Source organism: Mauremys mutica, chromosome 10 (genome assembly GCF_020497125.1).
Source record: "Mauremys mutica isolate MM-2020 ecotype Southern chromosome 10, ASM2049712v1, whole genome shotgun sequence".
NCBI lineage: Eukaryota > Metazoa > Chordata > Testudines > Geoemydidae > Mauremys > Mauremys mutica.
The window spans coordinates 51,740,108-51,812,196 of record NC_059081.1 but is presented as its reverse complement, the minus strand read 5'-3'; the positions used below and the strand labels follow the sequence as shown (position 1 = coordinate 51,812,196).

At 44.1% G+C, this 72,089-nt stretch overlaps 2 protein-coding genes across 2 annotated transcripts; one reads left to right on the top strand and one right to left on the bottom strand.

Moving 5' to 3' along the window:
* Positions 1-50,243: 50,243 nt before the first annotated feature.
* NABP1 (nucleic acid binding protein 1) lies at positions 50,244-60,815 on the bottom strand. The gene is made up of 6 exons (XM_045033039.1): positions 60,252-60,815; positions 59,676-59,814; positions 56,135-56,206; positions 54,409-54,484; positions 54,070-54,136; positions 50,244-52,280 (listed from the first exon to the last, which is right to left on the bottom strand). Exons 1-6 carry the CDS (start codon positions 60,340-60,342, stop codon positions 52,087-52,089), a joined length of 639 nt encoding a protein of 212 aa, XP_044888974.1. The 5' UTR covers positions 60,343-60,815; the 3' UTR covers positions 50,244-52,086.
* A 1,377-nt stretch (positions 60,816-62,192) lies between these two features.
* On the top strand, positions 62,193-63,632 carry LOC123378831 (testis-specific serine/threonine-protein kinase 6-like). Its single transcript, XM_045033038.1, has one exon. It carries the CDS (start codon positions 62,332-62,334, stop codon positions 63,163-63,165), a length of 834 nt encoding a protein of 277 aa, XP_044888973.1. The 5' UTR covers positions 62,193-62,331; the 3' UTR covers positions 63,166-63,632.
* Positions 63,633-72,089: the final 8,457 nt, after the last annotated feature.

The following is a 72,089-nucleotide window of genomic DNA, read 5'->3' as shown; positions in this document are numbered from 1 at the left end:
CTTAGCCAACTTTGCCCTTTACTCAGGGCCGCCCAGAGGGGGGGGGGCAAAGGGGGCAATTTGCCCCGGGCTCCGCAGGGGCCCCCAAGAGAACAGCGGAGGCTCCCGCCTCCGCCCCTCTCCTGGAGCCTCAGCGCATCAAGCGCCGAGTCTCCGCCGGGGCCCCTGAGCCCCGCCCCGCTCAGAGCCGCGTCGTCAGGGGGCAGGGCTGGGAGCTCCGGGCTGAGCTCTGCTCCCTCCGCTCGGTGGGGAGCTCGCAGCCCCGCCCCCTCACCACGCGGCTCTGAGCGGGGCGGAGCTCAGGCCCCGCCGGCCACACGCTGCGGCTGTTTCGGCGAGGCGCTGAGACTCCGGGTGAGGAGGGAGCCGGGGGTAAGAGGCTGGGGCTGGGGCGGGGGGGAAGCGGGACCCGCCGCCGAAGCGCAGCCCGGTCTTCGGCGGCGGGGGGCCCCTTCCGTTCCGGGACCCGCCGCTGAAGTGCCCCGAAGACCCGCGGCGGGGACCCCCCCCCGCCGAATTACCGCCGAAGACCGGGCTGCACTTCGGCGGCGGGTCCCGCTTCGGCGGTAATTCGGCGGCGGGGGGCTCCCGCCGCGGGTCTTCGGGTCACTTCGGCGGCGGGTCCCGGAACGGAAGGGCCCCCTGCCGCCGAAGACCCCGGGCCCCCGGAATCCTCTGGGCGGCCCTGCCTTTACTGCGTTGCTCTCACCTTCCTCACTCTACCAATGATGTCAGCCCTGGGCCGTTCTACACAGTTCTCACAGGCATGTCCTCACCTCTTTTCACATTACCTGGTATGCATGAAGCATACTTCCTATGCTGGTTTGCCAAACCACTACCTTTTTCTCATTTAAATCCCTCCTGGAAACTCCCTCTTCCTCAGTACCCCCAGTAAGTCAGTCAAGAATATTCATTTTTCTTATATCTTCCTCAATTTTCATACATATTAAGCAAACTAAAAGAACTGAAGTACTATCTGGATGTACACATTCCCAACTCACATAATTACATTACTATAACCTTCACCCTTCCTCATCCAAAGCCTCCTGTTAGTCCTACCACTCATTGCCGCGGGCTTTTACTTTGGACTCAAGTCTGTCGTCATTACTCAAGATAAGTGGTATCTTAAAACCAGTGGGACTACTCAGGAGTAGGACACTACCCACCATGAATAAGAGAGGCAAACCTGGGCCCTTAGTTAGTAAAGTCCATGGGGGCAGAGACTGTGTGTTTCCGTTTTCGATGAAGGGCCTAGAATGCTTTTTTGCTGCTGTAAAATAAAGCTTAAATACTTAATTTAAACATTAAGGACCAGAGCCTCAGATGGTATAAATGGATATAGCTCTGCTGATATCAATGGAATTAGACCAGTTTACACCAACTGAGGGTCTGGCCTTAAATGTATTTAGAGTAACATTGGTATTTCATAATTTGGGACTTATAAGATCTGTGGATACTTTTAAGACTACTTTTTTTTGCACACATGTGGCAAGTTACCTAAAGAATATAAGTTCCTTTATAATGGAGCAGAGAAGCAGTATTATCACCAAGTCTCAACAATCGGTTTTTATTTTAAGAGCTGGACGTGTCAAATGGAATACAACCAGCAGATAAGAAATGCCTATGAAATCAAAAAGCAGATTAGAGAGGTAGCACTAGCAGCAGAGAGAACCATCTGGCACAGCTGCAAGACAGATCAAAGGGAGCTGAGGAAAGCTAAGTACAGTTTCAAACTTTAAAAGTCATTAAATGTATTATATAAATAAATAGGACATTACATGGCTGAATTGGAAACATTGATTTTCTTTTCTGCTTGTTAGCCATGGACTCTGTGACATCGCTCATGGATGCATCTGCCAATCATGCTGTTAGAGGGCATGAATGAGTGTAAAAATACATCCAATTCTTCCCAACATCTTACAGGGTATTAGTCATATATCTGTGTTTGTGAAGTTGTCTATATTTGTTTTACAAAAACTGCCACAGCAGAATTAAAAACTATTAATATAGGAGTGTGATTCAAAGAGATGCATGGTTTATAAATCTCCACAGCCAACATATGTATTTCATTAGAGCTAGTACAGACAAACCTACAGCATAAAGCAGTATCTAACTTGCAGATCCATGTATGGGGTTAATGTCATTCAGTGTCAATGTTAAGAATACAAGAAAAATGCATGGGCAAGACCTGCAGTAATCTCCATAGTTTTAAAAATCACAAGTCAGCTCTTATTAATGGCTCTGCCTGTGGCCCAGACACTCCCCCAGCAATAAGCAAAGCCTATCAGATTTGAAAATTGTCCCGAATGAAGGCATGTCAAGGCCTGAAAAGGTCAATGAAACAGAATTTCTGCTTGTGCTGTCTTCAAACACTAGGAACCCAATCATACAAGCCTTACTCAAATTGGGGAGCATTTCAGGATTACTCATGTCAGTGAGTACAGTAAAAGTTGCACACTTCAACCTGTACCATTCAGGATAATACTTCCCCGTGAGTAGCACACATCATTGCTGCCACTGGAATTATTTGGATATTCCATGGAACACATACTGTACATCTATTCTTTTGTGCGTGTTTTCTCCATCACAGACAGATGTCTTTTACCAACTGAAAAACTGAATACCCACTGCCGAATTGTGGGGAGACTGTACAGGCCGCTGAAGGATGGGTGGGATCAGGGCCGGCTCTAGGTTTTTTGCCGCCCCAAGCAAAAAATGTTTTGGCTGCCCCCCCCCTGCCCCCAGACATGAGCCCCCCCCCCCGCCCACCAGTACCCCCCACTCACACCCCCTGTTGCCCCAGCACTGGCCTCCCCCCAAAATGTGGGATCCGCTACCAGCACACTGCAGCCAAGCCCTGGCCCAGCTGCGACTCTGTCCCCATGTGGGTGGAGCTGCTGGGCAGCACGGAGTGGGAGTACTTCCAGGTGGCGGCACGGCTACGGGGTGGCGCAAAGAACACGGCCCCCTCCCTGGGCTTCGCAGCACTGCTGGTGGCCAAGGTGGATCAGTTCGTGCTCACCGCCCTCAACCTCGACATGCTGGCGGCCAAAGACCTGGAGAGCCCCCCGGACCTGCTGCTCTTCAGCCTCACGGTGCTCTGGCCCAGCCCCGGCAGGAGGGAAAGCAAGGATCTCCGGCTGCGGGGCTACCTGCTCAGCACCGACGAACCCAGTCGGCCGCTCACCTCCTCACACACTCCAGGAGTCCTTCGCCACCATCGCAGCCCTGGCTCGGCTCCAGGGGACCCCATTTCCCTCCCTCCCCGGCTCCTCACACACACTGGGTAGGGCTGCCCAGAGGATTCAGGGCAAAGCAATTTTGGGGGCCCCTTCCATAAAAAAAAGTTGCAATACTATAGTAACATGTATTTGGAAATGTAAAAAATAACTAGTGAAAATTAATTTGTAATAATTTGAAAATACACCAAATACATTATTTAAAAACATTAAATGCTTTACTGGTCTGTATACATTTGCAATTACAAAATGGGCTGTTGCTGGGTGATGGTGATGGTTGGTGCCAATGGGCTGTCACTGCCTGGAGGTGGTGCTGCTGTTGCCCAGGGCTGGGTGGGGAGCTGGGCTCTGGGGGGTGCCCGGCTCACAGGGGCTGGGCTCAGGACTGTGAGGAGATGGAGTCGGAGGTTGTCTGGCTCAGAGGGGCTCGCCTCAGAGCTGGGGGTCTGGGGTGGGGGGATGGGGTCGGGGGTGCCCGGCTCAACGGGGCTGGGCTCAGAGCTGGGGGTCAGGGCTGTGTGGGGAATGGGGTCAGGGGGGTGTCCGGATCAGAGGGGCTGGGCTCAGAGCTAGGGGTCAGGGCTGTGGGGGGAATGGGGTGAGGGGGGTGTCCGGATCAGAGGGGCTGGGCTCAGAGCTAGGGGTCAGGGCTGTGGGGGGAATGGGGTCAGGGGGGTGTCCGGATCAGAGGGGCTGGGCTCGGAGCTGGGAGTCAGGGCTGTGGGGGGAATGGGGTGAGGGGGGTGTCTGGATCAGAGGGGCTGGGCTTGGAGCTGGGAGTCAGGGCTGTGGGGGGAATGGGGTGAGGGGGGTGTCTGGATCAGAGGGGCTGGGCTCAGAGCTGGGGGTCAGGGCTGGGTGGGGAGGATGGGTTTGGGGGGGTGCCCGCCTTAGAGGGGCTGGGCTCGGAGCTGGGGGTCAGGGCTGGGCCTGGGGGGTAATGGGGTCGGGGGTGCCTGACAACCACTTCCCTGAGACCCCCTCAATCCAACCCCCCTTCCCTGGCCCCTGACCGCCCCCCCCACAGAACCTGTGCCCCTTCCCTGCCCCCGGGACTCCCTGCCCCTTAGCCACCCCCCCCCGCCCCGGCTGCTTACCCCAGGCAGCTTACCCCCGGCTCACCGCGCGGCAGCGGCATGGCTCCGGAGGGGGCTGAGCTCTTCCCCGCTCAGAGCGGCGTGGGGAGGGGGCGGGGCCGTGAGCTCCAGGCTGAGCTCAGCTGCCTTCCCTCGGCCCGGAGCTTGCGGCCCCGCCCCCTGACCACGCGGCTCTGAGCGGGGCGGGGCTCAGCCCCGCCCCCCCCAGCCAAGCTGCTGCCGGGCTGTTTAGGACCCGGGGAACGAGCGGAGGAGGAGTGGCCCGTCTTCTGCAGCCAGGCGGGGCCGCGCTACCGGTAAGATGCCATCCCTCTCTCCCAAGTGGAGCCGGTAGCGCGGCCCTGCCCGGCTGCAGGGGACGGGACGCTCCTCCGCTCGCAGCGGGAGGATGAGCTGGGGCCCCAGCCCCAGCCTTTTGCCGCCCCCTATATTTTGCCGCCATAGGCAGCAGCTTGTTTTGCTGGTGCCTAGAGCCGCCCCTGGGTGGGATGATAAAAGAGGGGGAAAGTGGGCTACCTTGGAGTCCCACAGTACAAGGCAACATCTGAGCACTTCCACAGAGATGCAGGGGGCCTTCAACTCCCACAGGTCAATGGGAGTTGTGTGTTTTCAGCAGCTCCCAGAAGGCACTCAGCATGTCTATTGTCACCATGTCTCAGTGAGACAGAAAAAAGAATAGTTATGTCAAAAAAGTGATCTCAAATAGCATTTATATTTTTTTTAAAAATCATAATTTTAAAGGTCCAGTCCAGTCCAGAAGTGATTTCAATGGGAACAGAATCAAATCTTTAATCAACATTATTTATTTAGGGTGCTCAATGCTAAACAAAACAAACCTACTTTTTGTTACTGTCCTACTGGGCACAAGAGTGAAATGGTACATTAAAGTCCCATAATACTCATTACAAAACTGACCCTCTTTGCAAAATTTGAACTGTTGAGCTTCCAAGGATTTCTCTCTCTCTCTTTTTTTTTTTTTTTTTGGGGGGGGGGGGGGGGGAGAAAAAAGCTGCCAAAAATGGATTTGAACAAATTGCCAAAACGTAAAGGAAAGATGGAGCTCAATTTTATGAGTTCAAATATCTAACCATTTTCAGCTGTCTCAATGCCATTCAAGCATCCTTATGTTGTACTGATGGAACTAGCACAATGCACACACAGTAGAAAAGCTAAGAAAAACAATAGCCGTGCTATTAAGAGTCAGTAGAAAACCCTGCAGCACTTAAATTCTCTAGCTATTTTTACCTGGGATTCTGGTGATTAGCAAGCCATGATTGTCAGTGCTGTCTAAATCACCATGAAAGCACAGGAGAGGGAACCCAGGCAGCAGGTCCTTAGCACCACTTATGGAAACAATACAAACATAAGATTTATTATTGTTGTAGTTCAAGTATTGCACTTACAATGTTGCCCTCTAATAGCACATGGCTGAGTCAAAAGCCTCAGAAGATGGAGTAACCAACAACATTACTCCCCAACTGAGCTTACTGTTACATAGCACCTTGTAAAATAAGCTCAACAACCAGTATTCTCCACCTGTTGGTATTCTTGACATACACTGGTTCTTTTAATTAATAGTTGTGCCTTCTATCCCCCATGAGGACTCTCAGCTTTAAGACTATCAGCTGAGATAGGGTAGGTTGCAGAACGCTAACATTCCGCTCCAGGTACTGTAAACAGACAGCAGGCCGCCCATGCTGAATATCATACTGAGGGGGGAAGCATCAGTTTAGGAGGAAAAGTTTACAGTCAAGTGTTAGCTTCCAGTGGAAAATCTCTCTTAGGAATGTTATTTACACTCAGTGGTTCCCATTAGAAGCAAATAATGTTCATGGCCTCAAACCTGTCCCTGTGCTACATTCCAAGTCCTTTGCATTCTCAATCATTACAACTCTAAATGAAAGCAGAATGAAGCCTGTCTGTCTCCCACCTTTATTTCCCAGTTATCTAGGCAACACTTACCGAACTATTAGGATATGCTGAGCTACTCGTAACAAAGCTAGGTGGTGGCTGCCCGGTAGGTGGGTGAAGAATAAGAGAGCCGGGACAGTGGTTAGAGGTGAATTGAATACAATTCACAACTGTAATTTATATAGGACATTACATGGCTCAGACACATATGTATTTAAGTTTACCCGCTAACTTTCATTCTCTACTGTCAGGTGGGGCTTAGTTCATAGGATTGTCCTGTCAGCTACTCAGATCTTTAGATGCCTTCTGCTCTGGCTGACCAAAGTCACTTGGCCCAGCATAGGCCTGCCAATTTTGGTTGGACGTATTCCCGGAGGTTTCATCACATGACAAAGCTTTAATTAAAGAATCATCTTTAATTCCTGGAAACTCCAGGACAATTCTGGAGGGTTGGCAACCCTTACTCAGCAGGAAGCATGTGTCAGAATTGCCTTGAGCAAAGGCAAAGCTTAGAGAGACAGTCTCCCTTCAAGGGGCAAGTGCCGATGTCCCTAGGGTGTATAGGCACTATGTACCAAGAGTCAGATTATGCTATTAAGACTTAAGCAGGTGGTGTGCAGAGCAACTTTGGAGCAGGGTAGGTCAGAGGGATAAATACCTCCCAGAGTTCCTAGGAATACAGCTGATGCACCCCTCCCCCCCGTAGCAGACTGGGGTGTGCACTCCACTTCTCAAGGGTGGCCAAGGCCTCCTCCCCTGCCCTGTTTGGGGTGGCTCGTAGCTGTGGGAGCACTAGAGAGTGGTACTCCTTGACTTTCTGCACCTTTCCCCCTTGCACATCTGCTCAAGAGCCAGGCTCAAGCTGGCTATACGCTGGGAATCGGAGGCCCATTGTATACACACTGCACCATGGGGACTGAAATGATGTATTATATAAGTACTCCATTACCTTGGAGTGTGAGAGACTGAGAAATAGAAACTCCTCCTTTGATAAAATCTCCCCACACTGGAATGCCAAAGTCAAAATCTGTGAAGGAGTAATACACATACATGTTAAAGCCCTCAGAGTGCTTTTGCATAAAGTGAATTTAGTACTAGTGAAAGGGCTGACAGCCTCACAGACTAAAATCCTCTATGCTCAATACAATGTGGGAACAACTCGAGAGGTGAGATGGCATGTTGGTCTCTACGCCCATTGGACCTCTGTCTTCTTTAAAGAGCATAATAAAAAACTGATGCATTTTCAGATTTGCCTGGGATTTGACCACACAGCTTTTATTAAAGCCTGTGGCTATATCTCCCAGGATTTTCTGGAAGAATATATTTTGGAGAAGCTTCTCTATGCTCCATGGTTGGGACTTGCTCTAACTCCTTCTGATGAGCACTTTTCCCACCCCCACCCCTTTGTCCATTTTCGTTGGCTGTCACAATTGGCATAAACACCTGCAGTGAAATCCAGGCCCCACTGGAGTTAATAACAAATGCCAGTTGACTTCACTGCACGTGGATTACTGTACTCTAGCTAAGCAACACAAAGATGAACCGTAAGAGCTTAGCTTGGTGCTGTGAAACTAAACATTTAGTTAAGGGGGTGGCTATTTGTTCTGAGAGAAAACTTGAATATTGCTGCTGGGAATCAATAGCAAAGCCATTTGCACTGGGTTTAGTACCCAGGGAATTGCACTTTCTTGTCACTTATAATGCTGTGTCTTTACAAAATCATTCTTGATCCCATTGGTACTCTGCCAGAGTCATAAAATTGGAAACTTGCATAACTGACAAGAAGATCCCTGAAGGCACCAAGACCACAGGGCATATTGAAGCAGACAGTTAATTTATAGCTGTAAAAAAATAATGATATCTCCATAAAACTGCTCTGAAAACAATCAGATTCCACTCTAACACTCTAAACCCACAGGATATCTGTGCAGCCCATATTTGAGATGTATAGTCTAGATACCTAAAAACCCCAACCTATGCAGGCTTAATGGTTTTTCCATAGTACACTAGCACCATCTGCTGGAGATGGACAATCAAATCCCTCTGGTAACGAAAGCCCTGGAATATTCCATTCAAATAAGAAAATCCTTCCCGTGGTGGCTGCTGCTGTCAAGACTATTACAACCTAATTAGAACCAAAACGGAAATGTTTTTAACTTCCTGCTGCTGTCGAAATTGTCCTGATAATGCAAATCTGCCCAGGCCAGAGCCGTCTCGATGCTCCAAACAACCATGTAATGCAAGCAAGCAGGTGTTCGCAGGAACAGTATCAAAAGCCTTGCTTTTCCCACGGACTTAGCTACACTTGCTCGATGAACATAAACATTTTATTTCCATTCCTTAATTTCCCCTATCACTTTTTATTTCCTGGTGCTTTCTACCATGCTACATATAGCAGCTACAGTGACATACAAAACCAAATCCCATCCCATTGTTCAATCCTGTCCCTTGGATCATCTAGAAAGAGGACACCTTGCCACACAGACCTGGTGCATTGCCACCCTGTAAGAGACTCAAATCTGCCATACTGCCACTGGCAGTGGACAGAGCAAGTACTTTACCCACCCACCTAGTTCCACCCTGCCGGGGAAGCAGCAACAATCACTGACACAGATGAGGGCTTCCCCTGCTCCATATCCAGAAGGAATCAGGATGGATCAGCTCCCTGCATTCTACCTCTCCTAGCTTGGAGCAGTGACTGTGTGTTTGGCTGTCCTTTTCTTCCTTTCATTAGAGAAGGAAAATAAAGAAGATGGGTTTATTATAATGGGTAGTAATTGACTAGTGGCCTCTTCTAGAAGAGAACATCTAGTCTGAAGCAGTAAGGGGTGGGCATTCTGCTTTAAAAGGCAGTGACATTGCTAATCAACATACATTGAGGTACATGAAAAGCTAAAAGGAAAACCCAAACAAGTACAAAAATGCTCATTAGAACTTCCCCAGGTACCACAGAGAGAAATATAATATGTATATGAGCCACTCACTAACTGCTGGGGGTTAAAACAAGCTTCCCCGAGGGGCAGACAAAGAATTGTCCACTCTGGCATTTCCTGCACTTTCCTCTGAGACAGGAGACTGGACTAGAAAGGCCTCGGGTCTGATCTAGTCTGGCATTTCCTACGTTCCAAAGTATGCCACACATCAACAAAATTATCATCAGGTTAAACAGCAATGAGCTGCAGGGCCGCGCAGGCAGACGCAACATGGGATGGTGGGTAAAACAGAACTGGGAGAATTTACACCATTTGCCACATAAATAAAAAATTGTATTAAATTAAGATGAAGACACGGAAGTAAAAAATCTCTCTCCTCCCCTCCCCAAAAAACCCACAAAAAGCTTCTGGTAAATGATGACCATGCAATCAGTCATCTTAGGCAGGGGCTACAGCATTGGGGCAAATAGCTACCAAAAACCACTGGGAACCCCTCCCTGATTTTCCCCTCCAGGGGCAGGACGCACAGACCTGTGTGTCCCAGCAAGTCAGCAGGCGGTCAGGCCATGCAAAGTTCTGCATCCTCACCCTCTCTGCTCCCTCCCAGTGTGGCTACATTGGAGCCAGGCTGCAAGTGCTCCCCCTGGCTGTGTTCCCTAGGGGTCCCTTTAAAAGTGGATCTCTGCTGGTGAGCACTACCTGCCCAGATGTGCATCCCACCTGCCCCACACAACCAAATCATGGCTGATCCCTTCCAACTCCAGCCTGCCCAATCCCTCCCCCCCCCCCATTCCACAAACCCCACCCAACAAAGAACTTTCCCGGGAAGATGCGGGGAATGGTACTCCGGAGGTAGCCTTCCTCCCTTGTAATATATCTGAATACAATCAGGCCCTTTCTTTCCAGCTTGCATCCTTTTCTAAGCTTTTGTCTGCATCTTGCCTAATTAGATTGCAAGCACTTTGGGGCAAGGGCCTATCGTCCTACATGCTGATGATAGATAAATAGTAACAATAACAATTGTAACACTCCAGCAGCTGCTCCTCAGTGGTTTCCTAGTCAGTGGCAACATGCCCATCATTAATTCTCTTTTTAACACTACCATGCTGAGGCGGCAACTCTCAGAGGCTGTGCATTTGCTGGCTACATTTCAAATTCTGTTTGAAAGTGACTAAAACTACTAATGTAATGCTGGGTTCTCAGGGGCCCTGGCCGTGTTTAATAGGGTAAGATGTATAGGGTAGCACAGAGTGTGTTCAAGCAGCCATCACATTAATACCTTGGATCTTTATAAAAGATCTCGGTCATGATTAAACCCCTGCCTCAGTCACAAGAAGAAACACTGAAGCATGTATGTGCAGACAAACATGGGAATTAGTTTTCTTGTCCAGGGCTTGGATCATCCCATCCTGTAGTAAACTCACAGGAAAGGTTTTGGGGGGAGAGAAAGGGGAATCTCCTGGAGGCCCGATGAAGCATTCCTCCTTGGTTATTCTGTCCGGAGACAGGGTTTGCCACGCGGGTGGCTCCTGCATCTGGTGAATCCTGTGGGATCCATGAAAGGCCTCCATGTTGGCTCTCACCCCTCCCCTAATTCGGGGCAGGGTGACTCCAATGGAGCCATCTTAGCAGACACTGCCCTTGGCCATGGCTGCTCTTGAGAACACAGTTTTTGTTTTTTTTTGGGGGGGGGGGGGGGGGGGGGGGGGCTCCGCAGAAAGGATAACAGAGACCCAAGTTGTACTTCCTTTTGCACCTAAATTTTGAGGGTCTTAAGGAGCCCTGCATCTTCCTAATGCTCATGTGGCCTGCTCAACCTCTGCTACCTGCCCCTGCATGGACCCTGGATTCACAGAATGCCCTCCACAGGGTCTAGAGGTGGGGGTGGGGAGGGAAGGTGCCATTGAGTTGGCTGAACCTCCTATGTAGCGGAGGTGAGACCCATATCCTTTGCACCACAAGTAAAGTAAAGTTCTAGAAGGAAATGAATGGGATTGGCACCTGCTCTCCGCAGAAGGTCTCAAAGAGCTTCCCAGACACTGAGCAGAAGATCCATTTCACAACTGCTCAAGTTCAGCCATGGTGTACAGTATGTGCTGCCCATCCACAATGTAAGAGCTAGGAGTAGAGAAAGGGAAACATCAAATTGCTATTACACAGGCCTGAATATAGAGAACTATATGATCCAGACTGGTACTGAGCCATGCACCAGAGATTTGCATGCCAATGCATCATGAGATCTTTAGTGACTCATTCTACAGAGTATAGCGGAGATTCAGTTTTATATAGTAATAAGAATTTGGATTTAAATTTGAGGGTACCCTGGCCTGAAGAACCCTGGGAACCATAAACATATAATAGAAATCCCAGAATCAGTGCACGTAATGGACTGCCACCCTGTCACAACAGCTAAAATCAGAGCATGCACTAGAGGAAGGGCATCTCTCAGGACCGGGAGCACATGGCTCTGAAAATCTCTTCCCATCCAGTTACACCAAAGTTCATCTCCAGGTAATCCCAATTTAGGTCGAAGCTCCAGAACTTCTTGTTTCTCTTTTAATTACCTGGGTTGCTTTGCATGCCCATCAAACATCCATTGTTACTTTAGTTGCTCCAGGCCACACTGAGTCTCTATGGCAAAGATGGGATTTGAGTATTGGAGCCTTTGAACAAGGGAGGAGAGAGACAGAGACAAGAAGTGAGTTTCTCTGAAGTTGGGAGGCAGTGGTCTGCAGGGGAAAGGGGCACAGGAAATGTAGGTTGCCTGAACTCCCAACCTTGCAGACCCAGGAACTCTACAAAGGATGGGAACCCTGCATTGTTTCTCTGCCATCCATCACCTGGCCGCAAAAGCTCCTACAAAGCCCCTCTGTCATTGGACAGGCCGCCTGCTCCAGATCCCACGATGAATTGGCATGCAAATCCCTGGTGTGTGAATAAGTACCAGTTTAGATCACATAGTTCTGCATATTCAGGCCTATCTAAATTCCCTCCCAGAGCCATCTGATGTTTTCCTTTCTGTGCCTTTAACTCTTACACCGTGGATGGCGACCATATACTGTACAGTACACCACAGCTGAACTTGAGCAGTTGTGAAATGGATCTTCTGGTCAGTGTTGAGAAACCTCAGAAGAGCTGGTGCAAGCACAGAGCCTGCAGTACTACTTAATACCGACTTATGGAAGGAGATCTGCTTCTCACGGGGACAGGGGGGAAGGTGAGAAGGCCACAGAGTGGCTCCTCCCCTCCTACTCCTGGCATAGCAGCCCCAGGCCCCACAGAACCTCAGACTCACAAAGCACCAGCCAAAGGGTTTCCATGAGATCTGGGGGGAAAAGAAGGGGGATATGTTGTGGAACCAGTCTCTCTAGAGGTCTGTCTGCACAGCTGCTGGGCAGACAACCCGTGCCGGCCAATTATGGGAGCGGCAGAGTGAAGGCAGCTGGCTTCAGCAGTGTTATTGAGCATGCTCAGTCCATGTGACCATGCTTAGTACAAGCCAAGCAGCAAATATGGGGGCACAGGATGCTGCATCCCCCACCCCATGTGTCGCCTCTGCTGCTGGGTGAGAGTCTCTCAGTCCTGGTTGATAGATTTGCATTAGCGGGACTCGGGCTTGTGTGCTAAAAATAGCTGTGTAGGCATTGCTCTGATCTTCAGCCTCAGGCTGGCGCCCAGCTTCTGAAGCCCACCCTGCTTCCTAGCCTGCGCCAGAACGTTCACATTGCTATTTTTAGCACACTAGGCGAGCCCCATGAACACAAGTCTGGCAACCCAGGCTACAAGAGTTATTCCCAGCTGCTGTGTAGACATGCCACCATGTGGCTCCATCCAGGATCCACTGGGCTGCGTGGGACATTAGAAAGGGTCAGAGAAAGATGCTCACCTCTTTCAGGTTGCATTTAAAAAAAAATCTTCCTATCTTTTCATGATTACACCCTATCTCTGCACTATATAACAATATATAAGAATGGTGAATAATGCAAATCAAGACAAGATAAACTGCAGTGAGAGACCCTACTTCTGTCAGGAATGTAAAACATTTTAAAAGAGTTAAAATGTATTGGTGGCCCCAAGGAAATGTCAATGACATTCACTCTCTTGTTTGCCGTGCTGCTGTTGCCATGTTAGCCCCAGGATATTAGCAACACCAGGTACAGTAAGAGGTGTTACCTCACCTACCTTGTCATTCATTGCCTTAGGGGTTTATACAGTTCTGGGGAAAGACTGTGCAGAAGTGGGTTCCTTAAGTCAGGCTGCTAAATCCTTCTTTCAGAGCCTACGTGAATGACCTGATTTTCAAATGTGTCAAGTACTCCGCAGCTCCCACTAAGTGCAGGAGAGCTGGTGGGTGGTCAGCAATTTTGAAAATCCATGTAAGCTAAAATATAAGGCTTTGGCAGCCTAACTTTATGCCCCAATCTTTTGAATATCTTGGCCCTTATGTTTTGCAAAGGTTTTTTCCTATTTGTTCCACACCATTATTCTCATTACTAAATTAATCATAACTACATAGATATTATGGTAACACCGAAGACCCAACCCCAGAAATCTAAAAATTTGTCAAAATTTTGGGGTGATGAACTACAAATCACAGGATTTGGCAAAAGCAGCTTTTTAAAGTTGTTTTTAAGTGTCTCCTCCCCGCCTCCCCCCACCCCCTTAAGAATTGTAACTAGAGTCAGAACTTCATGCACTGAGAACCCCATGGTCACAGACCAGGTCGTAACTTCCCATACTGAGCACACATCAAATATTGGTGACTATCTACAGCCACAACCAAGGAACTAATTCTATATTTTCTTGCATGCCCTCAACTCCAAACTTGCTTCATTTGGAGTTTTGGCTGAACCAGGGATATAGGGCTGGACCTTAACCCTTTTCTGCAATGATCTGGTAAATTTAGATCCAGAATTAATGGAGGGATTTTGTTATTGTTTTGAAATAGGATGTATTTTAAATAGCTGATTCTTTATATGACTTTGTCTATTTTATGTATTGAAATATTGTCCTTAAGAGTTACTTATTTGTTTTGCTTTTTAGCAGATGGAACATCTCAAGCTGGTATCTATGAGTCACACAGCAACCTGGAAACCTAGCCAGCAGAAACCCCGCTTTGCCAATGTCTGTCAGTTAGGAAGGTTGCAGCTTCTGTTACTTCAGATGAAAAAAAACCCACTCTTAATCACAGCCAAAACATGGGGTTTCACATTCTGTTCACATTTAAAAAAAAAAAAAAAAACAAAAAACAGAAACAACCTATCCCCAAACCATGAACCCTGCCAGCCTACTTGAGGAATAACCCCTCCATTAACAGAGACTCCACCAAAATGATGGTGACCCATTTCCCTTATCCTAAAGTAACACCTCCAGTCCCCCCAGGAGGGACTTTACCAACCTAACATCCACTCAGCAATCTCAGTCAGGCAGGGCTCAGATGGAATCACCACGATTGGACGAGACAGACATCTAAAGCTGGGTATTCATTGTATGCAGATGATACCTAGGGACACGTCACCCTATCTCAGTTCTTCAAGCAGCATCACATAGACACTGATTATTGTTGACTGAACTGACCCCTGCAGCTCTCCATATGGGAATGGGCCTCAGAGCTACTGAGCAATTATTCGTTACCACAGACATGAAATGGAGCCACTCTAAATCACACCAACCAGTCTACTCAGTTGAGTCAGAACCATAGTGTGGTCAACAGTATCTCATATGCCACTTAACATACTTGGGCACCAAAATATAGCACAGGTGTAGAGTGGCCCCTGCTAAGCCACTAGATGAAATTTCTTACAGCATCTAATGTTCTTCAAAGAAACCCATGCAACTGTTGGACAAGTCTGATCCTGGTTAGCATTTTTAAAATAGTTGTTTTATTAGACTTTAAAAGTGAATGAACAGAGACAGTCAGAGTAACCACAGAAGGAAGCCAATCGAAGCTGGGTCTGCAGTCCTGCTATTGCAGGTTAACATTCAATTTCTAACCAAAAGTAGTGTAAGTAATTACATATATTGTAAGAAACTATTCCGAAGCTTTGCCTTGTAGAAGGATCCCTGTATTGTTATTATGTTGTTGTGAAGTCGTTTATCTGAAAAGGTGTAATTATTTGTGCTCAAGGAAGATTGAGCTGCCAGTGGGGTTTCCGTTCACATGATTTCTGAGGTACTTCAAATCCTCAAAAAAAAAAGCGAAAATAAATTCCCAACAGACTTTGTAGACTGAATTGTCTATTCCATTTAGTTCTGTTCATAGCAGGGTATGCTCTGTTCTCTTAGAAATACCACTATAAAGCAATAAATGCTCTCTGATTAGGAATAATGTGCCTATTATATTTACCCTAAAAAGCAATTATATGACGCTTCACCCTTGGTCTTGAATGCTGACTATGACCAGCAAGAAGCTCTGCCAAGTGGACGAGCTAGATTAGGATGCAGCCTCAGAATGGTGAAGGATACAGGTGTCCTACAAATTGACCTCAGTACAGTTATTATATAGTCCTCTTGAAGTAGCCATTGCCAGCCACAGAAGGGTGAAGTGAGCGTAGCCAAGTGAAAGGAGCTGAGCAGAGTCAGGATTACAGTGTAGGAATGGAGGGGTTGGGGGCAGAATGGCAGAACCAAATAAAGGAAATATGGAAAATTCTATAAGTCCATCCATTTTTCCACAGTCCGTACACTGTGATGGGAGTCAGCTAAGGGGATCTTTGGCAGAAGTCTCAAAACTGAGCAGGAAGGAAACGCCCATGCTTGGATAACGATTGTACCATCAACTGCAAACAAACACAAAAAGCACAATTCTCCACTGTGTTACTCCAATTTTACACTAATGTAAAGCCAACAGCACATAACTGGAGTCACACAATGAAGAATCAGGCCCTAAATCTCTAACTAAGCTGTTAAGAGCACTTTGCCAATCAGAAAACACTGAGCAACAATTTCAGGAGCAGGCTTTATTTTACCCATCACAAATGCAGCGCAGCCATTCATAATTACCCCTCAATCAGGAGCAATTTTGTGATTTAAAAGAATACTTAATTTCAAAAGAGAGCTGGCATTGCACCAACAGTCAGTGAACACGCTGGCAACCATTCCGACAGCATCCACTGGCACTTGCAATAATTCCTTCTCATAACAACATTTACATGGAAATAAATCTGAATCAGGTGAATTTACAATATGCAGTGAAGAGACACATGTATCATATTCAGTGAATTGTCAGAAATGTTATTATAAAGATGCATTTCAACAGTACATAATTCATCGTGGGATGACAATATTCCAAATTTACAGTTCTCAAGGCTTTTCAGTTTCCATAACTCATTGCCAAGTTTCTGTTAGGCCTTAACCTTTAACCTTATCCACAAGTTTTGCTTCAATTTTCATAACATTAATATTAAAGGTAACCTATACATGTTTTTTTTTTTTAATTGGGTGTATGCTCTTTTTAAGTGTGTGTAAAGAAGGCCTGAAAGGTGTGTTGAGGGGAGGGAGGGGTATCTTAAAGTTTTTATTAAGGCTTGTTTTTTTACCTTAGAAATATCAGATAAAGTCTGGTCTTCTCTGGCTTTCTTGGAGGACTCGTGGAAGACAGAAGGGAGTTTATTATGAATACTTAGCATCTCAGTCGAGAGAGTTGCATCTCTAACAAAAGCTTCCTCTATTCAAAATGTTAATTAGTTATTCAAGTTCAAATTAGTTTTACCAAAAACAAACCAGAAAAAAAAAAGTTTGAAACAGTCTAACTAAAAGCCCATTGGTCTTTCAGCCTTGACAGTAGCTGAATTTCTAATTTAAAAAACATGCAGAATTTTTTTTAAAAAATCAAATTGCTAAAAAAAATTTAAAAAACTCTTTCATATCTTTATACATCAGAAACAGGCAAAGAAGGGCACAACCCAATTTATTTCCTTTAGAGATCACCTTAAGAAAAGTATCAGCTGTTAACAGTATTATCAACCTCAAATGCTCAAAAATCATGAATAAAGGACCCAAAAAATCACAAGATTGGCTTAAAATTCATGAGATTTTTTAAAACGTGGAGTTATTTCTATTTTCCTTCTGTGTTTGAGCCTTTAGGGTTACATTTTCAAGCTTTTCTCCACAGCAAGGATTGGACACTTTTTTTTAATAAAAGCAGAAATTCTTACATGATCACATGACTCCAGGAGTTGGGGCTTTAAGAAAAACACCAAATATCATCAGAATTCTCATGAGATCATGACAGTTGGCAACATGGTGCTGCAAAGTGGAAAATCTTAAGAGAGCTTTCCTGTATATGCAGCTAGTATTCTTGTGTATCAAACTAATGCAAGTTTTGCTCCTTAAGGTAGCATATAAATACTTAGGTTCTCCCTTTTAGGGCTGAGCCTGCAATTCCTAGTGCATTTCAAAAGGAATTTGACAAAGATATTCCCCTTGTCTGCATGTATTTCAATCCCATCATTCACGCTGGAACTGAACAGCTGCTACATCTAAGAGAAAGCCCATGGGTCATAAGCAGAATGGAGAAAAAATAGCAAGTAGACCTGGGCAAAAGGCAGCTTATGATTAAGTCATGAAATTGTAATTAGAAGTACAAGAGCACCAAATTATCCCTTCTAATGTGTATCTTTCTTGAGACCTCCATCTTGGCAAAGTAGCATGCTTTGTCACAAAGGCATGCAAGATCTGGGTCAAGTATTCTTTGTCAAAGATCCCTGTTTACTCTCATAGTGCTTTTCCAGAGAGTCAGACTATTACTGAGAGTACTGAAGGAAATCAGCAGCACTGTGTCACATCCAATAAAATCCTTGTTACAGATGCCCAACCGTGAAAGCTGAAATTTTACCATATTTGGGAAACAATATCAGGAATTTTACTCAAATAGTTCAAGTGGCTCATTCGGACACGTTCAGGTCTGCCATGAAGTTTCCTCAGCAAAGTCTTTCCAGGGTAGAATTTTTAGACCATGGCTGAATGGAATGTAAACTGTGAGGGTAGACAGCCCACTAAAGAATGAGAGACAAAATAGGAAGTGGAGACATGCCAGGATTCAAAGAGACACAGGAGGGAAGTTCTCTCTAGACAGAGGGAATGGAGTTGTGGGAAAGAACATGCATTTAGAGTTAAGGGAAAGGTAGGAACGACAGAACGAGCCAGGGGGAGAGGAGACAGCAAGGGATAAGGTTTTTGGCAGGTAGAAGTAGGGAGACAGAAGTCAGTGGGATTGGTAAACTGGATATCATGAAAGGAAAGAGTGTCAAGGCAGCTGGGGGAGAATGAGCGATGTTGAAGGAGAGGAAATAGTGGGAATTCAAGATTATTGGATAAGACTTGGGGAAAAGGTATGTTCCCTGGTATGCAGTGGGGAGGGAAAGGGAGTGTTCCAGTGCTTTGATTTATTGGTTGGTGCTGGAGTTAATTCCCCGTTTGCATATCATTACTTTTGCTTACAATTAGCCATTGTAAGTCTAACCCTTGAGGCCTCTGTAGAGACATTTGAATCTAAAGAGATGAAAAGAAGATAGCAAGACTGGAAAGAGCAGTGCTGGGTGCAGTTTAAGCACACCGAAGCTGCACGTTCACAATGCCTAGTGAAGTGCAACCCCACGATTTGCCCATCAGGTGTTTTGCACACCCTCTTAGGTGTGCATGTTTAAAAACCAGAGACAAATTTATTTTACGTCTCTTCGCACTAAACAATCAATTTTGCACAGAAAAAGATTTTTGTAAACTACACACGTGTTTACTGAGGAAGGGTCTACACATTTTACAATCTCATCCTCTGCTCCCAGATCCTTAGTACAAAGTTTTGATTGGTCAAAAGGATTTCTCATAGTAAGAAAGTGTTTTGGTGTTAGTATCAAGCCTAGCGTGATACAAATTTAGAATAATCAAGTCTTCCCTGTGGACTGAATGGGTCAGGAGGGGACTTGATAAGCAGCGGCAGCTCCAGGCACCAGTGCTCCAAGCGCGTGCCTGGGGTGGCAAGCGCAAGGGGTGCCCTGCCAGTCCCTGTGAGGGCGGCAGTCAGGCAGCCTTCGGTGACTTGCCTGCAGGAGGTCCGCCGGTCCCGCGGAGTCAGTGGCAATTCGGCGGCAGGTACGCCGAAGCCACGGGACAGGCGGATCTCCCGCAGGCATGCCGCCAAATCCGCAGGACCGGGGACCTCCCGCAGGCACGTCGCCGAAGGCAGCCTGCCTGCTGTGCTTGGGGCAGCAAAAAAGCTAGAGCCGCCCCTGCTGATAAGGGGAAAATGAGCCTAAGGTTGCTGGTTCAAATGTCGCCTAGTTTTAAAATGAACAAAATGTGCTATCCTCTAAAGTTTACAGTGGCTGTTCAGTGGCTTTTGGTAGTCTCACTCCAATTCCTTGTGGACAAGTATGCCGACACATAAAGAAAACACCATCCCTAGTGACCCAGATTAACGCCCTTCTTGGTAGGCTCAGCAGCAAGCAAAGGAACGAAAGGGCATAGTGACTGCAAAACTACTTTCCCATCATTATGGTGAATCCTTTCCGAGCAGTATTAAAGCACTTTAGTGTGGCCCTGTGGAGAAACCTGCCCTGCCACTGCTCATTTGGCAGCCCACATAGGCTTGAATATCTTTTGTTTGTTTTTTAAACGTGCAGTGTCAAAGTCTGTATGGCATCAAACTTTACAATTTAGTCACAAGTCTTCCTGAGCCTCCTGAATACAAGGGGCAATGCATTAAAACAGCAGGAGCAAATGGGGCAAATTTATCCCAGTTGCAGCTCCCCACTGCGCCAAGGACGAGTTTAGCCCGTTATCTTTCTGAGAAGATTTTAATAGATTGGGTTTCATTTTTAATTAACCTGGTCAAAACAACATGGATCATCGGGTGCTCGAAAGAGCAGACTGGTCCTGCAAAGGAAGATTTTTTCATTTGAAGATTAAAGGTTTCAGGCAGCAGCAATATGTTTTTATAAGCCATTTCCAAAAGGATAACTTGAAACCATCTTGCAAACAAGTTACATCACAGGACCGAATTATGAGATATGGGAAGATTACTCACAGGCAATCTTGTTGGTCATTGTCCTCTCTTCCCTGATCCTGCCCAACAGCCTCTTAACAGCAACATTATGGCTCAACCAATCAAGGATTATTAAACCACCACCACCTCTCACACCGCCCTTTTGATCTATAGAGCTCAAACCCATAAAGTACCTTCGGCCCCACTTCACAGATGAGAAAATACCGTCACAAACAGATAAAGGGAATTGCCCAAGACCATGAAGTAGGTCGGTAGCAGAGGTGGGAACAGAACCTAGTTCTTCAACTTCTTAGTCCAGCGCTCCATTCACTGGATCATGAAGCACAAAACAAGGCCTATCATACAACTGCAATAATTAAGCACCACTTCTACTCCATTCCCTCAGTCTTCCAAAGCAAAAAGAACTGACATTCTACTCCAAATAATGCAGGAGAGGGCAGGTGAGATGGGAGAATAATGGACTATAACAAACTTAATTCACAGAGAAATCCTCTCATCATATGTTCCTTTTTTCTCATCCCACCTCACAAAAGTCTTTACGATCAGTGAACTTAGCAAGTATGATATTTGGTGGTAAAGATGCCTGAGCTGCATATACACAATGGTCTCTACTATTGCTACCTCCAGTGAAATTGCACCCGATTGTAGATCTCAAAATCCTAAGGTAGATACCCCCTTTCAGAGCTATGCTTTTTGGCATGAAATGCACCTCTAAGGTTCCCTAAACTCCTTAATATAAAGGAAGGGTGAGCACCGAGAGAAATTTCTTCTAACATTAAGCAGACCAGTTTCCTTGACTCTATGGATGGATCATGCTTGTGAATTTGGATTGAATGTCTCTAGGCAATGGTCTTTTCCTAGTCAAGCAGGATACCACATCATATATTAACCACCACACAGAAAGTAGCTTGACAAAGCTCCTCAAATCATGGAACTTCTGCTGGTTACAAGTTTCTGGAAGCCACCATGGCTCTACTCCCCCTGATTAATACCAGATTATCCCGTTCTATAGCACAACTCAAGTGCAAGCTTTGAAAGGATATTTCCACAGCTTGATGAACAAGTGGTATGCAATTACATAGTAGCTATGCAAGGACTTACTAACCATACACTTAATTTTCAGTTTTGGTACAGAGCCTCATCCTTTCATCAGTCGTAGCTACTCCATCTGCCGAAATGATGACAATTCCAGGTGCTTTGTCACTTCTGATCAATTTCATTAACATTTCCACTTTCTGTCATAATTAGTGGCCTATTTTTAGTTGGTTGATGCCTTGATGCTACATAGCCTATGAAAATTAAGAATCAATTGCTTTGTCCTTGTCCTCATAGCCCCTCTTCTCTCTGAGATCATTTCAAGTTAGCATATCTAACCCTCTCTCACCTTCCGTTACTCTGTCACGCTGGGAAAGTTAGGTGAAGTTGCTGTATGCTGGCACAGGCCTCTCACCGGACTGTTCACCACAATATCTACTGAATCCATAATCCCTTGTTCAGAATTCAGTCTTACTTCGCTGGAGTTTTCTGTACTTCTATAGCTTTGTTCAACGTCACTGGTTTAAACAGCTGCTCTACATGCCATTTATTGGGTGTAATCCCCATGCTCTCTTCTTCTGCAAGTGTCAGGCATAATATGTTGCCACCCATGTTTCTTGGCATCGTCCAGACTGCTGAGAGCTACTGTAGTTATAATCCACCCATTATTCTCAACAAAAAAACCCACTTCAAATACACTCTCTTTTTATTAAACTCAGACCTTTCGACTAGCCAAAATTAGACATGTTCTAAAATGTAAAGAAATACTCCAGATTCGCTGCGATTGCAGCAAAGTTTCATTGCCTATTAGAATTTCAGTGCATAACAGAAACATTACTTTACAGCTAGGACATTGACTTGATTACTTAGGACTGTTACTTGGTAAAGAAGATGATCCTTCTTTTATCATCTATACATGTTAAGTTTTGGTAAGAAGTGTATACGTACCTTATGCTTTTTACCAACTGCTGGCCAGATACTTGAGTGGCTTCATCCTGACAGCACACTCACCCCATCTGGTAATCATTCTGTCCACCCACACAGTCTTACTGCCGCAGGGACTAACAGAGACTCTGTTGGGTCTACTGCAATTAGTTTGGTGACCCAAAAGAGAGTCTCCCCTCTGAGTAGAGAACAGAGTTGTACTAGGCTCACCTCAGCTGCAAGTCACTCTTTGTGTATGAAACATTTAACAAAAACTCATAACCACCCCCAATGCAGTACCTGCTGTAGCAGGGTGAACCCTGCTCCAGCCCTGAAGGGGTTTAAAAGTGGCCTGGCAGGGCTTGAGAGCTGCTGCTTTAGAAGCTGGGCTGATTGGGGAAGTGGCTGCAGGTGAGGCCACACCCCAAACTGAGCCACAGGCCTTATAAAAAGGCCAGGGAAGCCAGAAGCCCAGACAGTCTCTCTCTGGCCATAGAGAGAGATGGGCCTAGCTGCTGGGAAATAGAGACCAGGTACCTGAGTGAAGCAGGGCTGGGGATAGGCTAAGGAGCTGGGGAGCTCTGGCCTGGAAAGCCCCAGGCTGCGGCCTAGCAGTGGGCCAATAGGTACTGTGGGTTGCAGAGGGCGGCCCAGGGGTAGGCCAAGGCAGCAGGTCCAAACCCAACTTTGCCTGTGATGAGTAGGCTGATACTGCAGTCTGCCCCAGAGTGTGGGGCTAGACAATGACTGTCAGTAGCCAATACTGAGGCAAGGTGGGGATAAAGGGTGAGGGTTCCCTAAGAAGGGGAGACCCAGAGAGAAAGGGGTTACTGCTAGGGGGCAGCACCCCATGTAAAAGGGCACCGGGTCCAGGGAGGGACACGGGGGCCTGAAGACAGGTGGATCACCAGCCTGCAGAAGGCGCTCCAGTGCTGGAACAGAGCTAATTCCCGGAGTCACCAGCAGGAGGCGCCGCGGGGGTGAGTCCGACCCGTTACACTGCCTTCCTAGTCCTTATACAAAAAGTCTTCTAGCATTCAGAATCCAAAAGGCATTTCTTAATGCTACAGAACAGGGTGCTACCCCCACCCCAGCCCTGCTCTCACACCCCTCTCCAAGCCCTAGTCCTTGCTGAATGTCTCTGTGCTGCTGCTTTCTGAATAAGTCTCTTTTTGGTGGTCACACACGATTTCATTCACTGAGGTTTGTGACTAACCTTGGTTCCTCTTTCCAGCTCTTTTTTCTTTTTTAAAAAATGCAAAGCAAATTCACCTCCAATTTACTGTGCACCCCGCAGAGTAAATTCTTACAGCGTAGTGCTGTAGCTCCACTGACTTTGCCATCAAAGGTCAAATACTCTGTTATTTTGTACAGGTTTCAGACATTCCAGATGCCATCTGCAGTGGGACTGAATGTTAAGCAGCACTTTCTGCATCTCATGTGGACTATCACAACCCACTCTGTCCCCATATGCAGACTACACGTGCCGGTCACTGTTGCCTCTCAGACATTTAGATTCATCCATCTCCATTCCAATAACAAGCAGTAAATAATATAATCCTTTTCTCCTATCATCATCTGATTCTTGCATGAGGCAAGTAATTGGCAATCTCTTTGAAGACCCTCTGTTGTTGACACCTGCAATGAATTTTTTGAATAGCAATTGAACCTACAGGTACAGAATAAAATGCAGCCTTCGGATGATGTCAGGAAATGTTTCCCCCTACACTTCATAGCATTTGAATGGATTACCATATGTATTCACAACTGGCCTGTACCTTAAGAATAAAATTCACTCTCCCCATACAAAGCATTAGTAACCAAGCTTTGTGCAAGGAATTCCCCGTGGCTCTAGTTCACATGGAATGGTCAGACACAAGCTACACTGGCAGGGTATGGAGGCACACTGCAGCCCATCCTGTCAGTGTTCCAGTCCATGGGCTGGAGTGGTGCCCCCGCCCCATAGGATTCTGGGCCATTGGATGTGTGGAGATGTGGATCCTATCTACTTAGGGATGTATAGTACGGCCCCATACTCCTCTCCTCTGTGGCAGCCACTCCACTTCTCTCTCCTTCTCCTCCCTTGAGGGAACAGCAGTGCAAAGTTTAAGTGGGCCATGTGCGGGCTTTCTGGACCAAAGGGAATTTCACCCTAGCTACATATAGCACAATGCTCTGTGACAGTGGCTGACAGATGCTGTTTTTCCTTACGACAAGCCATAACTCATGGCAAGGCTTATTTCATTATTTCAATCAACATTCCTCAGTTCAAGATACTTTGTACGCTATGTTTTTTCTTTTAATAAATTGTCCGAAGAGCAGCAGTCTACTGAAGTATGTGTGCTGCCTTCCAGCCTCTTGCAACGAATCCATCTTTTGCAAACAGACAACTGAGCCATATGTTCAGCTGGCATATATTGGCTTAGTTCCATTTAAGTCAATGCAGTTACGCCAATTTACACAAGCTAAGAATTTGACCCAGTCACTTTATAAATGAGACACGATGGAGAAAGGACTATACAGACTTTCCCCTTCAACTCCAAAGACTCAACCCTCTACCTCTTGAGTTGACAGAGAACACCCTTAGTTATTAGTCAGTCTCTCATCTACTAGAGCAGTGGCTCTCAACCTTTCCAGACTACTGTACCTCTCTCAAGAGTCTGATTTATCTTGTGTACCCCCAAGTTTCACCTCACTTAAAAACAACTTGCTCACAAAAATCAGACAAAAAGACAGAAGTCTCACAGCACACTACTACTGAAAAATTGCTTACTTTTTCATTTTACTAATATAATTATAAAATAATTCAACTGGAATATAAATATCATACTTACATTTCAGTGTATAATATATAGAGCAGTATAAACAAGTCACTGTATGAAATTTTAGTTTGTACTGACTTCACTGTGCTTTTATGTAGCCTGTTGTAAAACTAAGGAAATATCTAGATGAGTTCATGCACCCCCTGGAAGACCTCCAGGTACCCCCAGAAGTACACGTACCCCTGGTTGAGAGGATAGCAAAACTTATACAGTCACTCCTATAACTGCCACAGAAATCTAACCAAACTCCCAAATGAAGAACTCTATTGTTTTCGGTTCTTTTCCCTTTTGTTTGTTTTGGGGTTGTGGTGTTTGTTTGTTTTATAAACCTGCTCTTACACTACCAGCTGAAAATGTCAGGAAACAGGAGGAGGCCACAAATGCTCAAAATCAATAATTTCATAGGAAGGAAGGAAGGTTGTATTTAGACAGTGATTTGCTTACAACACCGACCATAGCCTCCAATGTACAATTTGTCAAGAGAAGATAATGGCTGAGGCAACGCACACAGATATAGTTCCAAGAGCTACTACCTTAGCTGACACACCTGGGATTGAACCAGGGACCTGCTGAAAAAGAGAAACATAAGCTGCTACAGAGCTAGGCTCTCTAAGGGGGCCTTCAACAGACTCCTATCCTCTGTGGATCGGGCACAGTGGAGGACCTGTAATAGACACTGACCAGTAAGTTACAGAATGCTGTCGAAGTCCTCCAGATTCGACAAATGTATTTAAAACTAAGCCCACTACAATTCAAGATCTCCAGCTGGCATAAGTGGCACAGACAACTTCATTGAAGTCAGTGGAGTTAAACCAGTTTACAGCAGCCAAGGATCTGGACCATATATTTTTAACAAACAGTGACAGCAATTTCCCTGAAATTACTTTTTTAACTACAGTTATGCTCAAAGCAGAGTCCCCACAGTAGAGGGCTTATGAAATTGCTTTCACTTTGTCAGCTAAAACAATGGCAAGATTTTACCCCTTCCTCCTATCATTTCTTTATTTTGCTGGCATTCCCTCTCCTTGGCTACTGCCATCTACCTCTGCTTTGAGCCCTTTGCCTATGATCTTTTCATTTTCTAACTTCATTAACAAGGAACTGAAACATCTTTAACTGTCTGGGGCCAAATACGCACCGATGTCCCATTGTTATCAGCTAAAGCCATAAAATTGCAGCAGCTGGAACAGAACTCACAACCTTTTGGCTTAAAAGAGAATGGTTCAGGGAGCTCCAATTCCATGATGATCGGTGCATTTAAAAGAGAACAGACAGAGTACTAACTCAGCCAGTTAGGGAGGTGCCTAAGTAATTTAGATGCACATCCCACCCTTAAGTATGACACTGTCCAGCAGAAGGCACTTGTCTACACTCACTTGAAAGCAGAATCCAAGGCCCTATAGTTTTTTTCCCCCTCAAAACTCACAAGAGGCAATTGAGGTGACCAGAGTCAAAGTTATCTTTCCAAAAGCAAGGGACATAATCTCAGACCAGCCTCAGTGGACAGTTCGATACAGCACAGTTCACCAATCACATCAGAGATCCCAGTGAACACCTTTTCCCAATACAGTATAATACCAGCAAGGGTAAGGAAGAAAAAGTTGCTGCAGCAGTTAATTCATAAATTCTAAGGCCAGAAAGGACCATTATGATCATCTAGTCTGACCTCCTGTCTACCAAAGGCCATAGAACTTCCCCAAAATAATTCCTACAGCAGAGCTTTTAGAAAAACATGTCATTTTGATTTTAAAATTGTCAGTGATGGAGAATCCACCACGACCTTTGGTAAATTGTTCTAACAGAGCTTGCTTCATAAAGTTAATTACTCTTACTGTTAAATATTTACGCCTCTGAATTTGTCTAGCTTCAACTTCCAGCCACTGGATCAGGTTATACATTTTGCTGATCAGTTGAGGAGCCCATTATAAATATTTGTTCCCCATGTAGGTACTTATAGACTGCAATGGTCATCTCTCAAACTTCTTTGTTAAGCTAAATAGATTGAGCTCCTTGAGTCTATCACTATACGAGTTAAGAGTTTATTAAACATGAATATTTACACTGCTCCCATTAATTAAGCGTTTCTGTACCTTTGCCACATTCTGTGCATTCCCTCTACAATTTCAAAAGTGAAAATTGTGTCAGTGTGAGGTATTTTCATTCATTTTCCTCCCCTCCCACCCCACTGAACCCCAAGGCATATCTGTTCCCAACACAACTAGTCCATTTTTGAGTGACTTACTGGATACCCAGCTAGACTGGAAAATAACATTTTGTTATTCAAGACTCTGTTTCCTGCACTGAGCACTTCCATACCATGATAATGGATGCACCTCTAAGAACATGAACAGTACAGAAAATGTCTGCCGACTCATGTGATGAGGGCCAGATGCTCACCTTATTATAGTTACTAGTTTTAAAAAAATTATTTATGAAGTAAGCTCTTTGATATGCAATGTCCGGTTTACAGAGAAACTACTCTACACAAAACATCAAATGAGTTGACAGCAAATTGAACTTAAAATAAACAGAATTTAAAAGCCTCATGAAATTCACATAGCTTTAAAAATAAATTAACAACATCAGAGAAAGTGAGTATATTTCATTACCTGGCTACAGCTAATCTAGAAGTACAGTTTCACCAAGGATAGTACAAGAAATGTATGGAATCCTTAGACCTGGAGAAAATTCCCTAAGAAACCACACATCTCCTGGTCATGTCAGGTTACATAGATCCAGGACAAATTTATGTGCAGCCACACAGCTGTACAATGAGCTATGGTATCCTGAGAAGTCACTAGCTAAGTAGGTTAGGCAAGGTCAGTAGTTATATGATAAAACCCTAAAACAACACAAAAAATACCACGGACAGTAGGTATTACTTTGCCATCTGAGCCCATACCACATCATGGTGCTGGCGACACTACACTGCTGACATTCCTAGAGATGAGACATAAAAATGTGGTCCTAATTTCTTGTGATCATTAAAGATCCCATAGTATCTTTTCCTCTAGTTTAAAATGCTACCTGGCATCTTGGCCAAATTTCAACTCTGGTAATTACATTCTTCCTACTTAAAGCTGCAATAGGGATTTAACCAGAGACAAAACTCTTCATTTCCTGTCCATAAATGAGAAGCACTATTAAAGATTTGCTGCCTTCCACTCCAGAGGGGCTGAAGTGATCCAGGCAAATTATTTGTAAAGCTATTTGAGCACCTAAAAGGAAATGCACTATAGAATTGGAAGATATTATTAATAATAAATAGGGATGTCAAGCAATTAAAAACATTAATCACGATTAATTGCATGATTTAAAAAATTAACTGATTAATTGCATGATTAATCACACTATTAAACAATAATAGGATAAAATTTTTGGATGTTTTCTACATTTTCAAATATATTGATTTAAATTACAACACAGTCTACAAAGTATACAGTGCTCTTATTTATCATACTGCTACAGATTAACAGGCTTTGCTAAAATTAGAACCAGACCGTCGAAAATTTGAACTGAACCTTTGAGGCCCAATAGAGTTTGGGTAACTTCCCTCTTCCCAGAACATTGTTTTCACACATCCATGTCTCTCTGCTTCCCAATTCTCCCTAAGTCCCAAAGTAGAAGTGCAGATATACCATGAGAGAAGCAGTTCTAAGGATAACTGAAGCTTGACCAGAAGGAAACAGCAGAAACCACATACGTGAAACTTGGCAGACTCCATTGTTTATGTAGTACAGTACTGTAACCATCTGAACTTTGGGGCATGAACTTTGAACACGAAGCTCTGAACTGTCTGAAGTTCACTCATTGCTTAACTATAGACCACATGAAAGGTAGTAGTTCCACCACCTTTTCAACCTAATGAGAAAGCACCTACAGATGCAGTGTAACAAATGTTATGGGGAGAGAGGACTAAAATAAAACCAATGCATAAAGTAAGCCTTGTAAAGAGAGTGGGAAAAAATATCCAACATCCCAGAATTATGTAAAAGAGAAGCTCTGTCTAAAATGTGAGTTACTGTAATTCTCCAAAGACATTTCACGATTATAAGCAGTACTAAAATAAAACAAACATCCTCTTCCAGTCCCTTTAGCTAAACTCTCTCACCCAAAGAGCACCAAGTGACTCAGTGCAATGTCATAACAAACAACACTTCTGTTACAGAAGCATACTCGGCCAATAGCTACTCTTGCAAATAAATCAGTTGCATTTTATTGTAGTAGTTCATCAAAAAGCTTCATATTTTTATCTTGGCAAAAGGACAAAAAATATAGTGTACAATAACCAGATGGCAAGTAAACAATATTATTTCCAGTCTCATGTGGGGGAAAAAAATATGACTTTGTTTCTACAAACTTGTAAACTGAGAAAAATAATGTTTAGGAATAAGACATATTTGGCTTCAAATTGTAACACAGATGACATGGCAAGGCCATTATAGAATAGAAGATCATTACTGGATCTTACTAAAAGAGGTCCATATGCAAGGGGTTACTACAAATCTTTCCCTCTCTCACATTGGATTGTTTAATCAAAACAGGGTACTTATTCCACTTGGGAAAAGATGATGATGGTTTGTGGCATACTATCGCCTTCTTGCTGTAGGCAGCCTCAATTGTGCAGTGAACTGCTGATATTCTTTAGGGCCCTGTAATGGCATGGCATGGCACCCACCTCTCACGAGCGCTTCCTGCTCAAGTGCATGTGTCTGCACACTCTCCATTTGTGGTGACCCCATCAATGGCTTCTCAGACAGGTTTTTAGTGACTCAACTCTCCAGCTGAGTCACACCTGCTGTCGCTATGTGAAACAGAACAAATCCCTTCCAGGGTATACAGCCTTTAACTTGTCCCAGCCCTGGTATGGGACCGTACCCACCTCCCTGGAGACACTATCTTCCTGCAGCCCTCCCTGGGCTCAGCCCTTACTCAGTCCCGGCAGCTAGCCAGGAGCTCTCATTCGCTTCCCTGGTCCCTGCCAACACTGAGCTAGCCATGGTCCTGCTGCTCTTTCGGTCAGCCAGGAACACAGTTCTCTCTCCTCCAGTTCCAGGCAGCAACTGTCTGACTCTGGCCCTGCAGCTCCTTTTGGGTGCGTCTGCTGGGCCCTGACTGGCTGTTCCCTACAGCCTCAGTCATTGGCTGCTTCCCAGCAACCACTCTAGGCTATTTGGAGGACTTCTCTTCTGCTCCTCTCTGGGACAGTGTGTGGTAGGATCCTGAGGCCTCTAGCAGGGAGCCTCTGGGCCTGGTCCACCCCACCCAGGCTCATTCACAAATGGTTGCCCATATTCTATATTTTAAGACTATATTTTTATTAAATCAAATGTACCAAAGGTATAGTGCATTTCTTTAGTTGGCCAAATTCATAAGACATTTTGAATCAGTGATTTTGTGTTTATTGCCATCATTTTTCATTCATGCCACCATCACCAGACTATCACTAAGACCTGTGTACTATTACCTATGCTGAAAGTTTCAAAAATGAAGGACTCCTACTTAAATGGAAATAGAATTTATTACAATGAAGAAAGTCATCTGCCAAAAAGGCACAAATATGCCCTGTGCCAAGTGGATACCTATAATAGTTCCAAAAATGTAATCTTCACCAGTTTGCATTGTCTCCTAGAGAACATATTAAAGTCACTTTGATTTATAGGTTTAAAGATATAGAGTGTATATCTCAGCCACAGTGCCAACCCAGTATTGCTGTGGTTAGCATACTGTTCTATAAAATAGAGTGACTCCTGTTCATCAACATCAGAGAGCATCATACAAGCTACTGCACATTTTATGCTTTATTTGGCAAGTCTGTAAAACAACAACATGTGGCACTACAATACTGAGTAGTACCAAGAAATTCTGGATCACAGGACATACCATTTAGAAACTAAATTCATTTCCATCTCTCTAAAATTCTCATTACAATAAGCCCAGGCTTACCTGTAGTTCCGTTAATGAACTCTAATCCAATGATTACCTGTAGTTACACTAATTAGTAATAATCCAATGATTACTTGGAGCGGCATTGATGCATTTAATAAGGGAATATTATATTTGGCTTCTGAACTTGCAATTGGGGTGGTGATTTTCTTGCCGAGGTAGATGTTTTTAGACGCCTATTCATTCAAGCAAAGTAGCTATTTTAAACTTTCTACACCAAGAAATGAATTTAACAACACTTATCACTAAATGCAAGGTATGGACATTGCTGCTGCTTTAGCCACTTGTTCCTGAATGCAAGGAAGATTTAGAAGATCAGGTTTTCCTGGATGTATATTTTAATAGCAGAAGGCCATGTTTTACTATTATTCCTTCCAATCTAGACAATTTTTCCCCCTCAGCTACACCAAAAGACAAGAGAATCATAGAATATCAGGGTTGGAAGGGACCTCAGTCATCTAGTCCAACCCCCTGCTGAAAGTAGGCCCAATCCCCAACTAAATCATTCCAGCCAGGGCTTTGTCAAGCCTGACCTTAAAAACCTATAAGGAAGGAGATTCCACCACCTCCCTAGGTAACCCATTCCAGTGCTTCACCACCCTCCTAGTGAAAAAGTTTTTCCTGATATCCAACCTAAACCTCCCCCACCGCAGCTTGAGACCATTACTCTTTGTTTTGTCATCTGCTACCACTAAGAACAGTCTAGATCCATCCTCTTTGGAACCCCCTTTCAGGTAGCTGAAAGCAGCTATCCAATCCCCTCTCATTCTTCTCCTCTGCAGACTAAATAATCCATTCCCTCAGCCTCTTCTCTAGTCTGTAGCAGTGCACGGGATTCTTCTGTCCGAAGTGCAGGACTCTGTATTTGTCCTTGTTGAACCTCATCAGATTTCTTTTGGCCCAATCCTCTAATTCGTCTAGGTGCCTCTGTATCCTATCCCCACCCTCCAGCGTATCTACCACTCCTCCCAGTTGAGTGTCATGTGCAAACTTACTGAGGGTGCAATTCATGCCATCCTCCAGAACATTAATGAGGCATTGATCTAAGACTTTTAAAAAGTACATTTAATGTTAAATCATAGCTGCTACATTGAAATCTGCATACACTTTCTATATCCTTCTCTCTCTCACCATTCCTGCTAACATGACTGATGTCCTCTGTTACTCCACCTAACCAAATTAGAGTGCACAGAAGTGATTTAATATTCGGGGGGAAATAATCGGATTGTTTGAGGTTGGCAGATGATCTCGAATTAGAGTTAAGAAACAGACCCTTGGCAAAGTAGAGCTTTGCAGAAAAAGCACATTGCTTCAACAGTGATGCACAAGCTGATAGCAAAAAGGAGGCTGACACTAAACTGCATCAGTAAGGAAATATTGTGCACCAGAGCAAACAGGTAAGAGAACTTGAAGCTCTGAGCTGTGCTTATTACCTGGGAAGGGGGAGGAAACAAGGAGAGAACAGAGACACAAACAAGTTTCTTCTGGATCAAGAAAACCTAGGGGGAAGTATCACCTAGCAAGAGCAATGGCCACTTAACATAATTTGGGAAACAATTTTCAAACCATACTTTTTGGGCTAATTCCAGGTCCCTATGAGGTGAGTTGCAAAACTCCTACTGATGAGAATTTGGTCCCTTATAATTTGTGGATTTTTAACGTATGATGAATCATCAGCTGAAAACTCATCCTGGCCTGAAGTTAATGCCTCAACCACAGCTCTGGGGAAGAGCCATGGAAGAAACCATTTGCAGCTCCACAAGCCTGAGGCACCTTCTACATCCTTCCTGTTCCCAGCATAGTATGAAGCAGCCTCAAGGCCGCTTTAGACTATGGTGGCTTGTAATGACCACTCAAGAGACTGTGACAAAGCTGGGAATCACTAGAGTGCACCATGCTCCAGCCAGGCCCCAAAGCTGGAGCTGGCTATGGGGGTGGTATAGAGCTGCCTACGCCAGCCAGGGATTCCTCAACATTAGTGAAATCCCCAGTTGCCCTATTAGGGCAGCTTTATGGCCCCTTTGTGTTGGGCTTCCCCTTGACTTTATTCAGCATTTGCATTATTTCCTACACTATTACAGCACACCGCCCTGTGATGTTTGGCTTTACCATAACAGTACAGGAAATACTACCTATTACATGACAAAGCCAAACTCTTTTTTTTTAAAGCAGTTGTCTATCATGTGTGTCATTTGAAAGGTGATATTTTCTCCCTTACTGGCAATGAAGACACATTACACCCAATACCTTCATGTCGTGATAATTTGGGCATTTTCAACACATGAATGTTTTGCCTCGAACTCCCCTTCAATTTCAGAACTGGAAGCTGGGCCATGTGTCATTCCAAAAGTAATTCTCTAAAACTCCATGACTATTTGACTTTTGCCCCAGAGTCATGCTAGTTTGGACATCTTTCCTATATGCCTTCCTCACATTGGCACCTCCACTTGTAAGAGATCTGCTACCGGGGATCCTGATCCTTCATTGGAATATGCCAGAGGTGGGCAAACTATGGCCCGCGCCTGGCCCACGGGACCGTCCTTCCTGGCCCTTGAGCTCCCAGCCGGGGAAGCCAGCCCCTGGCCCCTGCCCTGCTGCCCCCCCTCCCCTGCAGCCACACCGCTGTGGGGGCAGTGCGCTGGATGGCGGAGCAGCGTGCTCCCTGAGCAGAGCAGCAGCATGTCTAGCTCTGGCTGGGTGGCGCAGCTGCCAGACATGCTGCTCTGAGAGGCATGGTAAGGGTTGGATAAGGGGCAGAGGGTCCCGGGGGGCAGTCAAGGGACAGGGAGCAGTGGGGGCTGGATAAGAAGCAGGACCTGGCTGCTGAGCAACTGCAGACATCATGCCTTTTTGAAAAGCTGATGCAGTAGATACTGAGCACCATTCTGATGCGGGAACTCTTCTCGCTGAGTCACATCCATTTAAGAAAGTGCATCTTCATTTGCTAAGCTTCGGCCACAAAACCAGTAACAAGAGATGGTATTTAGCCCAAGCTAAATCTTGTGTGATTACGGTTGAAATGCCTGAGGATAACAGACATGGAGGAAACTACAATAATCAACCTTTCAGGAGGAATTAGGAACCCACTTTCCCTTTAGCATTCTTACAAATCTCACTAACCCTTTAACATATGGGATTTTATTTTATACTTGCAGAAGATTGGACGTGATGGTCGTTCCCAACACTAATTGTTATCAGTCCATATACAGACATCTCTGTAAAGACAGTGATCTCAAGCTTTTTACCAGTACACCCCATTTTTCATCAAAGTAAATGGGACCAGACCTACTTGCACAGGGACTAGAGCCAATGTTTTTCTATTTCTCAACTCTAGTATTAATGAAATGCTAGAATACTAACCTGTATATAGTTATAATAGCTGTACCTTGACTCATTTCAGTGAAATGGAGGAGCTCATTTTTGTGTGCACGGCCTACCCATATGCACAAAGACTGACAAAGTGAAACTTGAGAGTGACCTCCAAAACAAGGGAAGTTTCTCTTCCCCCCAAGTTGTTCCCCACCCCTCCTTGGTGGCAAGCTCCCGAGGCAGGCACCTGCTGTCTCCTCCTCCCCAGTCTCACCTTCTAGTGGCTCTACATTTGGGGGCAACAGGAGGGGGGAGCACTGAGAGCAGAGGAAAGAAACTCCCTGCCTTCAGTGCTGGCTCCACAGCAGTCCTGGCAGCCTGGAGGAGTCACTGCAGGAAAAACCCTGCACAATCCCTGCTGAGTACCTTATTGAGAGAGAGAAAGAGGGAGAGAGACTTATTTAACTGCTTGCCTTGAAGTACTGTCAGTACTTACAGGGTTATGGTTGATGAGATCAGATCAGAACCATCCTCATCAATGTGAAGAATGAGGCAGACACTTTACTGCCAGGAGCTCTGGAAGCTTTGCCATACAGCATGCCCAATATACCACACTCCAGATCTACCCACCCTCACCACTACTACTGTAGTCCTAGGCCTCTGGAACGAGATTATCCTCAGTGTAGAACATCCTCATCGATGTCACAGTCTCCTCTGACAACAGGACCCAAGCCTTTCGTGAAGCCCGAGCTCATAAGCTGGAAAAGTACGCTCCCCCAGTCGATACCCTGAGAGCGAAGGGCTACGAGGTGCAGATGGATGTCCTGGTCATCAGAGCCCTGGGTGCCTGGGACCCCTGCAAGGACCATGTGCTACAGACCTGCGGGATTGGTCGACGCTACGTACAGCTCATGCGGCACCTCATGGTCTCAGACACCATCCGATGCTCCAGAGACATCTACATTGAACACATCACCAGCCACCGACAGTACCAGGAGGCATGAGCTGGAAGGACATTGTTCTTCGACTATGAGAAAGGGACCACGAGACTTTCTCCATTGGATCATATGAACTGGAGCCATAAATTCCTTGAACATTAAAATCTCACCAAATGAGGGTCAATCCACCCTCATCATCATATTCACTCATTATACTCCACACCCGAACATAGTCATTATATGAACTTCATACCCTGATATCTCAATGTCTGTACTTTGACCCATCAGCCTTTTACCCCCAATCACGGATATTGCAGATTATGTATTCCTTATTCCACTCGATTTTAAACCAAACTTTGAACCCCTTGATAATCTGTACATTATTCCCTGATAACCAGAAATTTCTATGCTTAAACTCTGTACCATTCACTTTTTTTTAAATCATCATCATCTTAATAACATTTTTAAATTTGTTACATGAATATCCGGGAACTAATTCCTTTCATCTTTCAGGCCAAGAATTCACATTCCACATTATGACACAGATATTTGGTGGCCTCATTTAAGTAGCCCATTGTTCAGCTGACCCCACTCTCCTCCCTCCCCCAGCTTTCCTGAGATTGAATATTTTCTATCGCTGTGACAAACGTCTTTTCCCCAAGCTGATTTGACTATAGTAAGGGTGGTCAAATGTAGTGACCCGCCTACGACAATCTTCAGAAATTTGAGCACCGGGGCGCACCTGCTGGGGCTTGAGGTTTCAGCCCTGCTCCTGCTGAAGCCCCGAGCCCTGGCAGGCATGCCCCATTGGGCTGAAGCCATAAGACACCCCCCGGTCCCCGCTGGGGCAGAAGCCCCTACCCCAAAACCCTGCTGCAAGGCAGAGGTCCCGAGCTCCCTCCCAGTCTGGTAGGTGGAGAATTGGGGGGACGTGCATGGGGGTCTCTATGAGCCGCACTTTAACTGTAAACATTAATACATACTTCAAAGCATACACATGATAAAATATTTGTACTTGAAAAAGCATAATAGGTTTGACAAGTTTGAACAAAGACTAGCTTCCTCATGTAGCTGTTTGTGTTATAACAATGTCGGTGTATTTGTTTCAGTGATGTTGGCCAACCTAATAATTTCAAATTATTATTTATAAACAACAATAAATCATCAAGTTCAAATGCTGATGTTTATTGGTGTTTAATGATGTTTAAAAAGTTGGGCTGATTGTTAGCACCAAATCGCCTTGCTGAAGGGCCTTAATCCATTTAATGTGGATGTAAAATCTTAACTACAGTTTCTGTTAAGAACTTTTCATATAGGACCGGATGAGGGCTAGCTAACAAAGAATAATACATGGCCAAGAGAAAGGTGGGGTAAACAGACAACCTTGTGTGTTTCAAGTCAATGAGCGGAGTCAGCATGACTCCGGATGGTGAGTTGTAACTGGGTGTCCTTATCGTAAGTTATAGACACATGAAGCACTGAGAAGGGCCTCCAAGTTAACTGCCTGATACAGATGCCAGAACAGAGTTCACGGAGAGGCCTAACATGATTGACATAAGTAATGACACCGTCCCCTCTCAGATGTATGCCAATCCCAGTTCACAGAAATGCAAGGGTAAAACTATAAACAATTGTTATTGTTAGATACTAATTACTGCTTTTTTGCTTTAAATCTCCAGGAATGTACCTGTTGGCCAACCAGGATAGCTGCTACCTCATTCCTCTGAACCCCAAAATTAAGAGCTAATCTATATACTTTAATATAAATAGTTTAAGGGTATTTACATGTGTGTTAGCAATGTGTTAATTTGAACCATGGGTGGAGCCATTATGTAATCTTTTAGACCATTGGCTTATTGAGCTTATCTTGGCTTGCTGCTAGAACCTATCCAGGGGCTTGGGAAATCCCATCCCCATCGCGTCTCTCCGCCCAATGAGCACCCTATATAATCTATTGTAATCAACTATTCTGCAGTGTATCTGAGACTAATAAGCAAAGTGACACTCCACCAGCGCTGTGCATAATAAACTCTTGTGCTTGACTCTACACGGTGTCCATTTCTGTTCCTTCACTTGCCAATGAAAATGTACAGACCACTTTTACCTTCACAGTCTCACTCCCCTGTAAATCTGAATACCCCCTTTGATTTCAATTCCTGGGGAAAACACTGCATGGTGGAAGGCAGAGACAAGGTTGCATGAGATACTGACAACAGGGTGTATAAACTGGTATCACTAGAGGTACAAAGGAGATGGCGTTGATGGAATACGTAACATGATACAAGATGGAAGGTAGAGTTGTGAAGGTCCTTGAAGGAAAGGACAAAGTTTAAAGAGGGAGAGTAAAAGGAAGGGATCAAATAGGGGGTGACATGGTCAAAGCAACTAGAAACAAAGATGATCCTAGCAGCAATGTTTTGAATGGATTGGAGAGGAGGACAATGATGCTGTTAAGAAGATGGGAGAGGAAGAAGTTGCATTAGTCAAGACAGGAGATGATGAGGTCCTGACTGAGAGTTTTGACTATCTGGCCAGAAAGAAAAGTATGGATCTGAAATAACAGAGGAAGAAACAGCAAGTTTTAGACATGGCCTGGTGGCATGAGGCAAGGGAAAGAGAAGAGTGAGTTGGTGGAGGAGAATGGCGCTGCTCTCAACAGTGACAGAAGAGCGGTACAGAAGTTTGAGAAGAGAGATCAGGAGTTCAGTTTTGGCTATGCAAGTCAATGGTGAGATATCCAGGGGAAGTCGTCAGACAGGCCAACCCGAGGACTGGATGGACAGAAGCAAGTTGAAGTGGACAGGCAGGTGGTAGATCTAGTGGTGTTGGAACAATTATTATAATGAGGGTGCTGAAAGCCAATGAATAAAACTGTAAACCCTGCATATGATGGAAATCACTTCAAGCCAGGCGATGCTGCCATGCCCCCAGAACACCTAGTTCCAGCACCTGTGGGTAGATCTACAAGTCTGCGTCAGCATGAAGGGAGCTGAAACCATGAGAACCGATTAGATCATCCAGAAAGAGTGTGAAGGGAGAAGAGGAGATGACCAAGAACACACCCACCCAAGTAGGTCAGGCCAGGCACACAACTATTTTAATTACTTCCTTTCACAGTAGAAAAATTTTTAGGTTTCAGAGTAGCAGCCGTGTTAGTCTGTATCCGCAAAAAAAACAGGAGTACTTGTGGCACCTTAAAGACTTTCAACCATTATATTACCACATGGCTAATTAGATGCTGTCAGTATCATGGGAAGCAAACACACGCTAGTTGCTTGGAGTGGGAATCTATTGCTAGGAGTAGGCATCTTGTACCCTCATCCTTCATTATATGGCATTATACTGAAATTCAAAAGAAACCCAATTCTACATGTGGCTGACCTGCCAGATGTCAAAAAGCAACAAACCTAACACAGCACATCTGCTGAATATTTACAAAGAGGTAGGCTAAATTACACAAAGGGAATCACTTGCAATGTAATGGTGCGTTTGCGTTCAGAATATTTGATTTCCTGCTCAACCAACTAACCTAAATGCTCCTACCCAAATGAAATGTAGACAGGGCTTAAAACGTTTGAAGAAAAGCACTCATCCAGGAAATTAAGGTCAACACAGAACAGATGGCACCTCTGAAAAATGTTTTTTCAACATTTATCTTTATGTAAAATAAATATGTTAAGAAAGCTCAGGCTGCTTTTGACATTCCTACTTGAAATGCTGAATCTTGTGCTCCACAGTTAATAAAGAAGCACTAAAAATTATATTGAACCCTTCAACATACTAAAGCTAAATAAAGCTCTTTCAAATACTATGAGATAAGTGTTTTTTTTGTGGGCTTGTAAATACATATCAATAAAAGATAGGTTCAACCACCTCTGTAACCACTATAAATATTGCAAGTACTCTCTGCATTTCCATAAATATGACCACTACTCCCAAGTGAAAAGCTTTTTCATTTGTAGCAGTTAGAGAAAAAAATATCATTTTTTTCTTTATCAAAGTCTTTTGAAAGGCTGAATTTTAGAGCCCCTCATACAGGGAGTTGTGAACAAGTTCTTGTTACAATGAGGCATGAAATTTGGTCTTGAGTCTGAGGATTCAATCAATGAGACTGAAGGAGGATCAGCTTCTTAGACTGAAGGGTAGGGAATGTCATACCTATATTAAAAAAAGTGGTAGAGATGGGTGGGTATATGTTGGAATAATCAGAGACAGGATTGTAAGATACCAAAATGAGCATCATTAGGGTAGGGACAAATCAGCATTATGTTAAAGAAAGCATGCATTAGCTTAGGCAATAGCATAAGTAATTCAAAATAAAGGAAGTTAATAAGACTAGGAACCTAATATAGAGCAGGATATGACACTGATCACTCCCCTAAGCACCCTCAAGTCTCTGGAGTCAGCAGGAGTTGAGGGAGGAGCAGTTCTCCTCAGGATCAGGTCCACAGAATAAGGTAATAAAATCATAGCGTATGTACAGTTTAAAAAAAAATCTGAGGAAAGCATACCAAGATAATAAAATTGCACCCACCTCTAAATCCCACCAACTCTGCTCCATCCCAGAACATATCATAGCTACGGACAAATGTTCACTCTTCCAGAAAACTTCGTTATTAGCTGTGATGAGACTCAACAAAGCCTTCTGGAGTGTCACAGCAGAATGGGAATTTCTTGAGGCCTAACTATTAAGATAGGTATGTTTTTGCCTATGCATTTGTTGAATGCTCCCTAACCTGTGAGGAAGCTCAACATTTATTTAAGCTTTGTGGTTCAATTTTAAGCTTTCAGTTTGGAAGGGCAAAAGTCTTTTTCTAGAGGGCTAAGAGCATTACAGAGATCTTGACAATTCTACCAAGCACAGCACTAGGGAACAAGTAGCAGAACTGTGAGAAAAAGTGCATGTGCACTGTACCGATAAACACTGGACTACAGAGAGTCATATATTCCTGGAGGAACGGGAAAGCTGTCCCAGCATGCCTGAAAATATAGTCCGAGAAATTCCTCCCACACAATGCTAAGGAAGTGCACTGACTAACGCAAGAAACCTTTACTGAGGCTGCTGCTTTTGATCATGCATTATAATTTAAACATCCCTAATTCAATTTGTGGAGCTGTAGTAATCCTGCAGTACATGTATTGAAAAGGCAGATTGTGATGAGATATTATTTACTAGCTCACTGTAATCAGACCAGTTCAAAGTTAGCATCAGGATCTAGCCCCACAAACTAAAAAAATGCAACAGTAAATTGGTAGAAAAATTATCATGAAAAATATCAACAAAACCCCCAAACCACGACTGGTCAAGTACAAATCCACTTCTGGTCCCTAAATGCTTTTGATGCTCATGATACATCCAATAAATTAACAAGTATTAATGCAAGTTCTTTGCATTTACCGAGAGACTGAATCATCTTTGACCAAAGCAGCAGTAGCTTTGTTATAGCAATTGGAATTGTATAAATGGACCTGAGATGACAGCTGGATTATCGCTCTGGTTTCCCTGTAGGGCTCTCTGCTATTAGGGACTAACCCAAAGCCCATAAAAACCAATAGAAACCATTGACTTCTATTGGATCAGGCTCTTAAAGAATGTGCCAACAAGCAACTCAACATTCACCTGATTTCATTGTTAAAATGAATATTTACTTGGTCAGTAGCATAGTATCCGGGACTAAGCAACAGGCTGAGAGCCAGGAATTCATTTCTCTAGTTGCTCAGAACATTCCAAAACCAATCACCTTTTTCTGAGCAAAGTGTATATTTACTGCATCATGCAATGATTATTAATCAAAAGTTGGCTGGCACAGGGACATTTTCAAGAGCTCAGCTTCCATTTAGATGCCAGAATAAGTGGCCAAATTTTCAGAACCATTCAAAAGAATTTAGCATGTTGAGTACGCCTTTGGTGCAGAGCTCTCCTGAAAATCTTGCCTTAGGTGTCACGGGGGGAGATGCTGGGTTTTGAGCTCTTTAAAAAAAAAAGGAAAAAAGTCTATTTTTATATGCTTCACCCAGCCAATTCTATCAGTCTCCGATTTTTGGCGTCTGGCCCTTCGAGGGTAGAGTAGGATCTGTTATGGAGGAGCACACTCACTGCATCAAGGTTTGTGATGGGGGTAAGAGTGCACCTGAAATCTCATGACTCTTTCATTTGCAATGTTAAGGTAATTGCAACACTTCTTTTGGATGAGAATTTTGCCACAGTCACCAATGCCTTTGTGACCTACGGACTGTGCCACAGTGCAAATGATCTGGAAGATGTAACTAACACAAAATGCTTCTGCAAACCTATTTTGCTACACCAGTGTCCCAACAGTTACCCAGCCTTCCTACTGGTTTTAAGGTCTATACCAGATCTGATTCGGGTCCCAACTGCCGGACGGGCTACCTCTCCTGCTGGTGCCATTGGAACACTATGGAGCAGGAGCTTTAGAACATCTGAAGTTTGTGGACGACAGTGTGAGCAAAAAGAAGTCAGACTTAAAGAGCTTAAGAAGAGCACTCCGGAGTGACCTTTTACACTCTCTTACTTTATTACACCATATTCTCTCTGGCCCACTCTGGAGAATGAAGAACAAATGTAAATCTCTCCAGCAGAGAAATTTCAGCATGAGGCCCTCTTTTCTGGAATTAGATTCTGGAGTCTTGAGTGCTAGGTGATGCTTCGAGGTCCATCTATTCTCTTAGGGCTTTCTAAAGGGGAAAATGTCTCAGCCTGTTTAAGGGGGATTTTGGGGGGTTGATTTAGACAATGTTATTGCATATTTAAGTGACATAGGTTTGCTTAGCAACTTCTCCAATAGGTCTGCATTTACAAATTCTACAAATGAAAGTCAATATTTATTTTTTACTCCAGCACCAGGTTATGTAGTTTTCTTGGCAACTTCTATTCTCAGCAGTTAAATATTTTTCATATTCAATAAAAATCTGATAATCGAGTTTGACTATCCTCATCTGCCTTCTTAATAATTTGATTGACAACATGCAGATAGGTTTGTGGTAACAAGCCCTATTACAAAGTTTGCATTACATATTGTGAAAAAAGACCAGACCATTTATGTTAATATTTGAGTATTCATGCAGTCCTCTACAGCTAATATAATAAAATTAGCAATAAAAATAGTTTTTGCTTTACTCAAGCAAATTAACAGATATTTACTGCAGTCAGCATAACTCTCTCCTCTCCACATTGTGTGCTTAAGCACTCAAGACGATTACAGCAAATCAAGTTTTGTTTTAATCAACCCAGGAAGAAGGAAATGCAAGAAATTAACCTAATGCATAAATATCTGTTTTTCCAATAATAAAAATAGATTGGTTATACCTCCATGCCTTTCTTAGGTCCCAATCCCGCAAGCTGTTCTCCATGGGGCTCCTCTGTCGATGCACAGCTCCACTGAAATCAATAGGGCTCAACAGAGGACAGGGATCCAACCCTTCAGAAAAACAGGCATGATCAGGGCCTTTATTTGTACACAGTGGAACCCGGTTATGAAGATGGGCAGTAGCAGCTACCGTTTTGGTCAAGAATCCAATGATTACTACAGGCAGAGACATTGTAGATATGCACGAAAGGAAGCTCTCCATCATGTAAGGCCAGATAAATTCTACTATGCACAGAGCGTGGCTGGGAGTTTCTATAGTACTGTGTTGCACAAACATAGTACATCTTGCATACGACATAGGGTATTATGAGTGGCGCAAGTCCCACGTGCTTACCTTGCTTTGAATGTGTAAAGCAACAAAAGTGCCAGTCACTTGTTACAGATATTTAAACGGGGACTTAATACATTGATTTAAAAGCTGCCCTCTCAACCAAGCTGAACTACTCCCTTCTCTCTACCTCAAAGCTTTGCCCGAGTCCCTCCCCATGGTATGTCATTCCTTTGGCAAATTATGCAGCCAGCCAACAAATGGAGCCACTGTGTATAAAGCTTAATCCTTCCACAAGAGCCTGGAGACTTGTCACAAACTTGGTATCATGGAAAGAGGACAGGGTGACCAGATATCCCAACTTTATAGGGACAGTCCCGATTTTTGGGTCTTTTTCTTATAGGCTCCTATTACCCCTCACCCCTGTCCCGATTTTTCACATCTGCTGTCTGGTCACCCTAAAAGAGGAGCAATGTTACCCATAGCTGCTGGAACTAGGGGTGCAGATGCACCCTCTGGTTTGAAGTGGTTTTCATCATATACAGGGTTTACAGTTTGATTCAATGGCTCTCAGAACCCCCACTATAAAAACTGTCCCGGAACCCCAGATGTTACTTGGCTAAATACATGTTATTTGAATTTAAGGTGACCACAGCCACATCCCCATAGTACCAGACATTCTAGTACTTCTGGGAACAGCCTAGGCCTGCACCCACAATGTGATCTCACGCACACAGGGGCAGGGCAGCAAGCTCCGAAAAATGACATCGTCTGTACATCTACTGACTCCACATGAACATATTGGACAAAACCATGTCTGGTTCTAAATCACTACCAGAAAACCCAGACTGCCCACCTTAAAACCAGACAAATGGCCTCCCGATTTGTATTGTGGTAGTACCCAGAGGCCCCCCTCCGAAATGGAGCCTGAAAAACAGATGTGCCAGTGCAGCTCAGGCACTCAGGAGTAACTGAGCACACACAGGAAAACAAGGGGGCCCTGTCCCACAGAGTTTAAGTCTAAGGCCAAAGTTTACACGTAGATGCCTCCAGCTTGACACCCAAATGCAACTAAATAAGTGTGACCTGATTTTCAGAGGCACTGAGCACCCGCAGCTCCAACTGAAGACAATGAGAGCTGTGGAATAGGGGTGGAAAACTCTCGCCTAGATACTGTAGAATGGATTTAGGAGCCAACCCGCATTCGAGAACTGACTTCAGTTGGGAGAAATGCAGTAACACTTCACCATAATATCAGTCTGTAACACTGTTCAAGTTTAAATTCATTTATACAGAAGAAAAACTAATTCCTGGTCTGAGACAGCATTTATTTCTTAAAGTCTCCTCTGCGGCACTAATCACTGCAGCATCTGAGTGCACCATCACAATGAATTTAGCTCCACAATACACGAATCAGGTGTTATCCCAATTTTACAGATAAGGGACTGGAGGCCCATCAATTAAGGACCTGATTTAATTACCATTTAAATCAATGGAGCCTTCCCACGGTCTTCAATGGGAGTCGGGTCAGACCTCAAATGATCTGGCCTACGTCCCACATGAAGTCTGAGGCAGAGCCGGAATTAGAACCCTGGGCTGAGTTCCATACTCTTGCCTTAGCCACAAAATCATCCCATCCTCCCTCTTTAGCCACAAATTTCAACCTTAAAGATCAATTTAGCAGAGAACTCTACCCGTTTGTCTGCCCACATACAACTGAACTCCTGTCTGCTTTGGGCAGGCTTCAGAATTTGCTCCGGAAGAGTAGAATTGGTTTTTACATACATGTCTCCAAATAGCATGCAAGGGCCAGCCAAGCCTGGGAGTGCTTATACTGCCTCACGTTCTCCACTCTGCAGTAGAGATACTACATAAACACATACAGAATGAATTTAGCACTGAGCTTTACCTCGCTGCAAAATCCATATGATTGTGGAGAAGAATTTTGCCTTCATGTGCTGAGGCAAGTCCTGGTATTTTACTCCATGCCTAATCTGCTTCACTATACAATGGGTTACGGGGACAAACGGTTTCTAAGCAGTTTTTTTTTTTTTAATGAAGCCTATTTAAATACAGGAGGGTTTTCCTGATGAAAAGCACAAGCCCATTTTAAATAAAAAAGGTGAATTAAGTCCTTGAATATTCCCCTAGGCCACATTCACCTCTAGTTTCTGATCCCTTTAAATGGAGCCTTGTTAGTTTAGTAAATAGCTTGTTTGGAATTAAAAATTAATCTCAATTATGAGACACAGTATATGTGTGTGTATACATATTTTATATATCATACAAGAGATTAAAATGCATAATCCCCACTGAGGGGCACAGCAATTTCAAATACTCTGGAGCAGAGAGTTAAGGGGTTAGTAAAAAGATTAAGGCTCAACTCAGGAAGTGCATCTTTCAAAATGAATTGTAAGGGCTGTGATAAATCGATATTCAACCCAGCTATCTAAGTTTTCAGACAACTCTCCCATACCTATTTTAAGAGGGTACATTATGTCTTCCAGTGGTGACTTCACACCTTTTCATATCACCAAGCCCCATTATGGGTTTTTTCTAACTAGTTTCCCTGCTAATCATTCAGAGACATACAAGCAACGCGCAAAGCGGGGGGGGGGCGGGGGAAGATGCCTGCTGGGTCAGCTAGTCCAGCTCCTCATCGTACAGCTTCTAAGATTTTGTCTGCTCATTTTAAAAATACTGTGGTTGAACTTTCACCAGTTAGCAGGGAAGAATATTCTAGTCTAATAAAGATTCTTGATATTCATCTTAATATTCCCTATGCTTAATTTCATTCCAATGCTCTTAAATTATACCAGCTGCCCTAAATATACCCTTTTAATATATGTAGATTTATATTCCCCTTTAAAGCTTTGCCTTCACTACAGTGTTAGCTCAAGGTCTACCTCAAGTGTTGTCTCTAACCCAACTCCCATTCACACACAAAACTCTCTAGCTCTGGTTAAAGCATCACTTAAACTCCAAAGTGGCTGACTTGTGGTGAGGGGCAGGATGGGAGCTTGAGTGCAACTGACACTCAGGCTAGTAATGCAAAGGGGACATACCTACTCCCTGCTGTTAATCCAATTGCACTTGCAGAGCTGCAGCATTATTTTGCTGTGTGACTGCTCTCACTCAAGCTAGGCTAAATCCAGAGTTAACTCAAGGATAAATAACTCCACAGCAAAGACAAGCCCTTGGCCACCTCCTTTGAGCAGTGTTTCCTTCACTTTTAAAAACTAAGCCCATCCCTTCCTTTCTGGAAGAGGGAACAATCCTAGCCACTTTGAGCCCCAGCACATGATGTTAAAGGCCTGGACTCCCCATATTACTTCCTCTTTCCTGAAAGTATGTACAATAGTTAACACTGACCTCTACAATATCATCATTGGCAACTAGGCGGTGAATGGGGCAGTTCACACCTCAGCACTATCATTTCAGGCTCTCTGTAAACTCATGCAGACATTACTACACTAGTTACACATGGGTCCCGTTTTCAAGGTTCTTTCTGCAGCCACTATTGCTAGAGGTTATTCTTTCAACGTGAAAACAGAGAATGGAGAACAGCTGTCTGCTCAGCCCAACTAGTCCTTCGTGCTCCTCCACCCCTGGAGGGCATGCACATTTCAGGAAACACTGCTGTGGCCAAACTATTGTCTCCTTGTCTGTAACTGGTTGATTCTGTATACGCAGCCCCAAACTGCATTGGCTATTTATTTGTTTTGCTCCTCACACTACAAACTCATGTCTCATTATGATCATCCCTTCCCTTTTGTGCTTTACTGATTTTCCCCCTACTCGCTAACTAGAGTAGCCCACAGGCCCTCCCACCACGACCACCCTTCCCCACTCAGTGTTTCTGAGCTAGATTGTGGGTGATCTTTATTGTCATCAGTGAGCACCTGTGTGCATATTGCCCTACTGAACTCAATAGGACTTCATATGTGGTGGTATTTCCCTATATAAAGGGTGAATCTAGCCAATTGTTCTTTTCTACCACCATTTCCCACTTCTTAAATCCTTTCTACTATGTTTCTGCCCTGGCTCATATTAGCAGCTCCTCCCAATTTGGTATCATTTGCAAATTTGTGAAGCAAATATTAGAGGCAGTTGACAAGGATTTGTTCTTACTTGCAGGTTTACTCCAGTAGGGGGAGCATCTGCATCAGGGAAATCTATGTCAAAGTAATTAACACCAGGGCAAACCACTAATGTAGCCACTACAACAGTGCAGAATGTAGCTTGCGCCCATGTGACTTACTTGGTTCTTACAATGTAGCTCCACCACTGCAAAAGGAAAATAGTACAGACAGGGCCTAGGATAAATACATCTGAAAGAATTAGGACAACTACTTGTCAAATAAGGTCACCCAGCAGAAAGAGACTGAAAAATCATCCTTCAGTCCAACACTTTCCCCATCTCCCTCCTGGAGGTTTTCCAGTAAGCACCAGTGTATGAGACTCCCTTAGTGGACTCCCCCTACCACTTTATGCAACAGGCAGTAGCAGAGGGTGCAAGGCAGAAAATTCAGATATTACAGAAAGGCAATAGCCTCTCACTAGTTCAGATTAAAAACCAACGTTCATTAGAGAGCTTTGTTTTACCACCCTTCCAAATTTAACTTGGAAAATTAAGTCTAACTGAAGATTTACTCTGGAGATAGAAGAATTTCAGAAAGCTTTTAAGAAAAATCAAAATTAGGAGTCATAAGTTAAGAGTTCTCTGCATTTGAAATTGACTTCTACCCAGTGCTTGTCTCCCACTAACCCAAAAATAGCTTGTTAAAGCCTCTTTAAACCTTCCATGTAGTTACAGCTCACTGAAAGCTTGTGTGTTAGCTACATTTAAGAGGGATAGTTAAGCAAAATTATTGATTCTTTTCATGCAAATGCTTTAGGGCCCAATCCAGCTCACACTAATTTCTATATAAGCATGTTCAGGAACTGGCTGTGCAGGAGGCATGGTGCCCTCTATTGGCTGGCTATTTGCAGGTCAGAAAAGAAAGACGCGCTAACAAGTGACAGCTAACAGACCTTTAACTCAAGTGGTAAATGCCTGGGTTATTACAGCAGTTATTCCTGGGTCTGGTTTATTACAGAAACGTGGACGCCTGCTTATAGGTTACAGCCACAGCCCCATTTTACTGCAAATTGTTTCACCCTTGGAATTCCACTAATGAAAAATGCTTTCAATGTTGCCAGCTTAAGTCTCACTGTCAATTAGAATTTGAGATTAAAATTAAAATTGCTTTTTCTGAAATGTTTAGTGTCTAATGCTGTGTCCCTTTTGCTGCCCACTAACATCAAATTTATGCTACAAAATTTGAAATATCAGTGGGTTTTAATACAGCTTCTTGCATGGGCCCGTATTCAAGGCTGAGAATAGCAGAATATCATGAAATTGTCATGACTTGAAATCAGTGAAACCAGTGGAGGAAAAAAAAAAACATGACGACTGAGAATATTTGCCACTAACCGCCAAACTGGCCAGGTTACTTTCCATACATAAAAAGGAGACTGCAGCTTCTCATCAGTGACCCTGGCATTCCTCATAAAATAGCCCCGGGGTTGGGAGAAACACGGGCAAGAACCTTACCATCACTGGACAATGGAACAGAGCTTAAGGGACTTTGCAAAGGTTAGATGTGAAATTTGTAGCAGAAGCTGGAATAGACTAAATTCTGAGGTGGTAAATCCATGTGTTATATACACTAGATTGGAATGCCTGAGACAAATGGCTTCACATCTCTGTACTCAGTCCATCTTTACAATCAGGCTACCATTTCTTCCCCACTTCTGAGAACTGAAGCAGCACAACGTGAGGGCAAACATTATTAGCTGCCTCATTTTTCAGAGAAAGCAATCTGAAGGTAATTAATGGGTTAGCCATGGAAATGAGAATTGTACCTTCTTGTCCTAACACAAGTCAGGCCTGAGGGACATTCCACCTACTCATCCCTGTGTTATTAGCCCTTCCAGACTACTGGGTAAGTAGACTCCAAAAACGTAAAGATATGATAAACCCTCAGAGCACATCTTAATTACCCAGACAAGTTGTGTGCAACTGTAGCAATGTGCGTCATCCATAATTTCCTTATAGAATCCTTCCTTCAAACATCCAACACCTAGAAAGAACACCACATGAAGGAGAGCGCCCTTCCATCTTTATTACACACCCTCTTTCAGCAGGCCTTTTCAAATGTTTCTTACCTACCTCACTCGCCATTATAATCCTCCCTCATAACACTTCTTCTCGCAAACTGGATTATGACGTAAGACTATTGCATTGTAATTTTTTGAGGGTTTGCACCTGCAAAGGGCTCTCTGAAGAGTCCCACTGAAGTGAATGGGGCTCCACACTAGCATAAGGTAAACGCATAGATCCCATTGCAGGATCAGAGCCTTCTATACTGGCTGTATGGAACTTGCTAGGGAAAGTAGAACTTTCTTCCTTTGACTTCTTGTCCCGAATTCATCACATGACCAGAGACTTGAAGTTAATATAGTTAAACAGATCAAAATTCACCTGGCTTCATATTGCAGAGATTCCCCCTGAAGAGAAGTAAAACTAAGTTAATAAAATGATACAACCGAATGTTAAAACAAATGATTAGACACTGAAGACAGGAATGCTACCAACCTTAAAAAAAGTAAAGACCAATCTTCTTGCTTCATTTCTTTCAATCAGAGGTCATTTGCTTACACAAAGACTTGGCAGCAGGTGTCCACATCCTGTGTTAAATTTACTAGCAGTAACCATTTCCATTTTAACAGCCTGGGTAATGTAAGCACGATTAAGTGTTACCTTTTCTATTTAAAAGTGCAGTGAACTAGAATACATGCTCTACCTTCTTAGTTTTCTGTTCCTTAAAGGAATTATTTGACTAAAGCTAACATAATTTGCATGTGTGAAATTACAATCACATTCAGTACCTCACAGCAACCCAGCAAATAAGGATTTGCCAGCATACCATGATTCCTTATGATATTGTGAATATTAATATTTAAAATAAAGGCCCATACTGTGGAATCTTGAAGAATATTCAGTTTTCTAACTTCAGTATCACTTAAACAGTGCTTTTTAATAACTGCTTCTCAGCTGAAAAGATGGGCTCTCACTTACAGTACTTATGACCCAGGGACCTAAAGGAACATGTATAGAAAGAAATTCTAGCCCTATTATAAAGGGTACCTAATGCTCTGCTAATAAAGGAACTACGCACAAACTTTACAGTGTATATAAAATTCTACTTACAATCATATTTTTAAAACAGAAGTGGAATGGAAAAGTGAAGAGAGCTTCTATTTGTAGGTGGCACTCCACCTCCACTTCCAACTTCAAACATTCCTCAAAGTTCACTTGGTGTTTTGTAGTTTCACAAGGTCTGTACAGTCTGGACAACCCCATCCACTGACCACTATACTAAGAGTTACATGATTAGATTTTATTTAGTGTCTCAGAGTTTTGACAATTTCAATCAGAAAGTATGAGTAGCAATGACTATTTTACCAATGCACACATATCTGCATAGCTCTTTGCTGTATCTGACGTAAATAGCCTTCAGATTTTGAGACACAAAGATCTTTCTAAATGACGTCAAGAAATGTTTAAAAGCTCGTGTTTCTAAGCAAGCAGTGAATCTTTACACACCAGGGTTACTGACAAAGGAAAGACCATTTCTGCTGTCACAAGCTCTGAAACTGGGCCATTTCAGAACACTGACATTCAAATATGACAAAACAGAAAGACAGTGGGTAAAATGACTTGTAAACACCAAGAATGGCTGAAAGCAGACAATAACTCAATGAATTGGAATGACTTCACAGCGACAACTTCTACTTCAAAATAGTCTTCTCTGTCATGAAATCTCTAAGGCTTGACCAAAAGAAATTGATGTCTGTCAACATGGTTAGTGCAACTTTTATTTAAGAAGTCAGCTTCAAGAATAGAGTCTAACAAATAAAGAGGGAACCCAGTAAGTCATCTTACAGCTTCTGAACTGTTTCGAAACCTGATCCAAAGCACAGAAATTGAATCAGTTTACACTGTGGATAATTTGTTGCTATGTGATCTAGTACCAAGAATCTTGTAGTTGGGCTGAAAACTGCACCTGTTTTGTTTAGAGGTGATGGTGGTGGTGATGATGTCAAAAGTTCACACAGAGATAATTTAATGTTATATAAAAGGGAAGAAAAATACATGATTTGAAAAATAAATTAACACCTTATGGCAGTGGAAGTCCTGCTGTATGGTAGCCTAGTACTTTTGTACACCAGTAAGTATATTGTTGAATCTAATAAGTATTTTGTTTGAACATAAACAAGTGTTAAAAATAGGCATTCAAAAGTCCAGGTGGTGGCCATCTTGCTGAAGAGTTAGATGTATAGCATTAAATATGTGAACAGCAGAATCCTTGGCACCTTGCTCTCCACTGGTGACTTTGGAGATCCCACAATTCAGGAAAAGCACAAAGTTATTTTTCATCAAGACTGAAGCCACCACAAGGACAGTAAGAAATGCCCTTTGTAATTTAGAACTTTCCCGCCTATTATTTACCTCGTGTGCCAAATGGCTGCAGCTTTCTTTGAGAACGGTTTGGCATATTAGGGATGACTTTCTTCTTTAAAGAGATATTGTAGCAGGAGAAATAATTTACACTTTTTAGCAACAAAAGCTAAGCCATTACTGTTCAGTCACTCAACATCTCTTTACTGTAGCCAATTGAAATCTCTTGGAGTTACCCATCCTTTGATTTAAGCGGCGCTACTAGCTGCTGACATTGACCAATTTTGGTGCACTTATTACTTTAGCAGGTCATTTCAGTTTTAAACAGGAGACCTGACTGTTTAGGGCATCTCAGCCCCTCAGTACAGTCACACAATTTCCATTAGCCCTCACGGAAGTCACATATATGACCTGTGGGACATGACAGACCCCTTAAGGCTATATGGCTGACCAGAAGAAACAGAGCAACAAAAAAACCCACCCAAAATTAATATCCAACTAAAATTTGCTCCCATTTTTTAAAAATTCACCCCAATTGAATTCACACTTTTACCTGGGCTCTCAAATACCCACCCCCCTAATTTCTGAGATGTCAGCAGCTTTACCACGCTTTTTTGAAGAAAATCAAGTCATTTCGCTTCATAGACCATAAAGAAAAAAACACTAATAAAGGACAAACTTTTTCACAGTTAACCATACATAAAAGTGCATTCAGTGTTCAAGTCGGGTGTATAGTTTAAGCAAGTCGTACAACCACATTTGGCACAGTCATCTTTTAAAGGCTCTGCGTGGGTCCCTCCCGTTATTTACTGCTGTTAGAAGGGGCTGAATATTATTAGATGCTGGGATCGGTGGATTTACAGGTCCTCGTCCATTGGCTCTCCCAGTACCTGCATAGGAGTGGGCATGATTGTAGGCCAATGGAAATCCACTAGATTCAGGTCCCGTTTGCAAACCATTTCCTAAAAAGACAGCAAAATTTTATCACAAGTTCCACACTTTGACATCACTGCTCTTCTGCGCAAATAGCCTTTGCATTCTGCATGGCTACTACATAACGAGGTAACACTGAGCTTTAGGATGGGGAGCAAAGTTGAGAGACCTCAGAACTCCAAATCACAGCCAGCTTTTTCCAACAGTAGCTCTGCAGCAATGACTGAAGTGAGAAGGTCGTGGGCCGTTCGTGCTGCTATGATGTGGCATTGCATTCTCGGAGGGAGAGAGGGACGGAGGGAAATAACACCAGTCTGGCAGCCAAAGTTGGATTCTGATGCTTCCATTCACATGCACTCACCTATAGCTGACACATATCAGATGGTCCACAGCAGCAATGACCAGGAGATACAGCAGGACAGAAAAGCCAGAGAGGAAAGAGTAGAAGGAAAGCAGCCAGTATAGGACTCATCACGCCCCACCCCACCAAACACAGAGAGAGAGAGAACAGTCTTGTGTGAATCCGCTGTAGGGAGTGATAGCTGGTACCATGCTTGGGACAAAACACATGAAGGCTGAGAAGGCAAAAACAGGATGGAGGGTGAGGGAGGAAGGGAGGGGGAGGGAATTAAAGATTGCACAGAAGCAGGAAGAAGGATAATGTGAATCAAAGAAGGAAGCAGGTCTCAAAATATAAGTGCGAATGCAATGGAATCAGAACAGTCCACCACCCAAAATGACTGGGTCATGAGTAGGTGGCTACCCAGCAATTAGGCTGACAGAGGACTTGCCCCACCCTGGTATTAAGGCAACAAAAAAAATTGGCTTTAGAGAACCACCCTTATTTGCTCAGCAGACGTTTTACACTTGAAGGAGTGGAAAGGACTCAAAGAAGCGAAATGGGAGAAGTGAAAATCTATTCCCAAAGGGGAAACTGACAGTCACTGAGAAGCGTCACTGGTCTCGTCGATTGTATCAGTCTGAGCTCAGACAATTCATTGCCAGCAACAACTCTTGGATACACAACACTAGGTTTTGATTATCGTATGCATCCATTATGCAACCCCAGGAGAAAGGTGTGAGCGAGCTTTACACGCACTCCGAGACCTCTGAACCATTTTCTTATTGAAACATAATACAGTACAGTACAGTGCTGCCACAAAACTATACTTACACTCTAATCTTCCTATTGCATAAGAGTTCAGGTCTCTGCCATCCTTCCCAGTTCAGGAAGTAACCCGCCAGGAATCGTGTGACTATTTGGAGTCGGCGTTTAAGGCCAGAAGGGACCACCAAATTATCTCGTCTGACCTCCTACATATCACGCACCCGCATACTGAACCCAAATGAATGTTCACAGCGGAGCAGCCCAAGATTAGGACTAATTACTTCTGGTTAAGTATCAAGTGCAATACTAAAACCATGTCTGGTTTAGGTCTGCCCCTTTACGTTCAATAAGCAGCAGTGGGCTGAAAGCCGAAAGTGGAATTTTCAGAAGTACCTATGTGATTTAGGAGCATGAGTCACATTAACCAAGTCAGTGTGAAGTGTGCTCTTACATGACTTAGGCACCTGCGAAAAGTCCTGCCTGAATAATTACTAGTAGGGCCAATCCTGAACACATTTATGATGGAAATATTGGTTTGAATAAAGTTACTTATGTGCAAAAGTGCTTGCAGGATTTGGCACCAGCTCAATGCCAGAGCTCCACATTTTGCCCTTAGAACGTAAAAACCCTACGTTTCTCAACACTGAAAAAACTAAGAGTGTAAAGTGTTTCTCATCCTTTCACTTCCACAAATTAAAACAAAAACTTACCCACTGGCCCGAAAGTATAAGTACCCACATTACTTGATGAAGAACTATTATTCTGTTCACCCTGTGCCTTCAGAGAAATATAGAGAGAAAAAATATGGGTCAGACACAGAAAATTCTTTGTGTTACAGAGAGGAATTGAATTTGTTGCACACGTTTTTGTACCGGCTACACATGAGATCCCCTCACCACTTTCCTACAGTTATTTACCACATCATTGCCATCTTCCTATATGCTTCCTTGAGCACCACTTTAAAAGCCAGAAATCTTACCACCGCCTAGCCTGAAATACTCAGATCAAAGCCTATTTTATGCAAGAGAACCCCAGGAAGTTTAACATACCAGCTTGTTGTGCTGCCCAAGGTGGTCTGAGTTGGGCTCACTGAAGTTTGGCACTTCCGAGTATACCATACAAAACCTGAAAAGAAAACAAGAGTGTGAGGAGAGCAACAGAACAGCTTTTCATAAGGAGTTAGGAGAGAATTCTTCAGTATTTCCAAAGGGAATGGACACTTTGTACCTCCACACTACTAACGCGTAAGTAAACCAGGCTCCAATCCTACAAAGGGAGCCCCTCCACAGCACAAGAGACCAGCATGGCTCTTCGATTCTTTTGAAGGATCGGGGCCCGAGATGTAAAGTTTCCTTGCTCAGGCTATTTCAGACAAGCAGCCAGAACACCTGGTATGCCTGCCTAGCACCCTATTAACATTAAAGACGAGTTCAAGAACCTCAGGGAGATACTAAAATTCATATGATCCTTTTCCAATTAGTTGCAGCGAGTGAGCGAATAGACCTATTGGCTACTGCATGTAAATAGGGGGTGGGGGAGGAGAGACTGGGATCAAAACTTTAAGGTAAAATTGCTGTCTCAAACCACTCAAACCGGCAGCTGGTCCGGACCCATGCTGTGGGCCAGAATTAAAAAAAAGTCAAGATAGAAATTTCACCTTAATCCAACCCTTTTATAGAGCAACACCCATTCAAAAATTGTACAGAAACGCCGAATCATTTGGCCTGAAAGGAACTCTCTAGTGTATTCCTTTGCATCGCACCTCGCTGGATTTTGTTATTCTTGAACCATCCAGTAGATAGGGTGTCAAGTCCTCAAACCTCTAAGGTTTTGGGGGCAGGGGCTGTCTTTTTATTGAGTATTTGTACAGCACCTAGCATAACGGGGCCCTGAACAATGACTTGGGCTCTGAGATGTTTTGATAATACAAGGAAACCCTCTCGAGTGGGGACATTTCAGAATTATTCGTCTAATTAGAAAGAAATAGGTACTGCATCAAATATTTTTCTGGCTGCATCTTTCACTTGCATTTGTTCTTGTTGAATAAGGAATAACTGATCTCTTGCTTCTTTACAGCATCCTTTAACAGTCTAAAAGAGTGATGCTTGCTCCTGTCTAAAGTCTCTTCACCTTTCTTCATCATCACGTTGCTCATCTGAGCTCTTGCCAATTTGACACAGGACTTAAAATAAGGCCCCGAAATAACCAGATTATTCAAAGTGAGGCCTAAGCGAGCAGAGCAGAATAATCGTCTAGCTCATTTTACACACTATACTCCTATCATTACAACCCACAGGACAGCTAGGAGGAAGGCTGAGAGGATGATTCCTTTAGCACAACAGGGTGGAACTCATTATCACCGCCGTATGTGTAAGCTCGCATTGCAGCTGCCTGTACTGTACCTAGCCTGTGGATAGAGGATTCCAAGTTTTCAATGCTGCAAGTCCTTGAACACGAGTATGTGCTAACCCAAGAAGAGAGGTTTTATACCAGGAACTTGTCTGTTCTGTAAAACCATCGGTAGATTGTACCTACAGAGAATGGTGGCCCAAGTCCAGTAGATACCCCCACTTACGAGCACACTCCAATGAAACAGGCTACTGCTCTTTGCCACAACCAACCATATAACCACTGACAGGAGCAAGCAACCTACTGGCCTCTGTTGGAACTAACACTAATAACCACTAAATCTCCATTTTGCTTTTTTTTCCCCCCATTAAATCCTCCTGATATGACCCACTGTCAAGGACAATGCATACAAAGCGTGATACTTACTCCCCAATTTTCTGTAGCTCGCCTCCTCTTCCTGTGTAAAGTGTCAGGCATCCTTTCCACAGAGACGCATACCTAGCCAAAAGAGTACCAATAACGTGTAAAGCGCTCGAAAAGGATAAGCAGAATATTCTCTGCTAACCAATAGGGAACATTAACATTGAAAGAGATTTTGAAGAACTAAACCTGTCTAGTGGATGTTCTGTACCAGCAGAAAGAGTGGCTAGAATTCCCAGACTAAAATTCTCAGATTCCTTAAGATTATTTTACTCTAGAAGTTTCTAGTTACTAATGTATTTTCTGCTTCTACGAACAGCTGTTGGAAGCCCCATTAATTTGTTTGGGTCTTCAAAAGAGGCTAACAGCCACATCAGACTAGCATCAGGTCTGTCACAGCTATACCACTATGGACAGGCCTTTCTGCTAGCCAAGTGCCATCCTTCCTGTCAGGCAGATACACTGTTTCCAGGACCACTGTCCACATCACCTTGCAGCCCAGCCAACTGATTGACATACACAGTGTTACTTCTGCAGAATACCGGAGTGTTAATTCTGCAAGAGGGGAACTAGAGTGGATTTGCCTCTGTTCCACTGTAGAAAACAAGACACAATGAATGCATTAGACAACATTCAGTGGCTCAAGAAGAAAAACCAACTGCTTAATTTTTAGTAGAAGAGCAGTTCTCAGATATAGTAGGTAGCAGCAAAATATATATTTACCCTTGAGATTCAAGTGATATGCAGAAATAAAATGCAATCATTTTCAGTATGTGGAAATACACGCTTGGAGATAGCATGAGGGTACCTCAGCCCAACTTGGCCGTTTATAGTAGCATTTGACTTCGGGGACTGAAATTAAGTTATGTAGAAATAAAGACAAGCAGCTCAGTTGTACTGAACGTACATGACAGAAAACTTACAAGGCTTGCAAAAGAGAGGCACAAATAAACAGAGGAGGAACTCGAACAAAAGAGGACGGATGGTCTTCTCGCTAAAACACCAGGATGGGACCGGTTCCATCCCCAGCCCTGCCATAGACATCCTTTGTGACTGTGGCCAAGTCACGTAATCTTGCTGTGCTTTTACCTCCCCAGTCTCAGCCGCAGGACATTGTAGTACAAATATAATAAAATAGAAAAATATCACTTCCTCCTGCATTCAGCACACAAAATGAAATCTCAGTTAAAAAATTTAAGTGCTCTATTCCTTCAAACACAGCATTCAACCATCTCTAAATAAGGTGCAATAGCAGTGGCCTTGCACTTAACATGTCGCCTTTTGCTTGGAACAAGATTCCTTTCATGCTGAATTTAATGGCTGGGCAGTTTTGTCTTATAATATGAAGGGAAAGAAGTGCTAAGCTAAAGGGATATCAATCTCACATATACACTATACAGGAGAAAAACCCCAAGACACTGAAGGATAACAACTTCACGGAATTTCCAACACCACAGGTTTTTTTCCATTAACACAAGTTTTCATTTTCAGTTCCTAAAATGAGAGAGGTTGGCCAAAAAACACCAATCTGAACATAGAAACTTAAGTGTTTAGAATTTTGAAATATTAGCTGCTACATCATCCTGCCCATGAACAGCTAACAATAGGGAACACATGGGATACTGTCTGTTAATGCAGTGGAATCTCTCTAGACTTGGAATTCAGCATAGAAAGAAAGAAATGGCAGTTTTTGTACACAGAAACAGTGCCTAGCTAAGGATAACTATTTGTAACAGTGACCAGACTGAAGAAATCAGATTACCCCATATATGTAAAATTTACACACACTGCAACAGCAATGTCACTCCAATTAATCCTGAGTTAAGTACAGAAGTGGAAACTGTGCTGGGACAGAGTAGACAGTTCTTAGTGCAGTTTGTACACCAGTATAAAGCGAAAGAGAATACGTTGTAAAATAAGGGCCAAAGTCAGATCTTTGCACCTGCTGTTCAAATCTATTGTCTTCCATGAATGTGCATTGGTGCAAATGAGGACATAATTTGGTCCTAAATAAACCAAACTGATGCTATTTCATGGCTTTATATCTTGCAATAGAGGTTCTTGTTTTTCCATAGTCTGTATTAATGTGATCCATACTATCTTGTGAGCCATCTGTCATCCCATTCACTCCCCCAGAGAACACTGTGGCAACTATAATAAATTATTTACAAAGAAATGTGATATTAACAGTTACAACCAACACTAATAACTTGGTTTTATATAGTATAGGCAGAAGATTTTTGAGGCGGTCTACGTAAAGTTTAGCAAAGATAGCTGTAATCTTCAAGGATTCTGAAAACACATTGGACGTCAACTCTCAAAATTTTAAACAGATGTAATTTGACCCCTAAACTAAGACTGAAGATTTACTTCTGACTTTTCTATAAAGTAAATCTGAACAAGAATAACTACAGAAATTCTGATAGGGATATTCATTTGTTTTCATCTCCAACACAGGAATTACTTGAAAAAAATCAACCACTATGCCACTAACAGTGACTCCATTGTAGAAACATTCTCAGTTTTTATAACTATTGAGCAAAGGAGTTTGTGTGTTTTTAAACAATCCCTGAACATTTTAAACCAAAATACTTGTGTGTGTTGGGCTGTCAAATGAGAATAAGAAAGTGAAATTGACTAAAAAGAGAAATGAAAGTGACTAGTTTCTTGCAATTGTATAAGTGGAGAATAAGAGGTTAAAAGTAGTTTTAAATTGTTTCAGTTTTATAATTTAGTGTCAATGGGAGCATATTGCAAAACTTGAGAATATGTAACCAGGCAGTGTCCCATTATATTGTAGCCATTACACAGGAACAAAATACTGTATTTTATAACACTAATTTATTTTTTTTTACAGACCAATTTCTACTCCCAGTTTTCCTGTCATTTCCATAAAACCCACTGTGAAGCAGACTACCTTTTCAGTGTTGCTTAAAGATAATTATCCCCCCTATTCTCTATGAGCACAGTGCTACAGAAGAAAAGTGTTAAAATAAGAACATGGTTTTGATTTCACTCTCTGAATCCCTATCTTGAATGTACAGATCAAGACAACTTCGTCATCCCCCCAAAACAGAATGTGAAACTTAAGGAAAGCACAGTAAAGCTCTTAAATAGCAGATTCCCATCTGAACAGATACGTTACTGAGATGCAGACAGAGCGGTCTACAAATCCCATCAATGTGTATGTTAGGTTTGAGTGTTGGGGGGAGGGAAGGCAAGGAGAAATCCTGAGGTTTTAATTTGATGATAGATCACAGGCTACTGCCACTGCGTCAAAGAAGCAGTCCAAAAAAGGCAAGCTGTGTCATGTTGCTTCTTTCACAGAGGAAGTCAAAGGCTATTTAGAATTCAAACCCTTTTCTTCAGTAACAGAAGATTTTTCCACATTCATTACAGTAAAGACACTGATCCTTCAGATCTTATCCACCCCATTGTAAAGTATAGAAATGGTTAACAACAAGATCATTGAGCAACAAGTTATTTAAACAGCCAACAATGAGGCGAGGCTGAGCTAAGCCGTATCCTGTCCCCACCCCATACATACCCTTTGGTCAATCGAATAATGTCCCCTGGCTGTATGAGACTTCCGATTTCATCCCACACTGAAATTGTGATGCTGCCAGTTTTGTCTGCTACTTTACACGATCTCACCTCATGTCCATCTTTGGTTTTGGTAACTCGTCCTGTATGGGGAATTTAAAATAAAAAAAATAAAACTTACAGACTGGAAGAATTCATGCTGTCTGGAAATGAAAAAAAATAGTTTAGATGTTTTAGAGAGTTATTCCCCAAGTGTCATGGACCCTTTTTACTAGTAAGATCAAGAGGCAAGATCATTAAAACAGACAAGTCTCTCCAGCGCAGGATAAATTGAGTTAAATTAATTTCATGATGAGATTCTCTCCCTTGCCTAGTTGCCTGAATGAGAGATCTTATTTTAAAATAAGATAGGAACAAGGGAGTAAAGGAGGCTTCCGCACTGCGAGGGAGCTGATCTTGCTCCCCCTGGAAGTGTGACCACGTGTCGGGAATCAGCCCAGCACAAATGTACTCTCCTACCCTAGAAGGGAGAGGGAAGAGGGGAGGAGGGAAGAGACATGGTTCAGAGGGACCCACTTACCGATTTCCAGCACAATAAAGACGACATTTAAGTTTTTCAGTCCGGGTTTTATGTCTTTTATAAAGTGGTATGTGTCGTTTGCCATGCTCATGCTGCTGCTCAGGAAGAGGAGGACACAGGTGCTGGGGCAGACTGAGCAGGACAAAGCATCCCTCAGGAGAGGAAGGGAGTCAGGGTGACCAGCCCAGGGTTGGGGTGTGTGTGTACACTTGGGGGGGGCAGCTATCAACCCAAATTAACAGACAGCAGGAGCACTCGGAGGAGCCTTTTATAGCTCGAAGGTGAAGGCGATGGGATGAGGCTGGGCACTGTGATTTTCAGGCACGGAGACTGGTCGGTTGCAGCTGCTGCCCCCACTGGTGAAAGCCAGGGGCAGCCCTGGCTTCTCGTCCCCCTTTCCCACTGCACCGAGCCCCAGCACTCTCCCCGCCTGCTATTATGTTACAACAGCTCGGCAGTCGGCGACTTGCTTCCCAGCCCCCTGCGTGCCCCACTCAGGCGGGCACCCTACGTCCACAGCACACTCCCTGCCCTGCCTTCCGCTGCAACGCAAAAGAAGCATGTGCGCTACTGCGCCTGCCCTTTTATACCCCGGCGGGCGGGCCCATCTCCCTCATCCCGCGGGGGCCGAACAAAGGGAAACGGGGCTGGGGACAGGACAGAGCCAATCACACGGAGCCTTCGCCTCATTCGAGCCGCCTGCTCGGGGCTACAGCGGTCGCGGCTCCCCCGACCCTCTCTCCGGGACACATTCATTGAAGAAGCGGGGGAGGCGCGCGGAATGGAAGCGTCCGTGGAACGCGGAGCCATCAGAATGGAACTCAGTGTGAGCGAAGTGCTCCGTGCGAGTTGCTGATTGGCTGGGCTGGGTTCTTTTGTCCTCTGACCTGGAACGTTCGTATTTGACTGCGTCTCTCCCTCGCCCCTTTGGAGTGGATTCAAGCCTGTTCCGCCCAGAGGGCAGTTGAGACAACGGAGGCGTCCTGCGGGTCTCCCTGCTTCGGGAGGGGTCACAAGCCAGTGGTCTGCCCCGAGTATTTTACAGACACACACACGCTAGCCTGCGCTGGCTGAGCCCCATGAACATGACTGGCAGAAAGGAGGGGGGAGGAAATGATCAATTTGTTTCCATCTTTTAAAAAAAAAATGCTTGCGCCACAACCAAAGATGGAGCAGCAGCATTTAGCAAAGTGACTGCTGCAAATGTTCCTGCTTTTAATTCTGAAGAATAATCCACATTGAGTAACTAAAAGTATAGCACAAGATCAGCTGGTGTCATTTCCAGAGGAGTGAAGGGAGTGCAAGAGTATCTGGGGTTATTATTTTAGTAGGAGACTTTGCACAGTCTTGTTATTTACTTGTCAGGCATATTTTGATGAGCTGCAAAGGTAAATCATCTATGCTAAAGCCAATCCAAAGAGGGTGTGAACACTACTGGAAACAAGAAAATCACCCTAACTCTGTTTACGCAAGACCCTGTGTTGTATTCCATGGCAATCTGGACCTCAGTCCTATGGCTAAGGATGAGTTACGGGATTCTGTAGCAAACTACAGCTATGGACTTGTGCAATAATGGGGCTGGACATCATGCTCATCCTTTCTCGTCCCTCCATTATACTGGGACTGGACTCTGTGTGTGTTTCTCCCCGGGTGTGGATTTTTAATGTAATTTATTGCTTTAAGTTAGAAACCTTGTGTTCCTAGACTTTCTAAATTAGAGATACATTTTTAAAAAGCAGATGGAAAAATGCCTTTGTTATGGGCATATACTAAGAAGTCTGATTTTAATTGTCTGAGAATATGAAGTCTGATTTTAAATCTCTCAACTAAGCACTGTGGGACTCCTGGGTTCTCAAGGGGGGGATGGGAAAGCAATGGGGTTATATGACACCCCCGGTTACCAGTGGTATATGACACTCCTGGCACTTCACAATACCCAGTGCGCAGTGATGCATCTGGGGCAAGCAGCCAGGGGACATATGGAAATGAAGGTGTACCAGGTGCCAAGTGCAATGGGTTGAAGCCATCAGTCCCAAAAAGATAAACCGAGTCTTGTTAAGCCCCCAAAGGACCCTGCACCATGTCAGGGGGCTCCCCAGGGGACAAGGTGCTGGGTAATCTGGGCTACAAGTTGGGCCAGACCCTGGGTGAGGGCAGTTACTCTAAGGTGAAGGTGGCCACCTCAGCCAAGTACAAAGGCCCGCTAGCCATCAAGGTGGTGGATCGGCACCGGGCACCCCCTGACTTTGTAAACAAGTTTCTGCCACGGGAGCTCTCCATCCTGCGGGTGATCCGGCATCCTCACATTGTACGGATCTTTGAGTTCATCGAGGTCTGCAATGGTAAACTCTACATCGTGATGGAAGCAGCGTCCACGGATCTGCTCCAGCTGGTGCAGCGACTGGGGAGACTACCTTGTGTCCCTGATGCCCGGGAAATCTTTGGACAGATCGTGGGTGCTGTGCGCTACCTGCACGACCGGAACCTGGTGCACCGGGACCTCAAGTGTGAGAACGTCTTGCTCACCCCTGACAGCCGCCGGGCAAAGCTCACTGACTTTGGCTTTGGCAAGGAGGCACGTGGCTACCCAGACCTGAGCACCACCTACTGCGGATCAGCTGCCTATGCCTCCCCCGAGGTGCTGCTGGGCATTCCCTACGACGCCAAGAAGTACGACATATGGAGCTTGGGGGTGGTGCTCTATGTGATGGTGACTGGCTGCATGCCCTTCGACGACGCCCACATCCTCAGCATGCCCCGCCGCCAGAAGAAGGGTGTCCTCTACCCTGATGGTCTTCCTCCTCTGCCTGAGCCCTGCAAAACCCTCATCGCCCAGCTGCTCCAGTTCAGTCCAGCTTCCCGGCCTGGGGTGGGACAGGTGGCCAAGAACAGCTGGCTGAAAGGGGATGTCTAAAAAGCAGCAGCTTTTCCACTCTAGTACCACATGGTCCAGCTGAGACACTAACTGGGCGGAGCTCCAGCAAGAGTGGTTTTGATCATGTGGAGCAGTTGGCAGGAGGTTTACAAAAAAACTGATTACATGAAGCTGGTGAGGGTAATTAACTGAGCAACAACCATGTGGTGTTGCTCATGAGGGATTTAAATGGATAGCAATCACACGGACTTGTCAACTGTGGATGGACTCTGAGCACATGGAGCAATGAAGTGCTGCCGGCTACATGTGTGTAGTACAGCCCCTGGGCAGTGTGTAGGGAACTGCACTCCTGCCAGCTAGCTGTCTTGGACATTTCACCAGAGTCCATTGTGCTCAGAGATGCAGGTAGCTGGAAAGAGACACTAGTTGCCTGCAACCTCCATGACTGTGCAATAAACTCTCTGTCCTTTGCTGCTGCCTCCCAGTGCTGCTCTCTGCTTCGTGCTCAGCCATCCAGGACAGGGGCCGGTATGAGTCACATTAGCATTTATGGAAGGAACACTGCAAGGAGTGTGTGGGTGGATTCACCTTACATTAGATCTTTTAACCCTTCTCCCTTCTGTCTAATTCTTATTCCATCTATGCTCTAACCTCCTTTCTTTTGGAACTAAAACTGGATCTAAACAGCTGCCTGTTTTGGAGAGGTTCAAACCAAACCTGGATCCCAAGCCAGATCTTTTCAATAGCCAGAATTGGAACTCTACATCCAAACTCCCTGAACTTTGGGTGTATCCGAAATCCAGATTTCGCACCCCTTATGCTGTCTTCCCCATCCAGTAGCAGCCAAAGCTTGGCTGGATAGGGCATAGCTTTTGGCCTTGTCTTTTAATTTCTATGTTCAGAAATACTTAGATGAACACAGTTATAAAACATCTCCACTCATGTTCTTAAGCACTCGGGCCATACTTGAGTCCCAGTCACATTCATACGCATGCTTAATTTTACACTGTGAAGTAGCCCCATTGAGCTCAACTCACATTGCTTAAGTGAAGTATGTAGTAAGTGTTTGCAGAATCATCGCTTCAGTTTAGAAGGGGAAGGGAGAAGGTGTGCGTATGGGAGGAGTTTTTTTCTCTGCCTAAACCTCAAATTATCTGAATCCAGCCCTGCCCTGAATGTCAATCATTAGGGATGCAGAAGGATCAAGGACACAACCCAATCCTGCCCCAGTGCTGATTGGCTATTTGCTCTAAACCCTCCACCCTGTCCTTCCATCCATCTAATCCTCTCCTAACACAAACGCCACCAAAAAGATTTAAACAACAAACTCAAAACCAAACATTGTGGCACTACCAAGGCTTTTGTCTTGTTCATTCTGCATGTGCGTGGGGCTTTGTCTACCTGGGAAAAACTATTCAGTAGAACCTGAGGTGTGAATTTAAATTGACATAGCTATACCTGCATAACCTTCCCACAAAGACACTGTGATTCCAATACAAGAGCGGCCTTTTTTACTTTAGCTGCTGGAGCTTAGGAAGGGGCTTAAGCTACATTGGGGGGAAAAAGGCTGCTCTCATCTTGGAATAAGAGTGTCCACATAAGGGGTTCTGCTAGTACAGCTTTATCGGTATAACTGGTAAAACTTTCCCATGAGGCTTTATATCCTTTCCTCTGCCCATCTTGTCCATTTAGATTATAAACTCTTATTCTGTTCATACAGCACCTCACACAATGAGGCACCATTCTCAGTTAGCTTCTAGGCACGACTATGATAAACATTAATACTAATAAATAATAATAAAGTGTGGGATGGGAAAAACCACAGACCTGCCCCAGCTCTCTCTCACTGGGAGAGAATTGTGGAGGGGTCACAGACCTGCACTGAGTTACAGTCTGGGGGGAGAAAGATGGGAGAGAGGTCATAGACCTGCCACTCATTTGCAAGGAGGAGACACCCTCATTTTGGAACTACAAACTTGTTGAAAATACTTGTATTAAAGAAAGTCACAAGTAAAGAAGAAAAAGGATTAAGGTGAAGTGTTATAAAGACACAGTGACCAAATGTAAGCAAGAGATTGCTTGTAATCAGATACCAATGGAAAGAATGAGTAGCTATCAGGGAAAACAGAATAAACTTCAATATAACACAGTGGGTCAATAAGGTACAAAGAATATGAAATCAGGTGGTTTGGCCACTGAGGTGTTCGAGTCAGCATGGTTGAAAAAAGGTAGCCAGATTGAATAATACAGGTTGATTTTAATCTCATCTCATGAGAAAGCTTTTCTAAGACTAAATTACCCCATGCCTCACAGAGCCATTTGCCTAGAGTAGGGCCGCAGAGGCCATGCCACTGCTTGCAATAACAGGTGGCAGCAATCTGGAGGAAGCACAGAAGGGAATCATCTTAGTTTAATGATGAATGTTAAGGCAGTGCTTCCAGTTTCTCCTTCCAGGCTGACCGACCCGTCCGAAGGCTTACTGGCATATTGCTATGCAATAGCTGGGACTCCTGGGAGGCTGCTTCCAAGCACAGGTGGACAGCCACGTGCTAGGTCTACTCTAGCTAGTGCACTAAAAATAGCAGCATGGCTGAGGGAGTTCCAGATGTGCTGCAAGTTTTATTTCTGAGTGAGGTCACAGACCACGCCCAAGCTCTGCATGGTGGAGCTTGAGAGTCCCACACCTCCTCCAAGTTTTATGCACTTAGTGGGTGGAGGCATCACAGATTTGCTCCGTATCTTACTCATCACTTATGGCTGGAGGAGAGATGAAGACACACAGACCTGCCACAAGACTAATTAGCAGGGATATACATGTGTCTTATGGATTAACTTTAAGGCAATGTTTACGCTGTCTGTCCCTCTACTGATGAAATATTTTGCTTTGTTTCATAAAGAGACATTTAAAATCTCACTTTTTTTTTAATCTTCCTTCAAATTTTTCATTTCTTGAGTGTGGCCTGGATAATATCTAGCAATGATTAAAAGGCTGCCATTTACTAAAGACTTTCAAGGTGACATGCAAAGAAAACACTCTTCTCTTTCTTCTTCTTGGTGTTGCTTCTTGATAATGTACAAAGAACCTTTATTTTTTTTCCCAACTCTTTTTTTTTCCTGCTTCTTTTTAGCCTTAGAAATGTCAGGAAATCAAGTCTTGTCTTCAGAGACCTGTAACAGCTTTCTCAGCCCTCAGCTAAAGAGGTGGGGGCGAACAGTCTTCCACAAAGGGCCTGACCATCCAAATTCTTCTGGTCCCACTGACAATTAGCTCCTACAATTCTCTGGGCACATGCACCCACACGGCCCCCACCCCTAATGAATTTCACAATTGGGGCCTACAGCTGAGATTTGCAAAGCTGCCTAAGAGATCTGGATGCCTGTTTCCTATTAAGTCAATTCCTTACCAACTCAAGCTTAATTGAAATAAGGTACTCAGCCTTAGCCCAAAATAAGAGTGTCTACACAAGGGGCTTGCACTGATTGAACTAAATTCATTTCTAAATCAATTTAGTAAAATTGGTACAATTTTTCTGTATAGCCAAGGTCTAAGTGTTTGTAGGATTAGGCGCAAAAAGAGTTTCATTCCCAAGTAGGAGCTTGAGCTAAACAGTTGTTAAAAGAATTCTAAATCCTGACCTCTGTGAAATCAATGGCAAAACTCCCGTTGACTTGATTCTAGCCCCAAGCTATCTACCTGCCTATATTTTTATTTTGCTCTGAAATATGTGGACTTGGAAGGTGGGCATCCCAGACCAGTGTTTTGAAGACCCTTGAAACACCAGACTAGGGTGACACAATGCCCTTGGCTCATCAAGAGTACACTAGCTACAGGCACCTGGGCCAGTGCATTGCTGTTGTGGAAGCCACATAGGATAAGGACAACCTCAGGCTTGAGATGTGCCAAAAGACTATATCAGCCTTCCTCTATCTGTGGGTGTTGGGGCGGGAGACTAACCCTACATTTACTCCCATTCACCCAGGGGTGAGCTGCAGACGGTTCGCAACGGTTCGCGCGAACCGTTTGCTAAAATTAGACGCCGGACAGCGAACCGCTTGCTAAAGTTCTCTGTCCGGCATCTAATTTTAGCAAACAGTTCGCGCGAACAGTTGAAAATTCTGCCTCCACCTCCTGCCATGAAGCTCCTCCTTGCTTCTCCTCCCCCACGGCTTCCCGCGAATCAGCTGTTCGCGCGGGAAGCCTGGGAGGGCTGAGAAGCAGGCAGGCTTCCCCGGCCCAGGAAGATGACCCTAAGGTAGGAAACGGGGGCGTGTGCCCCGGCCGGTCCCTGGCCGCGGCCCGTCCCCGTCTCCCCGGCCGCGACCCTGCCCGGCCCGCGTCCCCGACTCCCCCAAACCCCTCCCCCATTCACCTATTAGTAATGCCCTCATAGGAAGAATTGCTCTCCTCACATCCTGTTCCAGAGCAGTGCACCAGCATGAGGACATCAGCATACTAGTGCCTGGGAGCAACAAGTACTAGGAAGTGTCAGACTTCCCCTGCCTTGCAGTTACCTATGAAAACACAGGGTGAGGCTGAGAAAGAAAGAGAGGGGTTGAAAACAAAATTCCCTGTGGTTTCTAGGATGTTTTTAGTAACACAGGAATGTAAAGTATGAGTTTGGAATTGACAGTGCCCCTTGCAAAGCAAAGTTTAGTATGAAAGGTGAGTAACTGAAATGGTTTGGACATTCCATGCATTTTTAGCATAATCTACCAAATACATCCCCAGTCCTGCAAACATGTACAGAGGTGCTTTACTTGGCTGATGTGAGTAGTCCCACTTAAATAAATGGCCTACTCCTGCTTAAAGTTAGACCTCTCCTCTGTGGTGCTTCTACTGTAACATTGGAGGGAGGACGTTTGCCTTCCTGTTGTGAATCGGGCCAGAGGGATTTAAGGTGAAGTTTGCCCAGTGTGAAGGGCCTGCAGAAGATCCTATGCCCCACTCTTAACATGAGTCTTCAGTTAAGTTTGATCCAACTCAAAGACTTTAGTGGGACTATTCACATGCTTAAAATTAAACTTGTGCTTTGATTGATCAAAATTCACAGTGCCCATTTTTTAGGCCTCCAACAAGTCTTTCATGGAAAACCGGACTTGGCATTTCTGATATTTCTAAGGCCTGGTCTACACTTAAAAAAGTGTAATGGCATAGCTGTGTCAGTTACGGGTGTGATTTTTTTAACCAATGTAATTATGCCAGTAAAAACTGCACTGTAAATACAGTTATACCGGTATAAATGCACCATATACTGGTATCATTTTTCTCCTTTCTGTAGAGGAATAAGCTATATCAGTACAAACACCTCTTTAGCGGTATAATTGCACCTGCAGTACAGGGTTGTACTGGTGCAAAGTGGTATAACTTGTGGCTATGTGTGACAGGGTGCTGGGCATGAACTGCTGAGCCAGCCCTCTGTCACACCAGAGAAACCTGTGCCTGATTGGCAAAGGGGAAACAGCCGCCAGCCTAATTAGCCTGGGGCTGCATAAAAGCCTGGGAGGAAGGACTCCAGGGAGGCAGGCAGACAGGGGGAAGCCAGAGAGCGGAAGCTCTTCCTTCCTGCAGAGACTGGGAAGCCCCCAAGCCGTATATAGGCGGTGGGATTGCACACTATAAATAAACTGCACCAGTGGCTGCTGAGCCAGAAGGTCTCTGAGTGGTTTTGGGAGCGGAGCAGAGCAGAGGCAGGACCAAGGGGGGGCCTGCTGTGCCCTGTTACAGTATATAAGGCCTAATATACAAGACGTGGGGGGGGGGACTTTAAAAATTAAACAGAAGCAAATGTCTGTGGAAGGCAGTGCTGTGTGCTCACTCTCTGTATTTCCCCTTGGAAACTGCACCAGCCCTTGGTTTCCAGACATAGGGCTTATTAGCCCAGTACAGCATTATGGGGTAGGAACCTGTTTACAGTGACTTGGAAAACATTTTAAAGCTCAGAGAGACAATCGCTTTTCTCTCTGTGTTAGCTGAAAGAGTAAAGTTTCCAAAGGCTTCTCAAATGTTTTCCACTTCCACAGGCGTGGTTTGTACAGTTGGCAGTGCCTGCAGGCTTCCCCCATATTTATCCCATGACAGCCTTGCAACAGCAACACATAGGCTTGTGACCACAAGGCTCAATTATCATCATTCCTTCTTTGCAGGGTTTCTCTGTCACTAGCAGCTTGTTCAGAAGGCAGCACCATGCCAGCATGCTGGCCTGACGGAGGGCGTAGACATTCTGCCCACCCTGCATTCCATAAAGAGGCAGATGGACTCTAAGTTAGCACTGTTAGTTTTTAAGGAAACATTAGGTTTATCTCTCTCTCTCTCTGTCTTTTTTTTTTTCCCTTCTACATGATCAGTAAAGAAAACACATTAGGTTTACCTTTCTCTCTCTCTCTCTTTTCCGTAATGGGTAAAGGAGGCCTGAAAGAGTTTGTGGTTTGTTTATTAAAAGGTGCTGGCTTGTTTCTTACTAGTCTTTTTACCTTAGAAATATCTGGCGTTTCATGGAGGACTTATTGGAGGTCTTAGAAATGCAGTCTGCAAGCTACCTCACGCCTTAATTTAAGGGGCAAGGAAGCATCAAACATTCAAAGACGTTTTCTCTCCCTTCCGTCCCTCAGTTGTTTAAGTTAACTACATGTTAACAAAGAATTCTAGATGATCAGCATAAATCATTTCATCCCAAAGTGCTTCATAAACTGCATATTCAGCATGAACCAAAGGCAGTCTCCACGGGAGTAGAGGTCTGCAGCCACGCTTACCCTTGGTGTGCAGCACAGCACTTTTCCTTTCTCTTCCTTCTCCTTCCACCATATGCAGGGTTTGGTGAAATAGAAAGACCCAAGAGCTGGCAGATGGAAAGGGAAGTGGCCTATGCAATCATAAAAGGAAGGGAGGTGTCCACAAGACAAACCCTGTTAAAACACGACTCAGACCAGGAAGAAGCCAGGATGCAAGTTAGATAGTCTGCAGCTTGGCTGTGAGGCCTTGGCAAAAACACATGACATCTTACTCGTTTTTATATAGTGCCATGGGTGGTGCCTAAGCCATTATGCTCCAGGTGGGAGTTAAAGATCACATGGCAGCATGGAGCCCTATTCTGCTGCCCTTTCTCCCTGTGACTAGCCCTTATGCAAGAAGTCCTGCTGAAGTCAATAAGACTAGTTTCATGAGCTGTCGGAATGGGTAAATAGAATTTAACATGGGTTAGTGGCCCCCTATGTTCTCATGTGCAAGACTCTGTTTGAGCTACTTCTGAATGCATAATGGCTGTCATAGGCACCGACTTTTATTTTTTCCCAGCGGTGCTCCACTCCTGCTCTGCCCCCAGGCCCCGCCTTCACTCCACCTCTTCGGGCCCCCACTCCAATCCCTCCCCGAGGTCCTGGCCCACCCACTGCTCTCCGCCCTCCCCCAAGCCTGTCCCTGAGCTACCTGTCAAACAGCGATTTGGCGGTGGCACCTATCAATCAGCTGTTTGGCATCGCCCCCAATTAATTGATTGGGAGCACCACCAAACAGCGAATCAGTGATGCCACTGAACAGCTGTGGCTGGTAGGTGCCAAGCACCCACTAGTTTTTTTTCCGTGGATGCTCCGGCCCCAGAGCACCCACGGAGTCGTGCCTATGCTGACTGTTGCATTATCCCCAGGCACGGCAGCAGCAATATTTATTACTCGTAGGATGCTTGCTGTAGAAAGAGTAAATATAACCAAAATCTCTGCTAAAATATGGTAATTTAGGCAATGGTTTCTGCTGAAATCCACAAGATGGCACAAAGAGGGAACACATACACCTCTACTGTTCAGTAGCGCATCCTGACTAATAAATCTGCAGCAGTGTCTATAGAATCATTGTTCCAGATGAATCAAAGTGTGAGTTGGGATGCTGTTGTTTTTGAAACATCATTACTGGCCTGCATAGAATTGTCTTAGAAGCCATTTTACTGCATTCTAGATTTTGCTGCATGTTGTGTTTAGAGCAGTGATACTCGCGAGTCGCAAGTGGCTCTTTGCAGCACATGATATTAAAACATTGGTAAATAATTAAATCACACAATCTAAGTTACTTACCAGTAAGGATGCTTTTACTATGTTATTAACCAATTGTAGTTGATAAAATAATTACACTTGGTCAGTCATTTTGCTGTGAGAATAATATATATAATAAACTTAATATTTCCCATCATACTGTTTAAATATGCATATATAGTACTAGTCTATAGCAAATGAAACAAACAAATGAAACTCTTTGGGGTAAGGTTCATCGCTAATTTGGCTACTGAACCACTGAGGTCTGAGTATTACTGGTTTCCAGTAACAATATTTAAGAGTCTGGACATGAGCAGGAAAAACACATATATATGATTATGTTGCAAGTAACAGTTCATTTGAGCTGAGCTTAACCAAAACTTCACAAGCAGGAGAGAGAGCATTTCAGCTCCTTCTGATTACACAAAAACTCCACTTTCATGAACACGATGTAGCTGAACATCAAGTAGTCAGTAACAAACGGTCAGGATGCTCATCCTCCTTCAAGACATTTCACGTCTGCCACTATCTCAACTTCCACAAGCCTGATTTAGTTCCCACTGAAACCCAAAGGAGTGCAGTGGCAGCTGGAAGGGGTGCCATGCCTAACACACTGTTGTAAATGCATTTGAGTCTAAAGTACATGGGACTATTCAGCTAATTAGATCGTACACTCCATTAAAGGAATATAAACCTCATTTTACAAAAGAGATGATGGCTTGGTTAACCATGGGTAAAGGTGGTTACCATAACACAGCAAGCACATTTGCTGCTTTCATTTAAAGGGAATTGTCAAGATGGTGAACTCTCAGCATTGTTAAAACCTGCATCGCCATGAAATATCTGCAGCTTCTGTTCTGTTGTCTCCAATTGAGCAATAAAAAGGTTTTAATAATATTAAAACTTTGATTTATCTCCATTTTAGGTAGAGCAGTTGTAAGGAA

Coding starts and splice junctions, on each gene's coding strand:
- LOC123378831 (XM_045033038.1), top strand. CDS start 62,332: ATGTCAGGGGGCTCCCCAGGGGACAAGGTGCTGGGTAATCTGGGCTAC.
- NABP1 (XM_045033039.1), bottom strand. CDS start 60,342: ATGAGCATGGCAAACGACACATACCACTTTATAAAAGACATAAAACCC. Junction 54,137..54,408: donor TTGGGCAGCACAACAAGCTG/GTATGTTAAACT, acceptor ATTTCTCTGAAG/GCACAGGGTGAACAGAATAA. Junction 52,281..54,069: donor TTATACTTTCGGGCCAGTGG/GTAAGTTTTTGT, acceptor CTGTCTTTTTAG/GAAATGGTTTGCAAACGGGA.